This window comes from Cupressus sempervirens, chromosome 3, assembly GCF_028749045.1.
Source record: "Cupressus sempervirens isolate cs-2001-9-10 chromosome 3, ASM2874904v1, whole genome shotgun sequence".
Classification (NCBI taxonomy): Eukaryota; Viridiplantae; Streptophyta; class Pinopsida; order Cupressales; family Cupressaceae; genus Cupressus; species Cupressus sempervirens.
The window spans coordinates 691025397-691097485 of NC_143120.1; positions in this window are offsets into that span (position 1 = coordinate 691025397).

Below are 72089 nucleotides of genomic sequence, written 5' to 3' on the forward strand. Positions count from 1 at the left end.
GAATGAATTAAGGATGAAGCTTGATGATTGTGGGAGTCCTATTAAAGATGATGGGTTAATCTATCTTATTCATAATAAGTTTCCATCTGAGTACTCCACATTGGTTTCTTCTTACAACACCATAAAGAATAAATTAAGGGCTACCTCTCAAAAACTATCTTTTGATCATTATGCTCAACTGTTGGATGAAGAAGAACATAAGTTGAAATCATTGGGGATTCTCAATTCATCCAAGTCTAAGGCATTGGTGGCAAATAATGAGGGTTCTCAAAATTTAGCTAGTCAATCTTCAAATAAAGGAAAGGGAAAGAATAAGAAGTGGAAGAATAATAGATAAGAGGATCCAGAAAAGACAACACTAGCATCAAATTAACAAGGCAAGTCTTCCTCAAATTCAAATAAGAAGGGGGACAATAATAAGGAGAAGGAAAAGTGTGCCTATTTCAAGAATTTAGGTCATGACAAACATGAGTGTTATCATAAAAAGATTGACGAGTTAACAAAAATCATTAAGAAACATAATGTTCCAATGCCTAATGCTTATAAGGAGAAAGGATCCTCTTCTTCAGATTCAAAGGGCAAAGGGCAAGCACTCATGGAAAACTTAAATTCTTCATCGGAATGGATTCTTGACTCAAGTGCCTCGTATCATATGGGTTCTTCAAAAGAATACTTTTCTTCATTGAAGCAGTACAAGATACCACACATCTTTGTAGGAGATAATACAAAAATGGAAGTTGAAGGGAAAGGACAAGTGGAGATGGAAAATATAGAGTTCAAAGATGTTCTCTATGTTCTTAACCTAAGCTCTAATCTCCTCTCAATTTACCAAATTACACAATATGGAGATGGTAATAAAGTTGAGCTCCTTCCAGATCCAATCTTGGTGTGCACTCTCAAAGATTGATTCATTGGTTGTGGTGGGGAAAGTTAATCATGACACAAGGTTGTATTCTTTCTCTTAGTTTCTACCCAAGTCTCCTTCACATGCCTTGTTGACTCAATCTCATCCACAAATCAAATTATGGCATGAGTAGTATGGTCATCTTTCCTTACGCTATCTTCATCAACTTTTCTCAAAAAAAATGTTTAAAGGTCTACCTACAATCAACTTTTCTAAGGGTGAATGTTCAACATGTTTAGTGGATATGCATCTAGAGAAGAAGTTAACTAAAGGGAAGTCTTCAAGAGCACTAGTTTTTCTTCAGTTGGTTCACATTTTAGCTAGGGTCACTACATGCTCACTTTCATTTATGACTTTTCACCCTACACATGGGTCTACTTTCTTCATCATAAGAGTGAAGTGTTTGACAAGTTTCTAGTCTTCAAGAGTCATGTTGAACAACAATCAAGGAAGTCATCAAATTTATTCAAATGGACAATGAAAGCAGAAATGTGAACACAAGACTTAAGACTTTTGCAAAGTTGAGGGTATTGATCATTAAATTCCACCAGCGTTTAGTCTACACAAGATAGATGTAGTAGCACTAAGGATACGAACACTTAAGTCAATGGCAAGTTGCATGATACAAGCCAAGTCTCTCAATCCATAACTTGAAGTTGAAGCTATAAGCAATTCCAATCACATACTTAATAGGTCTCCTCATAATGTCTTAGATGGAAAGACACCTTTTGAGGCATGGTGCGGCAAAAAACTAGTTGTGAAACACTTCAAAATCTTTGATTGTCCAGCATCATGGGTAAACATATATTCCAAAGAATGCAAGGCACCACCACCTAGGCCTTGTACTTTCATCATATATGAATATGGTGTTAAGGCGTATAGACTTATGGATCCTAAGACACATGAGATTTTCATAGAGAGGAATGTTCACTTTGAGGAAAGTTCACCTAGCTTATCCTCTAATCCTCTCTGCACTTCATACATTATAGAAACTAATAGTGACACTAGTGATAGTGGTTGAAGAGATTCAGATATGTGGGATCCTATTGACAGATATAGGGAGAGGTCACATCATTAGCACATTCTATATGCATATATAGCCATAGTGATTGGTCTAGAACAGTAGGGTACACCTTGTCTTCTAGCTCCAGCATTAGTGGATGACTTCTTGACAGATATTTTGGGTTTATTTGTGGAGTCACACATCATAGATTTGGGAGACATCATTGATGATATACATATTCCCTTTAATGGAGAAGATCCTTCTTTAGTTGTTGTGAGGGCTCACTCTGACCCTCATGTCCATTCTCTACATGATCAATCTTCATAGGTTGATGTGATTGTGGATCCTTATGTACAATAGTTGTAGGAGGTCTCTTTATCATTTGAGGAGATAGTAGGTTCTTTTGGATAGGTTCTACACCCATCCTTGCTAGATCTGACATTGTTCTTTTCAGTAGCATTGGAAGAGGCGACTATCAGCATCGACACAGAGATAGTTGAACAGGTTTTAGAGATAACATTTATCTATGGAATTCTTTCTCTACATAGGGGAAGCATCTCTAATGTACCTATGATATTGTTTCTTTCAAAGGGGAGGAACATTTTTCAACATTCCTAGATCAACTTCTACATCAAAGCAACTATCACTGATTGGCACTCTACATTTGGGGAGGTGAGGGGGGACTATCTTGTCTATCTTCTTTTTCTCTTTTATTGGGGGGAATTTTTCTTCTTATGGGGTTTTGTCCTTCTCATAATTATCATTTGTATATACTTGATGTATAACGTAATGGGGGAGTCTTGATTACTCCATCCATCCATGCATCTTTTATTTTCAACTCTCTTTTTGGTGGAGGGTTTTTCCCATGAGGTTTTCCCTCTTTCTCTACTTTATGAGAGATTGCATTGCATTATGTACATGGGTACCTAAAATGGCCTAGTAGCCATGACCCATTTTGCATTTCATCCTAGCTTTCATAAGCTTAAGTGCATTCCCCTAAGTTGCACTTAAGGGGGGGTGTTGGTGTAAATAAGTATTTATTGATTACACTTTACTTAAGTTTACTTAGGTTAATGCATTATTTTATTATTTCTTAGGTGAGACACTTAAGAGTTTGCGTACTCTTATCAGTTGTCATGTTGACAACACTGGAGTAAGAAACACTAATTTAGCACATGGTGTCGCAACATTAGAGTTTGCAGCATTAATTGAGTTGTCATGTAGACAACATAGTTATTCACACTCCTAATTTAGCACATGGTGCCTACAACATAATTTTTCATGCTACACCTTTGTAGGCTTATCCTCCTATCATCGTACTTACTCATGTGCTCAATAGAGGATAACCCACACCTGGTGGACATGTGCCTAGTTGTATGACTTATCATGTTGTTGATTCCTATGCATTCTAGAAGCATTCTAGAGACCTTCATATACAAGCACTCGTAGTGTACTTTCATATTGAATGAATATCATATTGTCATTTTGATCATACTCTTTTTGTCTACTATTGTGCTTGTGCTTGAGTTCCTTGGTCTTGGGTGAATTTTTCCCTAAGACAAATTCTTACATCATCAAGTGATTTTCTTTGGGATTTTTTGAGAATCTTGCCACCATACCAACTACTAATGCAATAGCAGGCCTTGTATGCACAACATATTGAAATTGTCCAATCATTGATCTATATGTGGTATAATCTACCTCTTTGGAATCATCATTTTTGGAAAGCTTATGTCTAGTAGACATAGGAGTTCCAACTGGTCTTGAATCTTCCATTAAAACTTCTTAATTATCTCCTTGACATATTTAGATTGAGTAATGTAGATACCATCTTTCTTCTACTGGATCTACAATCCAACAAAGAATTTTCTCTCCAAACATAGACATCTCAAATTCTTTACTCATTTCTTCTGAAAATGTGTTGCACGAGTCATCATTTCTTGTAAATAAAGTGTCATCCATAAATATTTTTACCAACATAATCTTCTTGTCTAGTGCTTCTTTGATATACTAATTGTTGTTATTGTTTGTTCTTTGAAAACCAATCTTTATTAAGTAGTTATGAAGTCTTTCACACCAAGCTCTGGGAACTTTCTGGAAACCATACAATGCTTTGTGTAATTTGCAAACCATATCTCTTTTGCTAGGATCTACAAAACCTTTAATTTGTTCTATGTAGACTTTCCTATCAAGAATTCCATTCAAGAATGCAGATTTTACATCCATTTGATAAACTCTAAATCCTCTATGAGTTGCATATGCTAGTAAAGTTGTAACACCTTCTAATCTTGCAACAAAAGAAAAAGTTTCACCATAATCAATACCTTCTTCTTGAGAATAACCTTTACATACTAACCTTGCTTTATTTCTATAAAATTCTCCATCTTTATTTAGCTTATTTCTAAATAACCACTTTGTGTCAATTACATTTTTATCCTTAGGTCTAGGAACAAGAGTCCAAGTCTTGTTCTTCTCTATATGTTCTATTTCCTCATTCAGAGGTGTTCTATTTCCTCATTCAGAGCTTTAATCCAACTTTCATTATCCAAAACATCTTTAACATTTCTAGGTTCAAATTTAGCAAGCAAACATGTATCTTTCAATTTGTTTCTTTTCGTTGTTCCATTTAACTTGTCTCCAATGATTTGATCAAGTGATGCCTTCTAACATATCTTGCTAACATGGATACTTTGGATTTTGAATCTATTTCACTTACCTCTTCATGATTTGGGAACAAAAGGCAACCTAATGCTTGCCCTGATACTAGTAGCAACTGAAATATGAGTTCACATGACTTGATATTGGTACTCAAAATCAACCCTACCTCGATATTCACTCTTTGTCACCTATTCTATTATAGGGGGTGGGAAGATATAGTTGGAGTAGGTGGAAATATATTAAGCTCGAGTCCCACTATCTGTGACTTAGGTCCATCAAACTTAGATTGCTCTAAAGTATCCTAGTAGCTTCTAATTATGACTCGAGTCCTTCATACTATGACTTGAATTGCACTAGATGCAACTTGGTAGCTTTTGGAGATTTTGGGGACTCAAGAGGTTAAGCTTTCTAACTTCCAAATAGATTTTTTTATGTATTAGGTTCATACTAAACAAATCTTATGTGATCCTCAAGTTATTTGTTGTTTACTGATTCACTCTTTTCTACAAACTCATCAATTCTCACATGTGCACTTTCTATGATTTTATGAGTAGACAAATTTAAATATTTATATGCTTTACTTCTATAGGAGTATCCTAAGAATATTCTTTCATCACCTTTGACATCAAATTTACCTTTCCTATATTCTTTCAAGATATAACATTTTCTAAAACATACTTTAAAGTAACTTACATTAGGTTTGTAGCTATACCATAGTTCATAAGGAGTTTGATTTGAGTCTTTCTTCATTTGTACTCTGTTCAAGGTGTTCACTGAAATACTGATTGCTTCCTTCTAGTATTTGATTGCAAAATAATTGTCTATCATCAATATTCTTAAACAATCCATGATGGATCTATTCCTTCTTTTAGCTATACCATTCTGCTAAGGTGTACCATGGGCTAATTCTTGTCTCTTAGTTCCTTTTCAATGTAGAATTCATTGAAATCATTGGAAATGAATTCACCACCTCTATCTGATCTCAAAGATTTTAGCTTCTTTAAAGTTTCTTTCTCTACTCTTGCCAGATACCACTTAAATTTTTGAAAAGCTTTAGATTTTTCTTTTGCATACATTATAGAATATTCATCAAAAAAAACAATGAAAAACTTATCTCTACTACAACTTTCTATTCCATTAGGTCCACATAAGTTTGTATGTACAAGCTCTAAGACATCTTTAGAATTATAGTTCTTACTTTTGAAACCAATTTTTCCCATCTTACCAATTTGACAATTTTTGCATGGACCCATATTAGGTTTCCTCAAGCTAGGAATAACTCTTACTCTTCTATTTTTTCTTATCATGACCAAATTATCAAAGTTTACATGACATAATATTTTGTATTGTAACCAATTTTCTCCTACTTGAGCAATAAAACATGAACTTTCACTAAGATCTATGTAGAATAGATTACCTTTTATTTATTTGCTAGACCCAACTAGATTACCTTTTGCATCCAATAGTTTTGTCTTCCCATTCATGAATTCTACCTTGAATCCAATGTTATTCAATTGTTCCACACTCAGTAGATTATGCTTTATTCCTTCAACCCAATAAGCATTGTCACATCTAAGTTCATTGGTTAAAGAGATACACCCTTTTCCCTTTATACAACAAGGTTCATTGTTTCCAAATCTCAAACTACCACTATCATAATGTTCCATGAGTTCAAACCTTTTTTTGTATCCAGTCATATGATGTGAGTAGCCACTATCAATAGTCCATGTATCATATTTTCTAACATGAGAGATAAGTGCCATTTTATCTCCTTCATCATTAGATTCATCTTTTACAACAATATATACCATTTCATCTTCACTGTTATCAAAATCTTTAGCCATAAAATAAGATTTCTTACCTTCATCCTTGTCGTCCTTCTAGTTCTTGATTTCCTTCTTGCCTTAGAACTTATTGCTTTTCTTTTCATCTTTTTCTTCTCTATTTGGGCACCTTGCAGCAGTGTGACCAACTTTTTCACAAGAATAACATATTAGAGGAATCTTACTTTAGTACTTTCCTCTACCTTTGGAATATTTCCTTGCAAATAGGGCTTCAACAACTTCAAGATCACTATCTAAACTTTCTTCCTCAATACCTTTCGAACTATTGACATAGTTATCATAATTATCCAACTCAAAAGTTGTCAATCTTCCAACTAGAGTATTCAAAGTTATATTGCTATTTGGTTCACATCTCATTTCTTGAATAGTATGAAAGGTTCTGAGTACCTTGCAACTAGTTTTCATCAATGTCTCCTCCAAATTCTTTGATTATGCTCACACTTGCTTTAATTTGCTCAACATATTTTGCAATATTTTCATCTTCTCTCATCTTCATATGATCAAATTTTCCTCTAAGACTCTTTTCTTTAGCTCTTCTTGCATTATCATCTCCTCCATAGATGGCTTTTAGTTTGATCCATAATCATAAGTTGTAGTAAAACTTTTGAATTCATCAAATTCAGCATAATTAAGAGCAGAAGCAATGTCAATCATTCTTTCTCTACTCTTACTCTAAGACCAATTATTGGAAATATAAGAGGAGCAATTGAGAGGGGAGGGGTGAATCAATTATGACAAAAATATAACCCAAATCCCTTAGACGTCAATACAAATCAAAACTCAATGTAAACAGAACTTTGTTGTAACTTGACAAATACACAAGCACTCAGTTTACACTAACAAATGTTGTAACTCAGTAAACACTGAAATAACTTGGCCAATGCTTATCATAAAAATCTTAAGATATTATCTATGATTGATCTTACTTTAACTTAGTTACATACACATAAAAGAAATAGAATGAACACAATTGACACCAGGATTTAATGTGGAAACCCAATTTGAGAAAAACTACCAATTGTAACTAGTTATTGATTTACACTCTTCTGAAGTGAGCCTATTAGAAGCCAACCCTATTAAAGGTTACAAAACACACTGTTGGGTGTGACCATGTTAGAGGATTTAATCACCCTATTAGGAGTGGCCTTGTTAGAGGTCTTTAGATAATTCAATAGAAATGTCACCTTATTAGAGGATTTACAAATAGTTGTTAAGCCAACTCTGTTAAGAGATTTAGATCATTGCTATAATGGTTAGAGAGTAACAATGAGATGACTTTATTTCTAATGCAATTAAATTACTGATTACAGATCTCAATTCTAGCTTGTATACTTGATCCTTCCTGATCAAAATTATCTTTATAGCTCAACAAGGATATTTTTCTATCCTTCTAATTTGCTTCCTCTAAACATCATCAAATCTTCAATTATGGTCCACACATTCAATCCTCAACTTGACCTTGTACTTATATCTTACACATTTTCAAGTTAGCTTGAATATATCTTAGAATAATTACTATTCATCTCCTTAGTTGGCTAGAACCAACAAACAATTCAATTGAACTCAATATGCCAAAACAAGAAAATTTGTTGTTAACTAACCCTGCTTAGTAGATACTAACTCAAAGAAATTTTCCTATTAACTAGGTGAACTTATTTAACACTACATATTCGCAAAGCTCCTTTGGTAACCTAGTGAGCTCAGTTGACACTGGTTCCATCCAACATTTCCTTCATTATCCGAGTGAGCTCAGTTAACACTCAACTTCTACAAACTTTTCTTTGTCTCCCAAGTGAACTTAGTAGACATTGTCTTCTAAACTAGGAAAACTTTGGAATTCTTAGCAGACACAGGAAACTATCTTCAATGCCTAAGTGAGCTTGGCAGACATTGACTGGCAATGATATGACATTTTGTGTAACATCAAAGATAATACACAATTAATCAATTGTTTCCAATAGTATGCACCAATGGACGGGGAATCTTTTAGTTGTATGTTTAACAGTGTCTTGTTCTCCAGCCTTTTTAAATAATGCACATATGTTACCTTTTTCTATGTTCATTTTTCTTACACCTTTCTAGGATAATTTATTTGCATAATATATTCTTTTTCTTCTCTCTTAACACACCAAATATCCAACTAACTATTAACAGAAGATACATGGCTCATAATGGACTCAAGGGAGGATGTCAATTGTGCTCTCATAGGATTAGTTTTCTCAAAAGATTTCAACCTACCAGTTATTTCTTTTAATTTATTTTTCCCTTTTTCTATTTCATTCATTACATTGTCTTCGGTTCCAGGAGGAGGTCTTTCAATCGGTGAAGGTTGCAAAATTTCTTGCTCTTCTTGTGGAGGGTTTTGATTTTGACATTGTAGAGGGTTTTCATTTTGATTTTGTTGATCAAGTTTGGGATTTGTTGGTTGATTATTCACATTTCTTGATAAGAAACCAATTGCATTTTAAATAAATAAATAAATAAGCAAAACATACAAAACAATGCAAAAAGAAGAGTATAAAACATACTTGATGATCTCGATCTTGATTTCTAGTGACGAGGAGCCATTTTGAGAAGGAGAATGAGAAAATTATTTAAATTCCACAAATTTTGTGCACACTATTGAGGGGAAAGAAGAGACCAACACAAATAAATGAGGGAAAATGGAATGGGTCATGGGTTTGCAGCCCATTTATAGACATCTTAAAAAGCATGCATGCACTTTGGCTTGGGCTGCACATGCCTAGGGCATGTGGAGCCCAAGCTAAAACACATGTACACTTTTAGAAATTTATAAATTTGAGTTGTGTGTCATCTCTTTGGCACCAAAACTTGGTGCATTCACCCATATCCAGAGAAGCCATCCATCATAGAAATTAATTCTAATCTAGTAACCCTCTATAGTATGGCCTCCATATTTGGAAAACTGTAATTATTCTTTAATAATGATATGTTCAAATTTTTGAAGTCAACACACAATCTTATATCACCATTATCCTTCCTCATAGGAACTAAATTTGGCACCCAAGAGGAATGCCTAACTCGCTTGATAATTCCTACACCTCTTAACTTTGTCAACTCCTCCTACATCTTTAGAGATAAGTTTGGGTTGATAGGTCTCTATTTTTGTCTAAAAGGCTTAGCTCCTTCCTTCAAAGGGACTTCATGTTAAAAAAATCCTCTTTATAGGCTTTTAGATCATCATAGGACCAAGCAAACACATGTCTATACTTTCTCAGCAAATTAATCAAATCCTACCTGATTTTAGGAGATAATTTGCTTCCCATATATACATTTTTAGGCGCTTCTTCAGTCCCAAGATTAATCTCCTCCAAGTCCTTTACATCATGTTCATTTCCATTTGTCTTGAATCTGTCATGGTTATCAAAAATAGTCTCTAACACAACTAGCCCCTTAGGAATTGTGTTTGTCTTAAATTGGACAACTTCTTCACCAAAAATAGTGTCCTTGCCATCTATTATTTCCACAAGTGTTGCACGATAAATATCCTATCCATGGTACTTGTCCTCATTTAGAAGAAAGTTCAAGATATCTCTATCATCTTTAAAAAATTGTCAATTTTCTACATTATTAGGGATAGAAGGCTTATTCTACATCTCAATTGTAGACATGCCAGCAAATGACACATCATCAGGCTTGATTGCTACATTAGCCAATAGGTCAACTGTCTTATTTTTGCTCCTATCCATCCAAGATATGCCAAAAGCATTAAATGCTTCTATTTGGTTACAAACAACATTTCTATATCACTTTAGCCTCTTGTTCTTGGAAGCATATTCCTCCTTAATTTGACACACAATTAGTTTTGAATCACCAATAACATGTAATTTCTTAATTCTATGATTTTTTGTGACTTTTGATCCCAATAAAAGTGCCTCGTACTCTTCAATATTATTAGTACATGTGAAATTTAGAGTAAATGAATACGTAAAAGTATTTTTATCTAGAGATATGAAAATAACTCCAACTCCTGACCCATCTTTAGAATTTTCTCCATCAAATTACATGGTCCAAAAGTTTTGAGAATCTATACAATTTGTTATTGCTTGTGCAATTAATGGGGCTAGATTTTAATTTCTTGAATAATAAGTTCATCTTTGAAAGCATTAACCTTAGTGTCTAGGAAACATGTAGCATCTGTATCAATGTTGTCCTCAAACATATGAGTGACTCTTGGTTCTTTGTCAACTTTGATGGCCTATCTCCTATGTGGAATGTAGCATATGGCAGATCACATTGTAGGCTACCTCCCATTATAGCACTCCATTTCCTTAAGAGTAACATCCCATACTATGGAGGAATATCAACTACTAAGATTGTCATGGTTAATCCAACATCAAGGTATGCAGCTAATTTATAAGGAAAAGCATTGATTGTACCTATGATATGAACTTCTCTTGCATCCATTGCCCTGCATCTACCTTGCTCTATATCTACTTTCAAACCTAGGGCTTGTTAGAATTGTTTTAGAATAACTAAGAGGAAAGGGTGAATCAGTTATTCAAAGTCCATATGTTCAATTCAAACTTTTTCACTTGGATATAGTGAACCCATTCAAACTACCATGCATCCAAGCTTAATCCTTTATCCTCGCAAGTTACTAAAAATCAATATGCAAAAAAGAAACACATGAAATCAACACATGACATAGTAATTTACGTGGAAACTCAATTTAGGAAAACCACTAGTAACATGCTACCTTCTTTCTCACCCTTCTGAAGTGATGCCCTATTAAAGGCTACAACACATTGTTAGATGTGACCATGTTAAAGGATTTCAACACTCTTTTAGGAGTGTGCCTAGTTAAAAGACTTTAGAACATTCAACTTGGAATGTCACCATGTTAAAGGATTTACAAATGGCTACTACACAAACCTAAGTTCATAGGATTTATATTATCTAATACAATTGCTAGAGAGTATTAGAGAGTCTTTGACCTGATGTAACTTACAACTCAATCTTGCAGATCTCAGATAACAATTCAGCTCACAAATTTTCTTTGCTTTCTTCCTTTATAGTTTTGACAACTTGTCCACCCTACAAGCTTGGTCTCCTCGAGTCTTCGTCTCATTGTGCCAATAAAATCTTCTCCTTGTGGTCACTTGATCAAATCAGAGTCTATGTGCTATGTTCTTCCTTCTCAATATCTTCTCTTAAACATCACACTTGCCCACACTCAACCACTATTTGATCTCTGACCTATAACTCTTTATGTAGAAGTTTGGAATTCATTTCCTGCTCAATTCTTCCCACTCATAACTTGAATTTATTTGGAAAGATACGATGTATCTTTCCCTCTAATTTGTTTCTTCTAGAAACATCATGTTAAATCCACTTGTATTCACCTAAAAATTGTTAGCATAAAACTCTATGACACCAACTCATCATCCATATCTTTCACCTGATTCACAAAATTTAATGTAACAACCTTATCAGCTTAGATCTAGCAAATCTTTGACTTTTCAAATAATGTAGCAACTCAACATTATTAAAATATTGTTGCTCAGCACATACTGTGTTACTCGGCACTTGAACATTACTTGACACCCACTGTGGATTCACTCGACATCAACTAAATTTACTAATGATTGGCACCTAAAGTTTGCTCAGCTTCAATTGTTTTCTCAACTTGAACTAGCTTGCTTGGCACTCACTGATGAAATTAGTTAAGCTTTGCAGTCAACCTTGTCATAACTTATACTTCTAATGTTTCCAAGTGTGACCAACCTCTGTACCTTAGAATATGTTATCAATACACTATTTTATCAATGTCTTAATTGATCATTATACTTCATTACAACACCATAACTCAGTCTTTCCCTTAGGTGCTCTTGTTACCTCTTATTGATTAATTCCTCCTCATTAATCAACTAAGTGATAGTACTTGGATCATATAAGCAATTTTCATTCCAACAAATAACAGGTTTCACATCAATGAAAAAATAATGATTGAAAACATTCTTTATCAACTTCATCATTCTTCAACAATGATTCAATCATATTCCAACAATCTCCCTCTTTGGCATTGATGGAAAACCAAACTGATCAACTTAACTAAGCTGACCAATTAAGTTACCATAATGCTCATATGTCAAAAAGAAAACTTGTTGTCAATTCATATCTCCCTCTTTGTATCATATCTCCCTCTTTGCTGATACAAACTAATTCCTCTGATCTGTTATCCTAATTTCTCTATTCTTCTTTAGTTACTCCCTCTTAGCTATTGTTTCCTTTCTTCTTTTCTTCTGTATGACTGATCCTCTATTTCTTCCTTTGACTGATCTGTTTCTACTATTTCTCCCTTTGATCCTTTAGATCAAATTTGATCAGTTCCATCTCTCCCTCTGATATTCTACTACTACTATTTCTCCCTCTTGTTGATCAGTTCTACTACTCAATCTCCCTCTTTAAGAACAATGCCAAAGATGTAGCATCTTTGATTATGATGATATAAACTTTGCATGTTCCAATCTTCTCCCTCTATCACCATGCTTGTGACTGATTTAGGATTTTAGTACTTTACTATCCTCTACATCAAAATTTCATTATTTCAACAACCAACTCCCTTTGATGTAGGATAATTCTATTGTTGCTCAAACAACTTTGGATAGGGGCTTTACCCCTAACTTACCTCTAAGATACTCAAAAGCATCTTTAGGTAGTTCTTTAGTGAAGATATCAGCAATCTATTCCTTTGAGTGAATATATTCCATCTTCACTTATTTAGCTTCAACCAATTCTCTTACATAGTGATACTTGATTGCAATGTGTTTAGTTTTTGCATGCATCACAGGATTCTTGGATATGTTGATAGCACTTGTGTTATCACAATACAGTATCACTGACTCAATTATCTCCTCCTTCATGCCTTTCAATAGGTGTTTGATCCACACAATGTCAGTGCAATTGATGACAGTTGCAACATATTCAACTTTAGTTGTGTATTGTGAGGTACAAGTTTGTTTCTTGCTAGTCCAAGTGACTAGTCTCTTTCCTAGGAAGAGTACTCCTCCACTAGTGCTTTTTCTATCATCAATGTTTCCTCCCCAATCTGCATCAATGTATCTATTCAACTTAAACTTTTCACTCCTCTTGTAGTAGAAACCAAAAGCATTTGTCCCTTTTAGATACCTCATTATTCTCTTTATTTCCATAAGACGATTTTCTCTTGGATTAGTAGAAAATCTTGCTACAATCCCAATAGCTAATATAATGTCTAGTCCTCTATGTACAACATATTGCAAATTTCCAATCATTGACCTATACATTGTCTGATTGACTTCAATAGACTCATCATTCTTGGATAGCTTGTGTCATGTTACGATTGGTGTGTTGATAGGTTTGGAATCCTCTAGACCAAATGTCTTGAGTATCTCTTTGATATACTTTGATTGTGTCACAAATATACCATGTTTCAGTTGATGTACTTATAATCTAGTAAAGAAAATTATTTCTCCAAACATTGACATTTCAAATTCATGTTTCATTTTGTTAGAAAAATCTTTTCTTAGTACTTCTTTTCCTCCAAAAATTATATCATCCACAAATATTTATGATTGTAGACACCTAAATTTGTCCAAATATCCTTAATCTGACCAGTTAAATAAATACTTATAATTTATTTAATTACCTTACCATTTAGTTAAATAAATTTACATTTATTTAATTATGTTCACCTTTCCTTGATTTAAATAAACTAAGGTTTATCTAAATCCTAGCCTTTCCTTGATTTAAATAAACTAAGGTTTATTTAAATCCTAACCCATTCACTTTAATTAAGTACTTCATTTACTTAATTAATCCCTTTCCTAATCCCCCTTGGAATTAAATATTACATTTAATCCTATTTGAGCACATGGCTCCTACCTTTAACCCTAAACTAACCTAACAACCCTAACTTAACCCACCTTTCTAAGCCTAGTCACTTCCTAATCATGCTTACTTTTCCTAATCATCCTTGCTAATTACCTTTTAATCCTAAGTGTGTGCTCACACATGTGTGAGGAATCCTCACACATGTGTGAGGGATGTTCATACTTTCCTCATCCCTCATGTCTTCCACCCCTCTTGCTCACTTGTCCTCTTGCATGAGAATCAAGTTGTCTTGATCATGTCACCATCAAAGGTTGCTCACACATGTGTGAGCATATTGCTGCCTTTGAATGGTCAAAACCCTAATACACATGGAGTCTACTTGGCCTCCACCTCATTGACACCTCATTGATCCTAAGAGATCCTAGCCCTTCATCTTGCATTCAATCTCAGTCATCTATTGCATCTCTTTTCCTATAAAAGGAGAGCTCTCTCCTCATTTCCACATCTACCATCTACCTCATTATTATGCTATTGGATTTGTGAGCAACCACATCACATAATGTGAAATCATCCATCACTTGGTGATTTCATGAGGTTTGCATTAGCAGTTTGAGTCATTGTGATTTCATGTTATGCTTATTTACATGTTTATCTTGCATATTTTGAGGTTTGCATAATCCTATAGGAATAGATGTTAGTTGCTTAATTTTTATTCTGTTTATTGCATTTTTATGCAATTCAATGATATCAAGATATCCTTACCTTCTTCTGATTTGATGTACATGTTGTTGTTGTCATCTGTTCTTTCAAAGCCTATCTTCACCAAATATTTGTGAAGTTTCTCATACCAAGCTCGAGAAGCTTGTTTCAACCCATAGAGTGGTTTGTGCAACTTTCAAACCTTATCCTTGTTGTTCTCATCAACATAATCCTCTGGTTGCTTTATGTAGACTTCCTCCTCTAGTATACCATTTAGAAATGCTAACTTTACATCCATTTGGTAGACTTTGAAACCTTTATAGGCAGCATATGCAAGTAGAGTCCTAACTCCTTCCATTCTTGCAATAGGGGAAAATGTTTCCCCATAGTCTAGTCCTTCCTATTGTGCATACCCTTTGCAAACTAATCTAGCCTTATTTCTTGTAATCTCACCATTTTCATCTATTTTTCTCCTAAACACCCACTTGTTCCAATCACATTCTCATCTGTTGGTCTTGGAACTAGGGTCCATGTTTTTTTCTTTTCAATCTGGTCTATCTCCTCTTTCATAGCTTTATACCAGTCATCATCTTATAAAGCATCTGTCACTGTCCTGGGTTCAATCTTGCTAAGCAGACATGTCTCACTTCTAAGTCTATTCCTTGTCACTAGTCTTGCCTCTTTGCCACCAAAGATTTTTTCTATAGGATGGTGCCTTCTTACATACTTTGATAGCCTAGGCTCAGTTCTTGTTTCTATGTTAGGTCTTTCAGCATCAGAGTCACTATGTACATCTCTATCAAGTAACTCTTCATCTCTTTCATGTGTGCTGATTTCAAAGTTAGAATATGCATTTCCTCCATTCTACAACTTGGCATCTGAATGCAACTCAGCATTTACTAGCTGTGACTTAGCAAATACTATGATTTTTTGTTGATTCCCAATTTGATTTGCAGCATCTTCTTCATCAGACATTCCTTCATAGAAGTATACAAAGGATTTGTATTCTTCTGATGTCTTGATGGGTTCATTGTCTTGAACTTTTGCATTCTCAACAAAGTTTACATTTGCACTTTCCACAACTTTATTAGTGTTAACATTTAAACACTTATAAGCTTTTCTTCTAGTGAAATAACCAATAAATATGCCTTCATCACTTTTGGCAATAAATTTTTCATTCCTAGACTCTTTAAGAATATAGCACTTACATCCAAACACTTTGAAATGTTTAACATTAGGTGAGTGACCATACCAAAGTTCAAAAGGTTTTGCATTGGTGCCTTTCTTTATTTGAACTCTATTGAGAGTATAGACTATTGTACTTACAGCTTCTCTCCAGTACTTTAGTGCAACATTCTTTTCCATCATCAAGGTTCTAGCATAGTCAATCACTGATCTATTTCTCCTTTCTGCTATACCATTTTTTGGTGGAGTTCTAGGTGTTGATGTTTGCCTTTTGATTCCTCTATAATTGTAGAAAACTTCAAAGTCTCTAGATATGAATTCACCTCCTCTGTTAGATCTTAGGCATTTCAAGCTTTTTCCTGTTTCTTTCTCAACTCTGGCTAAGTACCATTTAAATATTTGGAATGCATTAGACTTTTGCTTCAAGAACATAATAGTCATCATTCTTGATTAGTCATCCACAAACAACATTATGTACTTATCTCCTTTGTAGCTTTACACTTCAATTGGACCACACAAATCAGTATGAACTAACTCTAATACTTCTTTGGAAGTATAGGTCTTACTTTTGAAGCTAGATTTTTTCATCTTTTCAAGTTGAAACTATTTGTACATTGTTTTTTCAGGCTTCTTCAAATTTGGTAGTCCCTAACTTTCTTCATTTTTCTGATGCTAATCAGATTGTCAAAATTCACATGGTATAACCTCTTATGCCACAACCACACATTATCAAGTTTTACAACAAGACAAGTAGCATCTTCCATATCTAGATAAAACAAGTTACTCCTAGTCTGGTCACCCTTTCCTATAAGACTTCCATGAGCATCATAGATCTTGGTAGTTCTATTTTTAAATTCTACTTTGCATCATATATTACCTAGCTGTGATACACTCAGTAGATTATAATTCAAACCTTCAACATAGTACGCATTATCACATGATATCTTCTCTGTAATTTTAATGTCACCTTTTCCTTTGATTATACATGGAGCATCATTTCCAAATCTAACACTATTACCATCATATTGAGTAAAGGTAATAAACTTACTTTTATCTCCAGTCATGTGATATGAGCATCCACTGTCTATGATCCACTTGTCATTTTTTTTCATATAGGTTACTAGTGTTGTTGCTTCATCTTCATCTTATTCATCCTTCATGGCCACATAAACTACTTCATCATCATTTTCATCAAAATCTTCTTCAAGAATGTAGCATCTTTTGCCTTTGTCCTTGTAATTTCTGCTATCATCTTCTTTCTTGTTCTTGTACTTGTTTCCTTCTTTATGGTTCTTCTTTTATGTACACCTTGGAGCAATATGAGCTACTTCATTGCAATTGAAACAAATAATAGGAAGCTTACCTTTGAATTTACCTTTGCCTCTATGAAATCTTTTGGCTAGTAATGCTTCCAGTTGTTCCACATCTTCTTCATCTGTGTTGCTGTCACTAGATACATGTTTTCCTTTTCTATTCTTCTTCTTTAATTTCACCTCCTCAGCTTCTTTCAATGTCAGCTTGGCCTTGAAGGTAGATTCAAGGTTCTCAGGTCTCTAGTTATCAAAGTTGGATAGTTCAAATGTAGTAAGTCTTCCCACTATTCCTTCAAAGGTTAGTGTGTTCCCTTGTACACATTTTAGCTCCTGGATGGTTGAAACTCTAATAGCATAGATAGGGAGCAAAGTTCTCAAGTATTTTCTATTGACAGTTTCTTCTTCCAACTGACCACCCAAACTTCTTATTGCACTTACCACTTCTTTCATTCTAGCACCATATTAAGCAACATTTTCTCCTTCCTCCATTTTCATGTCATCAAACTTTCCTCTAAGGCTTTCTCTTTTTGCTCTTTGAACATTTTGATCTCCCCCATAGATTTTTATTAAGGCTTTCCACATCTTGCATTCAGTATCACATTCTTTGATGTCATCAAATTCAGCATAGCTGAGTGCACAGGAAATCTCTAGCATTACATGATTGTGCTCCTTCCTTTTGTTCAAATCATCTACAAAGAGGGGTCCAGCTGGACCTACATGTTCCACTGTAATTGAGGTTTTTTCATAGTCACCTATTGATCCAAAGTGTAGTTTGATTAGAATTTTCCATGCAGTGAAGTTGTCTCTATTGAGCTTGAGAACTTCTCTCTTCGACATCTTGATCTGTCTGCTACTAATACCTTAAAACCAAATCAGTAGATGGCTCTGATACCAATTGCTACAATTGTTTTATAATAACTAAGAGGGAGGTTGAATCAGTTATTCAAGGTCCATATGTCCAATTCAATCTTTTTCACTTAAATATAGTGAGCCCATTCAAACTACCATGCATCCAAGCTTAATTTTTTATCTTAGCAAGTTACTAAAAATCAATATGCAGAAAAGAAACACATGAAATCAACACATGACACGGTGATTTACATGGAAACCCAATTTGGGAAAACCACCAATAACATGCTACCTTCTTTCTCACCCTTTTGAAGTGATGCCCTATTAAAGGCTGCAACACATTGTTAGATGTAACCCTATTAAAAGATTTTAACACCTTGTTAGGAGTGTGCCTAGTTAAAATACTTTAGAACATTCAACTTGGAATGTCACCCTGTTAAAGGATTTACAAATGGTTACTATATCAACCTAAGTTCATAGGATTTCCATTATCTAATACAATTGCTAGAGAGTATTAGCAAGTCTTTGACCTAATGTAACCTACAACTCAATCTTGCAGGTCTTAGATCACAATTCAGCTCACAAATTTGCTTGGCTCTCTTCCTTTGTAGTTCTAACAACTTGTCCACCCTACAAGCTTGGTCTCTTGAGTCTTCTACTCATTGTGCCAATACAATCTTCTCCTTGTGGTCACTTGATTGAATCAGAGTCTCTGTGCTCTGTTCTTCCTTCTTAATGTCTTCTCTTAGACACCACACTTTCCCACACTCAACCACTATTTGATCTCTGACTTGTAACTCCTTATGTAGAAGTCTGGAATTCATTTCCCACTCAATTCTTCCCACTCATAACTTGAATTGATTTGGAAAGATACAATGTAGCTTTCCTTCCAATTTGTTTCTTCTAGAAATATCATGTTAAATCCATCTATATTCACCTAAAAATTGTAAGGAAACTCAGGTGCAAAAACAGCTTCCTACACTAATCTCTTAAGAGAAGTATGGTGCAAATCCTATTAAAATATTTTACACTTACAGATTCAATATCATGTAAATAACAATATTTCAACTAAGCAAGCATAAAGAAAATAGACAAAGAAAGAAACACATAACACAAAGATTTTCCAGTGGGGAAAAACCTTTCGGTAAAACAACCCCACCCCTCCAAAACCTGCACTATGTATTATCTTCAACACAAGGTTACAATACACTTGCAATGCAAGTTCAACAGCAACAATAGAAGACTCCAGTAGCAACTCACAATACCAACAATACACTTTCTTGCATACACCTCTTCGTAACCCTAAAAAATGCTAATAACATGTGCTTCACTTTAGAGATACTCCCAAAGGTAACAATACTCAAATTTATCAATTGCCACATGTCTTCACTTGTCATTGAATCTTCCTAACATAGCTCTTACATGTCATAGGAATCCATCATAACCATTTTAGTGATGATCTCCTTATACACAATTCAAGATGCCGACACATCAACATTATTTGCAAGAAATACATTTTAAAAAATAAATAATAAGAATAGGAATTATCCAAGGTTGAGACACCTTATTCCTAACAAAAATAGTTAGCATAAAACTTTGTAACACCAACTCATCATCCTTATCTTCCACCTAATTCACAAAATTCAATGTAACAACCTTATCAGCTCAGATCTAGTGAATCTTTGACTTTTCAAATAATGTAGTAGCTCAGCATTATTGAAATATTGGTGCTCAGCATATGCTATGTTACTCGACACTTGAACACTTCTCGGCACCCACTATGGATTCACTCGGCATCACCTAAATTTACTGATGCTCGGCACCTAAAGTTTACTCAGCTTCAATTGTTTGCTCAGCTTGAACTAGCTTGCTCGACACTCACTAATGAACTTAGTTAAGCTTTGCAGTCAACCTTGTCACAAATTATACTTTTGATGTTTCTAAGTGTGACCAACCTCTATACCTTGGAATATGTTATCAATGCACTATTTTATCAATGTCTTAACTAATCCTTATAGTTCGTTACAATATCATAACTCAACCTTTCCCTTAGGTGCTCTTGTTACGTCTTATTGATTAATTCCTCCTCATTAATCAACTAAGTGATAATACTTGGATCATATAAGAAATTGTCATTCCAACAAATAGTAGGTTTGACATCAATGACAAAATAATGATTAAAAACATTATTTATTAACTTCATCATTCTTCAACAATGATCTTTTCAATCATATTCCAACAGGGCTTCCATAATTCTAAAAAGCATTATAGTATTAGAAGTCGTTGAATCAATCATAAAAAAATTTAAGGTCTTCCCATTTATGATTAGGCTCAAAAAGAATGGGTCAATATTTTCTATGTAGGCTAAAAATGAATTATCTAAGTACATTTCAAGTATTTGGGACATAACTCCATTGTCTTCCTTGTCTTTTATTAGAAGTGGTACTTATTGCATTACTAATGGATCTTATTCAATAATATTACTTCTTATCCCACTTAACCATGAAAGGGCATTATTTTTATGCTCTTCTATTCTAAACATCTCATATAAGGGAACCTTGATAGTAATCTGAGACAACATTGCAATCATATCTACACGATCATATATAGTTGGCTTACAAGAACTACCTCTAGTTGTTAATGCTTGGACCAGTAGGTTTCTCCACTTGCTTGGTAATATTAGGATCTGACTTATTTTCTTGTACACTAATCTTAACCTTTTTTGTACTTTGGAAATGCAATTTATTTTTTTGTTCCGATTTCTTGCTCTTACTGTCTTTGATCTTTACAATCATTGGATTATCCTTTTTATTCTCATCATCCATTTTTTGAGTAATATCCTTGAGAAAATACCAGAGGGCTTACTAGCAGCATTGTTCATAGTCCTATTTCTGAGATTGTAAGTACTATGCACTTGGGCTATCATTTCAGCAGTGATTCTATCAATCTCTTCATTTGATGGTTTTCTCAAATTCATGTGTTCAATGTCTGACACCATATTGCATGTTCCATTATTAGTCAGATCTTCATTATCTAAGAAAAAATGTTGATGATGCCATTAATACACATTTCTCTGATGTGTAATATCAATTTATAAATCTTCCAAATTAAAGTCCTCACCGTTGTCACATAAATTTATCATATTGCATGTTACATCCTCATGGCTCTTTTCTTCCTCTCCTTCCTCTTGTTATACTTGTTGATTTTTTAAAAAAATTGAACAACTACATAATAATTAGGAGAATGAGGAGATTGACACACAATACACCAAGGCATCTCTTCCACCATGTTTATAGAATTTATTTTTAGTGGATCTAGTGTACCCTTGTCCTTTGTATCTTGGGTAGAATTACAGATGGGTTTATCATCTTTTCATTGTGTGGTATAAGGGTAATTTTACATCCTAGGCTATTTGTTATAATTTTTATTGAATTGGGACTTCTCACCAATATTAGGCTTATTACCATGGTATGTTGGTGGATTCAAAATCTTAAGAAGATTCAAGTCTTGACCCATTGTATCATCCTTAGGTTTCTTAGTTACAACAGACTTATCACCTTCTTCCATATTTCCCCTTGGATTGAATAGATTAGGATCGTCCCTTTTCCCTAATTTACCATATGCTTTTATGTTATCTTAAGCATCTCTCAATGTTCTAAGATCCTTATCCCTTAGAATTTTAAGCCATATTACTAGCAAAGGCATTAAAATAAGTTGTAAGGTGTACATCTTCCCCTAACCTCATTAATTGAAACAAATTATGCATCCCCTTTTGGAATCTCACATTGAAGTCAAATATAGACTCATTTGGATTCTTCTTTATGTTGTTAAATTCATTCAATATAAAACTTGCATTGATGTTGTCTCCATATTGCTCTTTGAAAAGATTCTCCAAATCATTCCATGAGCCAATATTGCCATCAAGAAGCCTCCTAAACCAATCTCTAGCATCTTTAATTAATGAGTGTACAAAAAACTTCATCACCACATCCTCATATTCTACCTCATAATCATTTAGCATGTTAATGAATATTTTGAGGTGTTCTTAACAAGTTATAGCATTATTGTTTGAAATTTTTATGACCTTATCTCTCAAATCATTTGAAATGGGATGGGAAAAGCTAGGAATTCCTACAAATGACATTTGCTAATACTTCTCCATATAAATGGGTCTTCTCTAAAATCCTCTTGTTTATGGAGTACTTGGCCTTGATCCTTGAGCTTGCAAAGGGATTTGGGTGTGTTGAGTAGTAGGTATCTGAGTAGTCATTGTGCAAGAAGAAGCAGGTGTTGATTGAGATAAGTTTTAGCTAGTTAGTATTGGTCCACAAACTGGAACAAATTACATAGATTGTGAAGCTTGGTTTGGCTATGATGCTAGGGAAGAAATGGGTTTCATAAAATGTATTTTCCTTCTAGTTTATGTAGCTTAGACTTCATTCTCAACCTCCTCAAGTTCTTTAGCCAAATCTTCTCTCTCTTTTTCCATTTTCTCTAAATCTAATTTAAGTTTAGACATGACAAGACCTATAGGTTTATTAAGAAGAACTTGGGGCTCTTTAATTTTTATCCCTATAGCGTTTTGCTTCCCTATAATAGGATTCTTTATAGTAATGTCAATGACCTCAGGTTTAATTGGCTTATAGGGTTGGATTTGGGAGATAACAGGCCTTTCCTTTTCCTTTAGGAGACATTCATGTTCTTAATTTTGGATCTTAATTCATCCATATCCCAGAAAACATTTGGGTGTAGTTTAGAATATCTTTCTTCTAACTTTCCATTTTTCTCCTTTAGAACATTCATCCTTCTAAGTAAGGCCTCCCTTTCTAGAAAGGCATTCATGGTAATTGTTGTCACAAAAGTTTGCACCTTTGTCCAAATTTTTTACATAAGGACAACCTTGTGAAACATGGAAACAACCTCCAAGCTGTGGGACTTGAACTGTGAGGTTGAGTCTCTAGAGAAGACTAGCTTCCTTTGCTATTTGGATGCACCTAACTATACTTGAGAGGAAAAGGGAGAAGGAGATGCAAGAAATAAAATCTACCCAATCTATTCTAAGGAGGTGATGTACCAAAATAGACTGTCCAAACCAATCTCTACCCATACATGCACTATTGAACCATCATGACACCAAAAGATATACATATCAAGACTTATTTTTATCTAAAAACCACATGAAAATTAGAAAACATAGAAAATTTCCAAAATCTTCCTTTATAGCTCAGGCATAACTAAGATATTTTCTACCCTAAACAAAACTCAACCACTACACCCAGTAGTTACTACAAACCTAGAAGGAAATCTGATCATGGAACAACTCCAGATGTAATAATAATCAAAAATCAATGTATGTAGCTGTAAAAAATATCATGAGATTTGATCATTAAATGTAATAAGAGGCATAGAAATGCATTAGTGCCATGGAACAAGCCCCAAAATGTTATTTTCCTTAAATAAATGATCATTGTAATGTGTCATGACTACCACAAATAAATCTGCATTGTTCTTAAAGAAAACGTGGGATGGGATAACATGCAAGTTAACCCGCTGTAAAAATATAGAGTTGACCCATGTGGAATAATTTTGATTTGCCCAAAAAAGGTATGAACCATTGATGTAGATCTCTTTGTTGATATAGATGGCTCAAATGTTGTAACAAATATCTCCAACACGTGATTAAAACATAACCCTCGATCAAGATTCTTTACCTAACCACACAAACGATTTAGATGAAGCAAAGAATCTCCAAAAATCCATCTAAATCTGATGGCCATTGCATTTCTGTAGAAGGGCCAATGAAGGATGCATAAATATGAGATCCATTAGATCAAAAGGGGCCCAGCAAGACAAAGATCCACCACCACATGACAAGTACTCGCTATGTCACAAGAAATAAATACCCTGCAACTTTGCATAGCGACATAGCGATAACCATAGATGAACCTTGATCTGATGGTGAGTAAAATGTGATGAAGGAACTGACCCACCACTTGGAATTAATTCATTTATTGGCACATTCCCCAATACACAATCAAAGAGGTAGCATACAATTTCATGATTTCATGGAAGCAAGGAAAGTCACTTCTCAAAATAGCAAAAATGCAAAATGTTAACCCGGCATTAAAGCATGTGTTAACCCACAACTCAACATATGAAGAAAATGAACCGACAAGTGGTCACTATGTCACATTAAAAAAAACTACCTTGCAACTTTTCATAGTGACATAGTGACCATGGTTAATGCATAATGTTAACCCTGACAGAAACTCATGTTAACTCGCAACTCGGCACATGAAGAAAAAATGGGCCAACTCGATCAATGAAGGGACTGAACTAGCTTGGCACATGAAGGAACTATGTTAACACAAGATATTAACATGTAGCTTGGCACATGAAGGAATTGTGCTAGTTTGGCATATGAAGAACCCGAGTTAACATGAGATGTTAACCTGATTGAGAAGCGTGTTAACCCACCTTAAAGAATCCACCCCATTGAAGATCTCTCAGATCAGTTATCAATGATAGGTTGAATGGGGGCAAAAATGGCCAACATTTTTAACGACTCAAAGGGGATTCTTTCTTGCTAAGGATAGACCAGTGGCCTTAAGCAATCCATTGGGCATAAATTCGTTACCAAGAATTGATGTGTTATCCCCCCTATGACCACCAAAAAATCTACAACCAATAAGGAAAAAAAACTTTGGGGAGCTCCAAAAAGATCAAAACAGCCCTAGAAAAAGGAGCAAGTGTGCACATGCACTTCTTAGAAAGTAGGAACAAACTGAAAGAAGACTAAACTACTTATATACATGAAACTTTAACCTTCATCAGAAACATGATTTGAGATATATTTCATTGACTGGAATAGGCAAAAAGTTTCCATTAGTCCTGCTTAATTGGAAAGCATTTGCCTATTTGTAACTGACAATCACATAGGGACCACTCCATAGTGCATCAAATTTTGAGTGCCTCCCTAATTTTGCCCTATCAGTATCCCATTTCAGCACAAGATCACCCTCTCTAAAAATTATAAACTTAGTCTTCCTATCAAACGACTTCTTCACCTATTACTGATGTGCTTCCAAGGTCTGCATGGCCTAATTTCTTTTTTCCCCTAATTCCATCAGTTCTACTATTCTTATAGACATAGCATCATTTTCAATCAGTTCCAATTGATGAGCTATTTCAAGAGCAGGAAATTCTAGGGAAATAAGAAGCCTAGCTTCTCTACCATATACCAACATAAAAGGGGAATTTCCTATAGCTCTCTTAGGTGTTATTCTATCAACCCACAGTGTTGTTTTCAACTTCTGATGCCAACACCTCTGGTTATCTTCTATAATCCTTTTCATAATCCCTGATTAGATTTTTTTGGATGACTCAGCTAATCCATTACCCTAAGGATAGTAGTTGGAAGATGTGCTTAAGTAGATATTATGATCAACTACCCATGCACAAATCTGAGCTCCAAAAAAAGATTTTGCATTATCTAAAATAACGGTTGAAGCAACACCAAATTTGGTTATAATTCCATCAAGGAATTCAACAAATGAAGATTTTGTGGCATCCTTCAATGCAATTTCCTTTGTCTATCTGGTAAAGTAATCTATAGCAGCTAGAATCCATTTATGACTAGAGCTAGAAGTAGGATTGATGGGGCCTATGAAATCTAATCCCCATTGAGAAAAAGGCTAAGTAGCCTGAATACAGTGGAGAGGAAAAGCTACAAGTTTTTATTTACCAAAAAAGAAAGCACATTTTTCACATCTTCTCACATGTATATGACAATCATGGAACAAGGATGGCTAGTAGTAACCAACTCTCATTATCTTCATGGAAGTTGTTATTGCTGGAAAATGACCACCATCAGGATCATCATGGAGCTCTCTAATTATTCTTTCAGCTTGGTCTATATCAATGCATCTTAATAGGGCTCCATTGAAATTCCTCCTAAAAAAGATACCATCAACTATGGCATAAGGAATTGACTGCAACTTGTACTATCTTCTTTTAACTCTATCCAATCCTTGAGGATATCTATTGCCTAGCAAGAAAGTCATCATATAATCCATCCAATTCCTTAGATTATCATTTCTTTCTTCTTGTTGTTCTATTAGTATCATGGTGACTTCCTCATCTGATTCTTGAGATGATATCATCTGTTTGAACAATCCTTTCTCTCTTACCAACTTGGTGATCTAGATGTCAACATCATACTCCGTCACCTTAGTGACCCATCTGGCTCTCTTCTCACTAATGTCTTTGCTCAAAAGAAAGTCCTTCACACTTGCATGAGGTTCTAGCAAATGGATCTTATTGTGTGATAGAAGGTGTCTAAGTTTCTTCAAAGCTCTTATAATTGCAAGGGCTTGCTTCTCCACATAGTTGTATTTGTCTTCATACTCTTTAAGCCCTTCACTAAAGAAGTCTATGGGTTGTTCTTCATTCTTATCATTTGCTTGAGTCAGGATAGTAAAAATGCTTGATTCACCACCTAAGGTATAAAGAATGAAATCCTTTTCAAAATTTGGATTAATGAGGGTAGGGGCTAAGTCTATGGCTACCTTTATCTCTTCAAAACTTTCTTTCCCTTCCTTGGTCCATGCAAAGACCATATTCTTCTTGAGCATAGCTACAAGGGGTTTCACCATGGTAGCAAGATTAGGATTAAATCTTCTCACAAAATTTATCCTGCCAAGAAAACTTTGCAACCCTTTCTTATGTTTAGGAAGAGAGAGAGAAAGTATTGATTTTGTTCTCTGTAGATCAATAGTTAAGCCATCTTTAGATACAATGTGTCCTAAAAAATTTCCTTGATTAGTGGCAAACACACACTTGCTTGGATTTAAGGACACACCAAACTCTCTACATTTTATAAACACCTATTTGAGATGGCCAAAATGATTTATCATGGTCCTAGAGTATATTTTAATATCATTAAGATAGACCAATACAAATTTTTCAATCATATTCTTGAAGGCCATTTCCATTGCCTTCTGAAAAGTGGCACCTGCATTAGTCAATCCAAAGGGCATTTTATTGTAAGCATAGGTGCCCCACTTTGTGGTGAATGTAGTCTTGTATATGTTAGCTTCTTTGACTAGCACTTAGTTATAACCAGAGAATCCATCAAGAAATGAGAACCTCTCAAAACCACTAACCTTAGATAATATTTGTTCCATGGAAGGGAGGGGATGATGATCCTTAAGGGAAGCTTGGTTAAGGTCCCTAAAGTTCACACACAATCTGATTTATCCATTCTTCTTCCTAACAGGGACAAGGTTTGCTGCCCATGATGAGTGCTTGATAGGGAAAATTATGTTGGCCTTGATCAATTTGGATAGCTCTTTTCTCATTAAAGGTTCAATTGTAGGATTCACTAGCCTCTATCTTTGTCTTATTGATTCAAAATTATTAATTAAATCTATGGTATGCTAAAACAAACTTGGGTCAAAACCTTTCAAATCATCATATGTCCAAGAAAATACATCATGTAATTCTTGACATAGATGAACAAAACTATCTTGCTCAAATTTTAGAACATAGCTTTCCCATGTTTAAAGATTTTCCATCAGCAATCGTGACTAGAGTGTGATCATCCCTACTTGCAGCAAGGTTCATGCCTCTATCTCTTGCTTGGTCATCAAGATTGAAGACACTCTCTAAGGTAGTAAGAGCCTTAGGAAACTTGTTGGAACTAAGATTAATGATATGATCCCCATACTAATCTTGTAGTCTTGACCGGTTTCTATCTGAAAACTCTGCTTCATTTTGCAAGAAGTTTACAATTTGTCCATCGAATTCAAAAGGTTTCTAATTGACATTGTTATCAAGAACAACAAGCCTAACCACCACTCTAATCTGTTACTTCTTTTCAGCTTCAAGGTTCTTTGGCACATCATAAGTGCACCCACTACTGCAAGCCTATTAGCATATCTATTATTCTTTCTAGGGATGCTTTGAATATTAAATTCATTGAAACTTTCAAGAAAATCCCATACTCTATGTTTATAAGACTTGAGCAAACCATTCTTGGTGATATTCTAATTTCTTACTTGATTAACCACCAACTCACTATCTTCGTATACACTTAATGCTTGAATTCCTTTTTTTTTTAGCAAGTAGGAGACCCTAAATCAAGGATTCATACTTGGCTACATTATTAGTACAATTGAATTGGAGCCTAAAGGAGAAGTAATACCTTTCTTTTGTAGGAGAAATCAACATCACACCAGCTCTTGATCCATTTTTATTTCTTGATCCATCAAAGTACATGCTCCATATCTCACTCATATCATCTTTGGTCTTTACAAGGCTAGGGGCAAGAGTATCCTTTTCTGATATACAATATGTATCAAGGCCTATCTTAAGGGTTTCTAATATAAGATCAAACTGGTATGCATTAGCCCATTCATCTAAGAGAAAATTAGGCATCTCCGCTAATGAAGTAGCAGGCTCATTTACTATACCTCTTTCCTCTTCTTCATAAATGGTGCAATTCATATTTATGGGGCTAGGGGTATAGGACTCAGTGTGATGGAGAGATAAAGGCTCTACTATGATTGAAGCCTCAATTCCATATCTTGTTCTAAAAAACATGTATGACCAATTCGAAGATATATAACCACCTATTTGGGTAGTGAAATCTCTTGAAAGACAGATGGAAAAGTGTGGCTTGACTTCAACAATTGATATATCTTAGACTACAGTACAACAGGGCATGCATGTAGGTCCATTTCCACATTCCTAAGGATTCCTATAGTCTTGAAAATACTACCATCTAGTTGTAATACATCTCTAACAATGGGCTCATATTTCATTTCTAAGGCATCAACAATAGACTTGGGTATCACTGAACTACTAGCCACTGAATCAATCATGCAATTGTGGACTAGCTTATCCTGTATAGAGAAATATAAAATGGAGGAGGTCTAACCTTTTTATTTTTTTCCACCTCCCTTGATGGTAGTATTAGACTTGTGGTAATTTCTTCTCTTGATGACTGATTCTTTGGTTCAATGTTCTCCAATTCATGTTGCAATAACCTCTTTTGCATTGGTATAGTAGCAATAACATCCCACATTGATATGTTTACATGTATCTTCTTCATTTGTTCTACCACATTGAATGGTGCATTATGTGCTCTAGTAGAAGTTTTGGGCGCTATATTCATAGGAGGTTGATATGGAACATCCTGAGGATCAATCATATCTTTTCTACTATTATTTTTTCTTTATTGTTGAGGAGCATTTGATTGATCATTTACTACTCGTACATGAGGTATTACATTTGAAGTTAAGGCTAGATTAGGAGGAGGAGGGGCAACATCTTCAACAGCTTTTCTTTTGCTCCTAGTATTGTCAACAATGGAATCCTAGTTTACATTACAATTCTCCTCCACTTGATAATTCATGAAAGAACAATCCCCTAGTTGCTATAAATGGGTAGCATTAGTAGGCTGAGGATCATTATATTGTTGTCCAACATATGGATCTTGTGTAGTTACTGCTAGGAATGCTTCTGGCTTTTGGGACATGCAATGACTACATGAATATCTATAGGAGGGACAAAATTCCTACTCTTCAACAAAATTATTTTGGGGAACCAATGCCCTCACTGGATTTGGGTTTGCATTTGTTGTAGTGGTATTGCTGATAGGCCTATTATAAGTAGGGTTTTGAGAAGAAGGTCGGGGAGGCCTAAAATTTTGAGCTTGTTGCCTTTCCATAGTCACCATCTTGTCACTCATCTTTTGGACCATTGAGAGATTGTCCTCTAGCTTCCTTCCTTGGTCTCACACCTCTTTTCCAATCTTAGAGACATAAACTTGTGATTTTTGAATACTCAACATAAGGGCCTACATCATGTCCCTCAATTCTTTGAAATCACTTGAAAATGTGGAGGCAACTGGAGTTATAGCAAGAGGTTGGTTTGTGGAAGTAGTAGTGATAGGAGCTATTAGGGGTCTATGATTAGGAATATCTAGGAAGAAGGGCATAGGAGGTCTTGGAGCCAATTTTCCTCCCTGCATCAATATATTCTCTATCTTAATCACAATTTCACAGGCATCAGGTAAGGTGTCTCCTCCCATAGATTGCAGAGTGGTAGAAATATCATTGTTAAAGGCTTTGAGGTAATACAAAAAAGAATTACTAGGAGAAGGCTTGACTGTAGTGGGTATTCTATCACATGTCTTTTGAAATCTATAATTGAAATTAGTCATATATTCATAGGGGCTATCTTGATAGTTGTCAACTTCTCCAATAGTGATAGGTGATCACTCTTATCTTCAAAGTGCTTACATAATCCAACTCCCAACTCATCCCAATCAATAATAAAGTTATGAGCCAAATATCTATTCCATTGCAAGGCCTTCTCTTTTAAGGATGAAGCTAGAATCCTAACAGCAACATCATCTTCTGTAATACCATGTTTATTGTAGACATTTGAAACTTCTTGGATATGTTCCAAGGGAGAAATGGAAGTTTCACTAGTAAATTCAAGTATACTTTTGAGATTTGATACTAGTATATCATGGCTCTAAGCCAATAGGAGAGGACTTCCACCATTAAAAGTGGAAAAAGAATGAGCTCTAGGCTATGCCATATGGAATAATGGTCTATTTATATGAGTAGATCAACCTAGGCTGAGAACTAACAACAACAGGAATAGAGATGGATCTTCTAGGTGTATCTGTTACTATTGTACTCCTAATTGGTGACAAAGATACTCTAAATATTTCTTCTTCTAGGATTTGACAATGAAAGCTCTTGGTACTGAAATTTACCTGTAAAAGATGCTCTTGTTTCAGCTTTGGGAATGAATCACTACAACTCAGTCTGAACTAGATGTGAAGGTTGTAGAGTCACCAAGTGCTTTGTGGGATTAACCTCTTGAAGGCCTACAATACTAAGAGCATCACTATCTTCATACTATTAATCTTGAAATCTTCCTTTTGACACCAGTAGACTTGAAATTTTTTGAATATTGTCCCACCAGGGATGCCAAAAACTGTTGCCTCAAACCTTTGCACCCTTGTCCAAAGTTCTCTTACCTAAGAACAACCTTGTGAAAAATGGAAACAACCTCCAAGCTGTGGGACTTGAACTATGAGGTTGAGTCTCTAGAGAAGGCCGACTTCCTTTGCTATCTAGATGCACTAACTAAACTTGAGAGGAAAAGGGAGAAGGAGATGAAAGAAACAAAATCTACCCAATCTATTCTAAGGAGGTGATGCACCAAAATAGAGTGTTCAAACCAATCTCTGCCCATACATGCATTATTGAACCATCATGACACCAAATGATATACACATCCAAACTTATTTCTATCTAACAACCACATGCAAATCAGAAAACCCAGATACATGATGAAAGGAATATGAGATTCACTTATATATCATTCATAGGCCAAAAGAGATACAATCATGCAAGATTGCAAATATCCACAATACACCAATGAGAGGCAAATAGTTCTTGACTACACATTAATGGCTAAAGGAGATAAGGCAGAGTGCCATATAGTTCAGAGGCAAAGAGGATTTATAGTATCAAGCCAAAGCAATGCCAGAGAAAAAAATAGAGAAGAGTCGACCTTTTACAAAATTTCTAAAATCTACCTTTATAGCTCAGGCATAACTAGGATATTTTCTACCCTAAACCAAACTCAACCACTACACCTAGAAGTTACTACAAATCAAGAAGGAAATCTAATCATGGAACAACTCCAGATGTAACAATAACAAAAAATCAATGTATTTAGCTGTAAAAAATATCATGAGATTTGATCATTAAATGCAATAAAGAGGCATAAAGATGCATTAACACCATGGAACAAGCCCCAAAATGCCAGTTTTCCTTGAATAAATTATCCTTGAAATGTGCCATGATCACCATAAATAAATTTGCACCATTGTCAAAGAAAACGCGGGATGGGATAACTGCAAGTTAACTCGCTGCGAAAATGCAGAGTTGACCCACATGGAATAAATTTGATTTGCCCAAAAAAGGTATGAACCATTGATGTAGATCTTTTTGTTGATATGGATGGCTTAGATGCTGCAAAAAATATCATCAATGCTTGATTAAAACATAGCCCTCGATCAAGTTTCTTTACCTAACCACATAGACAGCTAAGATGAAGCAAAGAATGTCCAAAAATGCATCTAAATCTGACGGTCATCACATTTTTTTAGAAGGGCCAAGGAAGGATGCGAAAATATGAGAGCAATTAGATCAGAAGGGGCCCAACAAGACAAAGATCCACCACCACATGACAAGTACTTGCTATTTCACAAGAAATAAATACCCTGCAACTTTGCATAGTGACATAGCGACAACCATAGATGAACCTTGATCTGACAGTGAGTAAAATGCAATGAAGGAACTGAGCCACCACTTGGCATTAAATCATTTATTGGCACATTCCCCAATACATGATCAAAGAGGTAGCATACAATTTCATAATTTCATAGAAGTAAGGAAAGTCACTCCTCAAAAGAGTGAAAACACAGAATGTTGACCCAGCATGAAAATGTGTGTTAATGCACAACTCAACATATGAAGAAAATGAACTAGCTCGTCAAGTGGTTGCTATGTCGCATAAAAAAACTACCTTGCAAATTTTCATAGAAACATAGAGACCATGGTTAACATGTAATGTTAACCCTAGCAAAAACATGTGTTAACCCACAACTCGGCACATGAAAAAAAAATGGGCCAACTCAATCAATGAAGGGACTAAACTAGCTTGGCACATGAAGGAACTGCATCAACACAAGATGTTAACATGCAACTTGGAACATGAAGGAATTATGCTAGCTTGGCCTATGAAGAACCTGAGTTAATAGGAGATGTCAACTTGATCGAGAAGCATGCTATCCTACCTTAAAGAATCTAGCCCATTGAAGATCTCTCAAATTGATTATCAATGATGGGTTGAATGGGGGCAAAAATGGCCAATAGTAATTTCCTCTTTTTCTTTCTCCAAACGAATACATTTTGCATCCTCTTCTGCAACCTTTCTTTTAAGTGTCTCAATCTCTATTAATAACTCATTTGGCTCTGCAAAAGTAGTCTCTAAATCAACTAGGTCATCTAAATCTATGAGATTCCACTCAACATATGGGATTTATCTAGGATTAAATTTAGCCTTCAGGTTATCTTTATATCCCCACCAATGGTACATTTCCTTCACCACATCTAGTCTAAAAGAAATATCTCCTACATAAGAAAGATTCTTATCATAATAAATCCTCTATTCTTATAATGGGGTTGTGAGTATCTCTCCAAAACTCTAGTAGTTTTTTATTTAGAATTTAAGGAAGAGGATTCTCTTTCTACCACATGTTGGTATTGAGAATGGGTTGACACACTACCTCTAGGATTCCATGTAGGATTAGAATCTACCTTCTTTTTAGCTTGGTTCTTCCCAACCCCATAAGGTAATACAGTGTACAAAGACAGTTCTAGATTGGCCTTTGTAAAAGCTCACGTACTTTTCCTCTTATGTGTCATTTTGATAGAATTAGCTGAAACATATAGCACTAGCTAAAAAAACCTTTTGAATAAGTCACCACCCTATAAAGGGAAAATATTTTAATTTAGCTTTCGAAACTAGAAAATATCATGGGAAAACTATTTTAAAAAATAGATCTGACATAGTGGGCCAATCAAAAGAACTTTTAACACTGTACACTTAGACAAGGCACTATTGGAAAAATCCAAGTCATTTTCTTCATGTGGTATTAGAAAAATTTAGATTCTCAAGGTTTGTCACTAGAAAAAGACCAATACAAGGACAAAAACAATGGCTGGTGCTTAGACTAGAAGTGTACAGATAATAGCAGAGACTGCAATAGCTCATATGAAAATGTTCTTTACACAACTCCATAGTGGAGTCACCATTTTGTTGGTGTTTTAAAACTACAGGTTGCAAAACCCAATACTACGATACAAAAGATAAATTAGAACCTAAGAATTAGCTTATTCCCCTATTCAACTAATTTTTTCTCAGATCTAGACCAACAAGATAGAATATAAGGACTCTCTACACTTTAGGCTCTACAGGGCCAAGGTGGGTACACCTAGGGATTAATTTGACTTTTTCACTAATATTCTTTCACAAATGTATCCCATATAGCAAAAAAATGGTCAAAAAACTTCTTGGAATGCAATCAACTTGTTGATTTATAGCAACTTACTATAAATTCAAGGAAAGTTGTCACAATAAGGGCATGACCAGCAATTTGATTCTTCATTATAGAAATGGAAATTTGATTTTGATTTAAATGTGTACTATGCTACCACATGACTTTATCAATTTGCATCACAAATTTATGACCAATCCCCTATCCATTGGGATACAGAGTTACACCAGTATATCTTGACCTATTTTAATTGACTTGTAATTAAATTCATCATCTGTTAATCCTAAATTCCATTCTTATGATATCTCTCCCATATATCTAGAAAACCCTATCAATTTATGGAAGCATTTGGGTGATCTTGCAATATTGGGTGCCACTTTTGTGGCACTATGTTCGCATGGACATGTGTTTTTTAAAAAACTTTTCTATTTTCTTTTAAAAATAAGAAGAAAATGGTGTTTTGACCCCCAAATTTGAGATTGAATGATCTCCTACTATAAAATTAAAAATGCCAATTTGTGTCACTTGGAGAAAGCTTTCCAACAACTATAATTTTAATAGCTATTATATTCATTAAGACTTTCAAATATGAGTTTAAATCATTATAGGTTCATTAATGGTTGAACATCAACTGACTTCAACACTTCGGGAATATTTGTAAATTAGGTTAAAAAAATTTGAAAAATATGTAGGAAATAGGTTTCTGAGATAGCTTTCTATTAAAAGAAATAAAATTAGATTTATGATCAATTGAGTTCAAGTTATCTATGTCAAAATGAACGTATGTCTAAATTATAATTGATGTCACTTCAAAACTTCATAAACTATACAATATTCGCCCAAATTGATTCAAACCAAATGCATCCTCTAGATATTGATGTTACAAATCCAACACCAAAAGAATTACCTCATTATCATTTTTAGAAAAAAAAGTTATGCATGTCAAGCAGACTGTCACTCTTTAAAAATATTGATTTTTCATATGTACCACTTTTCGGAGGAGAAGAAAATTTTGACTTAAATTTTTTTTTTAAACTAAAAATATGGTTACAAAGTAGGAAAAGAGTACTAGAAATCACTATTTTATGTCATCTTTAAATTATTCATATTTTTAGAGATATAGTCACTCGAATGTGAGGTTTGTTTCAAAAATATTGATTTTAGTGTGAAAAATGGTCAAAAAGTGGAACCCATTATTGTGGGATCACCCATTTACTTAGTTTATTGAATTAAAAGAATCCAATGCAAAGGAATACAAATCATTTAAGCTACATTAAATTGAAAGAACTTTGCTCATTTCAATCTCAAAATAATAGATACATGAAAATGGAGACAAAATGTAGAGACACAGATATACAAAACTTTTCCTTTGTATTAATTTTCCTTGAAAATCATACATTACTGGTATAAAACTCCAAACATAAATCAAAATATGACAAACTTGGTCATTCAGTCTTCATTGTATCCTCAAATTTGTAAAATTGAATACAACATAAATTGACACAGAAACTAGATCGGTTGTAATTAGTAAAAACACTAAAAAATATATAGGACTCGAACCCTCACTCCACATCTTGGAAATCCTTTTATAAAGGATTGCAACAAGCTTCAGATGGGAGGAAAAATGTCAAAATATTATTTGAAATTAATTATAAAGATATTTTTACACTGTTACTTTACAAAACATTCTTTGTATTTAGAACAAATTTTTGGAAGCAATTTTATAACTGGCAAGTGGCACTTTTTGTAGGTGTCTTCAACATAATTTTGTTTGTTCTTTTAACAACCTCTCACTTTCTTTGCCTTTCCTTCATTTTTTCTATTCTACCTTCAATTGTGTAGATCTTTAACTACTCCCCATTAGCAGAGCCTTGATCTCTCCAACCACCTCTCACACATATATCTCCCTTTTGGTGGGTCATTCAGTGCCTTTAACTTCATCTAAGTCTTTTATTTCTTTATTCCACCTGGCATCTTTTATAGCCCTCAATTTTGATACAAACATGTTCAATTCTATTTCAACTTTAAACAATGAATCAATTAAATTATTAAAGGGATATCACTCTCATCTTCAAAAATTGATGTTGTTCCTTCTTGATTGAGCAAATAATTGAAAGAGTCTAACCACTCTTGCCATTCTTTTAGCTTATTGTCAACATCCAAAATTGGTGGGATGTAAGGCTCTATACCTTGTGACAAGATTTTCATCTTGCCCACTATCATCTACAACTTAGCAGTGAAGAAACCTATTAATTATTTTACTATCTTGAGGCCTTCTTTCATTGTGATGATCTTATCTGGTAAATATGGCTTCTTTGCCATTAACATGATTAATCATTCTAAAAAATAAATATATGCCCCTGATTGACTAAATATGGGTGACATCCATGCAAATGCATCATTGCAATCATGCTCAACATCTTGAAAACAAATATAAAGGACATGAGCCTATTAAGAAATTATTTTTAGAGTATCCACTCTATGGCCTATCATGCTTTCAAGGACAGTTGTCCTTACTTCACCACCTTGTTGTGGAGATTGAGTGTGAATGCTCATCCTTCTAGGCTTTGTTTCCTCCTACTCTAGCTCTATAGTCTATGTAGATATTTCTATTGTGACCTTTGTTAGTTGTTCCTAGTTGCCCTGTTCCATGTTTTTCTCTACATTCTTCAGTTGCTCCTCCAAGGATGCAACTTCAACCTCCACTACCTAAGCCTTTGCTTCCAAATATTCTATATTTTACCTATATACATGGATCTTTCCTAGCTCCTCCTTATATATTTTTCTAATTTCTATGTAATCATGAAAATTTTGGGCAAGTTTTGTCTCAATTTCCTCTACCTTGGCCTCATTCATGAAGGAGAAATGTTTCATGTCCTTTGAGATTTATGCACCAGATGTTTTTTGTAGAGTCAAGACTATCATATTACCTTCAGTAGTATTTTGAACATCCATTAGCTTGGGCTTGTTTGTATTTGGTGCCATGCTTCATACTACCAAGGAATTGGAGTCAATGTTGAAGCCTAATCCCCTCTGAAGTCCACTAGCTCCAAATGCTTCATATGAAATAGCACTTTCTTGTCTTCTTATCTGGTCAAGAATGAAAGCTTGTTCTATATCCCATTCTAGTCCTAAGATCATGCCACTTCTTTGCACTAGGTCTCTAGCCTCTGCAGGAGTCATAACTTTGCTCTATGGGTCATAGGCATGAAGCTTCTCAACTAGTTCCTTTATTTTCTCTTCAATTCCTCCTAGTTTAAGCTTCAAAACTAGTTCATTATGCTTCACCTTGTAAAGGAAAATCTTAAACTCACCAGACTTAAGGAAGTCATCATCTTCCATGAACTGTTTGGCTTTGATGATTCTATTATCCAATCTAGCTACAGCTAATTCAAGGTCAGTGAGAGAATTCTTTGTTGCTTTTACCTTGTCCTGTATCTAATTTTGTCTCAAATAAAAAAAGTACTAATTTATACTAGGCATAAGTTGAAGTGTCCTCCATTTCACCTTTTCAACTATATGGATCACTTTCTATCTTTTTTTTACCCTTGGTAAGCAATGATGCCTCAATAGGCTCTTCCTCTTCAATATCCAAGGTTACATCAGGTTTAGGACTATCAGGATTTACCCTTTCCTCCTCTCCTATTGTACCAATAGGCATCTATGGCATAATCTCTACATTATAATATACCATCTTCCTTATTCTTCAAGGATAAGGGATGTCCATGTAAAAATCCTTGAAGTTAGGGTCTACCCTTTTCAACTTACTTTCCACACTCAGATCATCATCAAATTTTCCAGGTTTCTCTGCAGCTTCCCCATGAGCTACAATATTTGTAATTAGGTCCTCTTAGGGAGACTCCTTATTATTCAGCAACACATAACCCCTAATTTATTTTAAGTTGTTATTCATATAGCCCGCTAGGTCATACATCTTATAAGGGGTAGTAGACAAATTGAAATGGCAAAGGAAAGAATGAATTTGATCTAAGGATTCATTTCCAATTGAAAAGTCTCCCACTTTGAAACATCTACACAAAATTGTTCCTTTATGCACTTTAGGCCCTAGGTTTTCCCTATTTACCATTAAAAAATTGCCACATGAATTCAATGGTGGCCAATATAGGGGGGTATGAATTTTGGTAGAATATGGGGTAGCTAAGGGAAACCATAGACTCTCATAATGGAAAAGGTTGGAAATAGGAAAATGTCATCCCAATTATGATCCAACCTTTTATAATGAGGTAAGAGAGCTAGTCTCAAATGACTTTTCAATATCTTAGGAGCCCTAAAGAAACTAAGGTCTAACATCCTCATAATTAAAGACCTAAAATGATTTAAAAATGAAATAGAATCAGAGTAGTGATAGAATCCATCATATACCCATGTCCAAAATTGAATTGACAACTCTCCATTGGCACATATTTTTGATCAATAAAATATGGGTGAACATTGATGCAGGAGCATTCTAGGCTTACTTGTAATCCTACATTTTTTGGAGGGATTTTTGGTTAAGTGTTGTGGAGCTTGGTAGAAACTGGTGGTTGGCATGATCTATGAGCTCAGTGTGGTCTGGTAGCTCAACATGGTCTATGAATCTTGGCATAGTCTGGCAGCCCAGCGTGGTCTATGGAGCTCGGCAATGCTCAAAATTTACTAGTGGTTAGCTTTGTTTTGCTGACACTCGGCTTGGTCTTGATTTCTATTGGTGCTAAGTTGCTTGTGAGCCAACTTTTGGTATTTAATTTATGTATGAGTATTTAATATGTGTTGTGGAAAACTTGTGGCTCGACCTATATTTAATGTAAGGGATCTAATTTAGATTGTAATGAGTTGGGCTGACTTGTGGCTTAGCTAAGTATAAGTAAGGTGTTTTGTGGAGCCTTTAGGAGTGGTGATCATTCCAACTTGAAGAAGGCGATGAAGTGTACATGTGAATTTTGAAGAGCTAGGGTTGGGGCTTGAGAATCAGAGGATTTCTTAGTGGACCTAAGGGTACAATTGTGGATATTCTTGGTGTCCTTATCTAGTTGTGTATTTGGACTAGCTAGCATTAGATTTGTAAGTCTAATCTTGTGGGGTCTTGTAGAACTAATTTTGTAATTATTATTTGTATTTGGCCTTAACCTAGAAGGCCTTAAAATTGGCCATATTTCATGTAATCAATTATTTATGAATAAAGAGCTATGATTTGGTATCAGATCTTGCATTATTGTTGTTGCATTTCTATTGTGTAGTTATTTTCTAAGGGTTTGGACATCTCCTTTGGGGATTCTCCTACCTTGCACTGCATCAGATGGTATCAGAGCAAAGGTTTTCCTAAGTATGTGGAAAAATTGCCAAAGTTGTGCCAGTTTACACTAGGACTTGCAGAGAATGATTGATCTTGTGGCTGATTGATCTTTTGGATTGGTGGATCTATTGCTTAAGGTTTGCTAAAAAATTTGAAGATGCCTCCAAGAAGATTTGACCCTAGGGAAATTGATGATCTTAGTGATGTCATGGAAGAAAGTATCTCAAAGAAGATAAGAGCAGAGTTCAGATCTAAGATTACATTGATGAAGAGTGACATGATTACTAAAATTGTAAGTGCTTTTGGTGTTGTACCTAAGCATGTAGGTACTAAAGGTAGTAATGAGGAAGTTTTTGAAGACTTTGAAGCTACTGGATCTAGTGGTGAGGATAGAATTGATCATGTGGAGAGACCTATTGAAACTAGGGTTGATCAGTTTGCTAGACCTGGATCTCAGTTGAAGTTGAAGCATAAGATGGAGTTTTCTAATTTCTTAGGTACTTTGACTCCTGAAGACCTAATTGATTGGATTGGTGAATTGGAAGACTAATTTGAGCTTGAGGATATTGAGAATCCACATAGAGTGAGGTTGGCACAAACTAAGTTAAAAGGACATGTTGTTCTTTGGTGGAAAGAATTGCAAAGAGATAAAGAAGAGGAAGGTGAAATGAAGATCTCTAGATGGAGATTGATGGTGACTAAGTTGAAGGCTAAGCTCATTCCTATTTATTATGAACTTGAGTTGTTTAAGGGATTATAGAATTTGAAAAAAAAAGATATGTTTGTAAAGGATTATACCAAGGAGTTCTACAAGTTGACTATTCGGTCTGGTCATAGGGAATTGTCAAAGGAAAAGGTAGCTCAATACATTAATGGTTTGAGATTCAATATTTAGGATGAGGTTGGTATGCTAAATATTTCTTTAGTTGAGGATGTTTAGTAGTATGCCCTAAAGGAAAAAGATAAGTTGAAAAGGAAAAATCAAGTTAATGCTAGAGGGAAAGAGAAATAGGATTAGCTTGGCACAAGCTAAACTGAGTGTTGAAGGTAAACCAAAACCTATTGATCAAAAAAGGAGAATAGGTGGAGGTGGCTTCAGAGGTAATTGTTTAGATGTGGGAAAGAAAGACATAGATCTTTTGAGTCTCCACTTAGCAATTGTTGTGAATGAGGTTGTAGTCTAGGACAGTTAGTTTGAGCAAGGAGAGAGTTTTTTGGCTCAATGAGTATTAGTTGGTGAGAGGAAATTGGATACTTTTTAGAGGACTAGATTGTTTAGGACTCATTGTAAGTCTAGTGGTAAAGTTTAGAAGGTAATTATGGATGGTGGTAGCATGGATAACATTGTTGCTGAGGAGATGGTTTAGAAACTTTGTTTGAAAAGAGTAAGATATCCTTATCCTTATAGGATTGGCTAGTTGCAAGGTGAACATGCTTTGGAAGTGAGAGAGAGAAATGCCTTGTTGATTTCTAGATTGGGAAATATAAGGATCAAATGTTGTGTGATATTGTAAACATGAACAATTGTCATGTGTTACTTGGTAGACTTTGGCAGTATGATTGTAGGGTTGTGCATGATTGTGTCAAGAATGTATTTACTAGTTAGAAAGGTGGCTGGAAGTTTTCCCTGATTCCTTTGCAGAATGAAGAACTTGGTAGAAGGAACCTGAGTATTGGCAATTGAGTTGAGTTGGAAAATTTTGAGAAGGTTGGAGATCGGTGTGGAAAGTAGACCTGTGCCACACCTAAGATGGATTTGAAGAGGTAGAAGAAGAACAAGGGAAAGAGTGTACAAGTTGAAGACATGGAGGATATGTATGTGAAGAACCAATTTTGGATTTATGTTTTGAATCTTAGAAGATGTACTTCTAGTTACTAGAACATCTTTTCGAACTTGGGATGTTTGATATAGGAGCATCCTAGGCTTGCTTGCAATCCTGCATGTTTGGAGGGATTTTTGGTTAGGTTTTGTGGAGCTTGGCAAAAACTAGTGTTCGACATGGTCTAGGAGCTCAGTGTAGTCTAGTAGCTCGGCATGGTCTGGTAGCTCGGCATGGTCTATGGAGCTCAACATGGTCTAGTAGCTCAACATGGCCTGGTAGCTCAACATGGTCTAGTAGTTTGGCATGGTCTATGGAGCTCAGCAATGCTTGGAATTTATAGGTGCTCATCTTTTTTTTTCTAACACCCAACTTGGTGTTGCTTTCTGCTGGTGTTGAGTTGTCTATGAGCTGACTTTTGGCATTTAATTTATGTATGGGTATTTAATTTGTGTTGTGACTGACTTATGGTTTGACCTATATTTAATGTAAGGAATTTAATTTAGTTTGTAATGAGTTGGGCCAACTTGTGGCTTAGTTGGGTATAAGTAAGGGGTTTTGTAGAGCCTTTAGGAGTGGTGATCATTCCAGCTTGGAAATGGGGATGAAGTGTACATGCAAATTTTGAAGAGCTAGGGCTATGGCTTGAGAACCAGAGGATTTCTTGGTGGACCTGAGGGTACAAGTGTGGATTTTCTTGGTGTTCTTATCCAGTAATGTATCTGGACTAGCTAGGATTGGATTTGTAAGTTGGATCTATAAGGAAACTCAACTGCAAAAATAGCTTCCTACACTAATCCCTTAAGGAAAGTATTGTGCAAATTCTATTTAAATCCTTATCATTTTAGATTCAATATTATGTAAACAATAATATTGTAGTCAATCATGAATATAGAAATAGATAGAGAAATAAAATACATAAACACAGAAATATGTTGGTGGGGAAAAGCCTTTCAGTAAAACAACCCCACCCCTCCAAAACCTGCATAATGTATTACCTTCAACTCAAACATTACAACACACTTGTAGTGAAAGCTCTTTCAAGAAATGGAATATTTATCTAGTAGCAATCAACAATACACTACTCACACACTCCTATCTTTACACAACTATCTATAGCCCTCAAAGTGCTTAAATAATACATTTAGGACATCTTACAAAGATAGCTCTTACATGTCATAGGAACCCATCATAACCATTTTGGTTATGATTTCCTTACACACAATTAAATCTTCCAAAGATAGCTCTTACATGTCATAGGGATCTATCATAGGAATCTGTCATTGTTCAAGATGCCAACACATGCAAGTGGAGTGACACATCAACATGCCAACTAGACATGTACACTCACACTTAATTACATTATTTGCAAAAAATACATAAATACAAAACAAATAATAAGAATAGGAATTATCCAAGGTTGAGACACCTTATTCCTAACATTCTCCCACTTGTCAAACACCTTGTAAGAGTAATAGGAACATAACAAGAACTAACTGCTATAGGCCAAAAGGCCTATAGACTCCAAACACCATCTGAACTTCTATGTGCCTACTAGTTTTGTCAATGCATCTGCAACATTCTGTATAGTATCTACCTTCTCCAAATTTACCTTTCCATCTTCTACCATATTCCTCACAAAGTGAAAGTGCACATCAATGTGCTTTGTTCTAGCATGGAAAGTTGGATTCTTTGTAAGGAAAATAACACTCTAACTATCGTAACAAATAGTAATCTTCAACACCAATATCAAAACACCATCTCCTAAGAAAAATTGCTTCCTTACAAGCATGAGTAGCAACCATGTACTTAGCTTCTATAGTGGACAAAGCAACCACAGGTTGTCACTTACTAATTCAACTAATGGCACTACCAAACATAGTGAACACATAAGCACTGGTGGATCTCCTACTATCAATATCACCTACCCAATCTGAATCCACAAACCCATGAATACAAATTGAATGCAGAGCTCTAGAAGAGTTACCATGATAAAAAAAAATGGAGTTACCCCTCAAATATCTAAAGACTCACTTGACTACATCCCAATGTACCCATCCAGGATTAGCCATAAACCAGCTAAGAAGTCCCACTGCTTGGGCAATATATGGTCTAGTATAGACCATAGCATACATAAGACTACCAACTACACTAGCATAAGGTGCTCTACTCATGTTCTCCACCTCACTAGGAGATTTTAGACAATCATTTATAGATAACTTTGTTCCCATAGAAATAGGAACACACAAAGGTCTACAATCTACCATGTTGAACTTGTCCAACACAGACTTCACATACTTACTCTAACTCAACCAAAGTTTTCTGTTAGACCTATCTCTACTAATTTCCATACCCAAGATGTACCTTACTACCCCAAGATCTTTCATATCAAACTGTGTTGACAACTAAGTTTTTTAATTAGAAATCATACCCCTACCCTTCCCAAATAGCAACATATCATCAACATATAATGCAACAATAAGAAGGCAATCATTTTCAGCCCTAAAGTAAACATAATGATTAAATTTTGATCTTACAAATCCAATTGACAACACAAAGGCATCAAACTTAAGGTACCACATCCTAGGAGATTGTTTCAAACCATACAGAGACTTCTTTAATTTGCAAACCAAATATTCTTTACCTTTAACAATGTAGTGCTCAAGTTGTGACATCTAAATCTCTTCCTCCAAATCATCATGCAAGAAAGCTATCCTAACCTCAATATGTTCTATCTCTAAATCATATGATGCAGCAAGAGATAGAAAAAATCTTATGGATGTCAACTTTGCAATAGGAGAGAATATTTCACCATAATCTATTCCCTCTACCTATGAATACCCCTTTGTAACCAATCTAGCTTTGTACCTTTCAACACTGTCATCTGCACAAAATTTCTTCTTGAACACCCATTTGCTACCAACAATTTTTTGTCCTTTAGGCAAAGGTACAAGGTACCAAGTTTTTTTTTTATCCAATGAAGCCATCTCATCATCCATGGCCTTAATCTAAGAACCTACATCTTCTATATCCAAAGGCCCTTTCACAGATCTAGGCTCATCAGTGTTAGTAATCAAAGCAAAGGCACAACTAGAATCTAACATAGAATAACCAAACCTTTCTAGCTACTTTCTTATTCTTGTGGATCTCCTAAAGGGCTGAGGTTGGGGTTGATCTTCCTCTTCTTCTAAACTATTAGAGCTACTAGAGCTCTCCTCATCATTAGACCCAACATGGTCTTTTTGTTTAGTCTTCTCAAGGGTAGGAGGCAACTGTACAATATCTTCTTTCTTTTCTTTTTCATTTAGTTGTAGCATAATAGGAGAAGATGTTAGCTCTCTAAAAATAACATTTCTGCTGTAAAACACCTTACTAGTCACAGGGTCCCAAAGCTTGTATCCTTTCATACCAACTCCATATCTGATGAAAATACATTTGGCATCTTTGTTTTCCAACTTAGATATTTTCTCCTTGGCAACATGTGCATAAGCTTCACAACCAAAAACATGAAGATTTCTAATTGGAGGCTTCTTACAAAACCACACCTCTATGGGTGTCTTATCAACAAGAGTTGATGTAGGAGATCTATTAACCAAATAACAAGCAATGGCCACAACTTCAGCCCAAAACTTTTGTTCAAGACCAGCTCCACTAAGCATACTCCTAGCCTTCTCCATTAGTGTCCTATTCATTCTTTTTGCAACTCCATTTTGTTGTAGGGTATAAGGAGTTGTCTTATGCCTCTCAATACCTCATTCTTTACAAAACTATTTGAACTCTACTAAGAAAAACTCACCACCATTGTCAGTTCTCACACACTTAATCTTCTTACTATTCTAATTCTCTACAAGGGCTTTAAATTCCTAAAACCCACTAAAGACTTGTCTCTTACTTTTTAGGAAATAAATCCATGTCCTTCTACTATAATCATTTATGAAAGATACAAAAAATATAGAGTTGGAGATTGAAGGAACTTTTATAGGAACAAATACATCAGAATCAATAAGATCCAAAACATCAAAAGATTTGTGAGAACTAGAGTAAAATTGAACACAATTTTTTTTACCATAGACACAATGTTCACAAAAGTCAAACTCAAGATTACAATCATCTAACCCCTCAACAAGATTCTTGTTCTTTATGTTTTTGAGACCCTTCTCACCAATGTGGCCAAATCTCATATGCCACAACATTATCTTTTCTGCTAGAAGCTTTTCTTCCAATGTGTTTGCACCCTTAGGTACACATGTTGCACTACCATTAGAACAAATAACCACATTCTTCTTTACTTCTCATTCAGATGGTGGGGATGAAGTGATAACCACTCTCTTCTTTAAAATAGAATAACTATTGCACTGAAAAATGTATGCATCAAGCTAAAACAGAGTACCTCTCCTAGTACCCTTAGCAAGCACCATAGCTCCTATCATCATCTTACATCCATCTTTAGAAAGAAAAAAAACTTGCACACCTACATAATAGGTTTCATGCCAAACTAGGGATGTGCATTACCCTGTTGATCCCCTTTACTCATCCATCAAGGAATCTGATAGTGACATGTCCTCATCCAACTATCTTTAGGTGAGAATCATCACCCAAGTACACCTTTCCACCATCAAAAACTTCATACTTTGAGAACCAGCTTCAATGAAGGTCATGTGGAAAGAAGCACATGAGTCTATCAACCACACGTCATTAGACGCATGCGCTACCAAGGCTACAATAAAAGCATCGCCATCTTCTTGAGGTTTTTTTGAACCTGAATCTGAGGCCTTCTTCTTCTTCTTCTTTGGTTCTTTACAATGTTTACAAAAGGACCCAGTCTTATCACAGTTTCAACATTTTTCCTTGGACTTTCCAAGATTCTTTGATTTTCCATGATATTTGGATCTACCCTTTCCAGACTTGTTGTCATTTTGCTTGCCTCTATCATTGGATCTACTATAAATAGCAAGAGATCCCTTAGCTGAATCTAATGACTTTCTTCATGTCTCCTTAAATAATAGTAAAGACACCACATCATCCATTTGAAAAGTGATTAAAGTACTTCCAAGAGCCATCACAAAATGGCCCCATGAATCTAGCAAGGAACATAACAGGGTCATACATCAATCCTCCTCCTCCTCTATCTTGACACCAGATGATGCAAACTATGCAACCAATAAATAAAAAGCATTTAGATGATCTATAACAGATCCTCCTTCCTCCATTCTTAGAGAGTACAACTTCTTCCTTAGGAACAACTTATTCACTAGAGATTTGACCTAATATATAGACCCAAACCATGTCCACAAACTATTTGTGATCTTATCATCAAGAACATTCAAGAGAACTGAATCAGCTAGATAAAGTCTAATAAGACCCTTAGCTTTCTAATCCTTGAGATCCTAGTCTGCTTGAGATATTGTTGTAGGTCTCACATCAAGTGAAGTCACCTCCCATAGATCATGATCTTCAAGCAAGTCTTCCATCTTGAGTTTCCACAACTCAAAATTATTGCCATTAAATTTCTCCACCTCTATTTTTCCATATGATGAACTAGCCATCTCAATCTGAAAATAAGATTTGGAATGCTCTGCATAAATCTCCCACTCAACTTGAGATGGGCTCAAAAAACCCTACCCAACAACTAGGATCAAAAGTTGATCAAGCTGTGATACCACTTGTAAGGAAACTCAGGTGCATAAAAAACTTCCTACACAAATCCCTTAAGAAAATTATTGTGTAAATTCTATTTAAATACTTAGAATTTTAGATTCAATATTATATAAACAATAATATTATAGTCAATAATGAATACAGAAATAGATCGAGAAATAAAATACATAAACACAGATATATGCCAGTGGGGAAAAACCTTTTGGTAAAAGAACCCCACCCCTTCAAAACTTGCACAATTATTATCTTCAACTCAAAAGATTACAACACACTTGCAGTGCAAGCTCTTTCAGGACATGGAAGATTTATCTAGTAGCAATCAACAATACACTAGTCACACACTTTCTCTTCACACAACTATCTACAGCCCTCAAAGTGCTTATATAATGCATTTAGTGCATCTTCCAAAGATAGCTCTTATGCATTATAGGAATCTATCATAACCATTTCAGTTATGATTTCCTTACATAATTAAATCTTCCAAAGATAGCTCTTACGTGTCATAGGAATCCATCATAGGAATCTCTCATAATAATCTATCATAGGAATCCATAATAGGAATCCATCATAGGAATTTTTCATAGTTCAAGATGCCAACACATGCAAGTGGAGTGAGACATCAGCATGCCAACTAGACATGTACACTCACACTTAATTACATTATTTTCAAAAATTACATTTACTAAACAAATAATAAGAATAGGAATTATCCAAGGTTGAGACACCTGATTCCTAACAGGATCTTATGGTATCTTGTAGAACTAATTTTGTAATTGTTGTTTGTAGTTGGCCCTAACCCAGAAGGCCTTACAGTCGGGCATATTGCATGTAATCAGTTATCTATGAATAAAGAGTAGTGATTTGTTATCAGATCTTACACTATTTTTGTTTTGTTGTTGTGTTTCCACTATGTATTTATTTTTTGAGGGTTTGGACATCTCCTTTGGGGATTCTTCTGCCTTGCACTACGTCAAACATACCCCACATTTTTGTATAAAATCAAGTGCATCAATAATGAATAATGATGGAATTTGAAATTTCCCATTTCTCCTCTATGTGCTAACCCCATTCTTTCCTTCACCCACTCTAGGATATAATCCACATATTCATACTCTCCACCATGATATGCATCTTGTACATCTTTGGCCACAATATACTCTACCCCATATACCATATTAGACCTATCTTTTCCAACCACCTTGTGGACACCATATTCAGTCTTTACAAAGTAATTTTTGAATCTGTCCAAGGGCATCATCTTATCTACTTTCTTTGGATAATCTCCAACTTTCTTGAGGTCCATTAGGATGTGTTGCACCATGGATCCCCCTAGGTAATCTTTGGTATTCCTCTCAAACTTTTCTTGAAGATCAACTAGGTCCAATGGTTTTCTCATTACACTATCTAATCAAAATGCTTCAATGAAAGAAGCAGGGTCCATGCATAGAATGGTATTGTCATGCCTATGAAATGATTTGGTGATTGGATTAGAGGACTTAATGAGGGCATTCACCAAGTCAACATCTACAAATGCCCCTAGAAAGATGATCTTGGCCAAATTCCTCTTACATGGGTTGCATATAGGAATCTTCTCAAACCTATTGTTATAGAAATACCTGAAGAGCTCATATTCATTTACACCCCGGCAGGTAGCATCTCTACAAAATACTTATGGATCTCTAGAGTCATGATCATTTGTAGAAATGGTGTTTGATGATTCTAGGAACAACTTTATCCATTCATCTACAAATCTATTAGGCTTCCTCTATCATTTTTTCCCTCCCTTAGAAGTAGAACTCTTAGTGATCTCCATGTCTATAGCTTGGATTTCTTCCACTTCTTTATTTGACATTCTGACTGATATTAAGAATCTAAAGACTCTGTAACTAGTGTTGAAATTTATAAATCCTTCACATTAAAAATTTTGCAACTACTCTAGATCCTCTTATTTGCAAATGATAATCTATTATTTTCATTAGAGGATGTCTTTATGTTATGCATATTTCACCAACCATTTCTATGCATTGAATTCCTACATGCATGAGCTTTAAACTCAATTTTTTGTCAACTCAGTGGAGCATCAACGTAACTTTCTAGCTTTGTATTCTCTATACTTTCTTAAAATTTCATTGGTTGAGAACTTCCTATCATTTTCTAGCTCAGAAAAGCAAAAAGTGCTTTTTCATATCAAACTTAGGGTTTACAATCTTACAATTTTCTTTAAATTTCAAACCCTTTGTATTCTCATAAGCAAGTAATTTATACTTTATAATCCTACAATCAATAGTGTTTTGTATTATTGAATAGCTCCTTTAAGCTTCCTATGATCTTATGACTAACTACCTATCATAAGATAAAAATATTGAATGTAATGTCTTCTTTAGAACCACGAACTTATGCTAAGCATTTTATAAACCTTTTCATAGAATCTTTTATATACTCATGAACTTTTATGATCTTACAATCACAACATTGCATAGCATCGAACCTTGTCATTTCTTGTCTTACAATCTCTCGATCATAGCTAACTAACCCTTATCATAGCTTCGAAAGTTTTCTCTTAACCACTACCTTTACCTCTTGATCATAAACTTTTTATTATCTCCTCTTAGTCATAACTTTGGAGGCTATAACACTTTCTTTATTATATCCCTTATGACCATATGCTTACCCTTACTTTTTGGCTTTGGAAACCCTCATTGTTTGCCCTTGCTATCTTATGATCCTTTTCCCTTTGTATCTTTGAGGAATTCAATTGCCATGTGTTCAATTTCTCTATGCTCATGCAACCCTCCCCCACTTCGTGGAATCATAACATGTAACCTTAACATTTTTTTGCTTATGATCTTATGATCTTTGTACCTTTGTAGCTTTGAAAGTCTTCTTAAGAACCTTTATGCTTATGCACTTTTCCATTCATCATAAGATCATATCACTTGTTGTCCATTGTAAAACACTTACGATGATACAATGTTGGGACAGTCATAAGATCAAAATTTTCATAACAAACTTTCATGATGCTATGATTGCATTGGCCATCATAACATCATGAGACCCAAAAATTACCTTTAGAATCTTTCACCTGGCTTCACTTTGTAACATTAGGAGAGGGAAAATTTAGACTTATGACTAGATTCTTAAAACCCCAATCTTAATATCATATCACTTGATGGAAAATATGAAAATCACATGTGATCTCCCTCTTAAATACAAAACCTAGGGAAAAAGCCATATTCAGATTTTGGATCAAAGAAATTTTCTAATAACAAGGTAAAGGACAAGATCCTTAGGACATTGCAATATCCTATGTTAGGGCAAATTTTAAACTAGGTTAGGGCAAAACTTATTAGGTTAGGGGTTTTACTAGAAAATTGATAGCAATATATAACAAACCCTAATTGCACAATACATTTCAAGATATTTTCACATAAAAACATTGGCATAGTTAAAATAAGGGCTATCAAGGTGTTGCCAACAACACATATGAATCTGATTGATTTCATCATCTAATATGATAAAGGGAGCATACGTTTTTCATATCAAAGTTGCATGACTAAGAATCAGAATGAAATGAAAGAGAGAGATTGTTGGATACATGGGTGTGTATCTAAATAAAACTAAGGATATGACTAAAGATATGATACGGAACAAAGAGGAAGTTTTCTTGATTCAGTACATGTTTTGGATTTCATGCTCATTAAAGGTGTTGTCATCAATGTCAAAGAGGGAGATTGTTGGAAACTAAAATTGGAACAATTGTTATGTTTTCATTGATGCTAAACCTTATTGGTGAGATATCTTTTATTTGATCTGAGTGTCATATCTATTTGATTGATGAAGAGGATTTGAGAAGTTGGTCATTGCAAAAGCACTTGGAGGAAAGGTTGAGTTATGAAGAGAAAAACTAAAAATGGACACTTGATTAGTTAGACTTAGAAAAGATAAAGTGATTGTTTAAATCATGTTACAAGTGGAGAAGACAGTATTACTAAATCCTTAAAGAAGAGATCAAATATAGAACAAATGCACAGGCTTGAGCGAGCAATAGACCAAAAGATTAAGGAACTTGAAGTATATACCGAGTGATGCTAGTGTTGATTGAGCCACAGTATGTGCCAAGAAGAAACAATATTGACAAAGCATTAGTATTGACTAAGTGATAGTATATGTGTCGAGCAAGAAATCTAGTAGTGGCCTAGTAACCTAGTGATGACTAAGTGTTAGAACATAGTGTTGGCTGAGGAACAATATTTTGATAGTTTATGATAAATCATAATTTCCAACTGAAAAAGTTGATTTCCTAGGATATGGAAAGCATGTTGAAGATGAGGATGAATGATCTAGAACTTTTAAATCAAGGGAAACTATGTTTGTACATTTCTATGTAAGGACTCGTGAAGAAGTTTCTAAAAAAGAAGATGATGCACAAGAAGATGGATAGATTCATTGTATGTGTTGAATATGATCATAACCCTAAGATCTACGATTGTGTTTAAGAAAAAAAAGATCAAAATTACCTATTCAATGAGGTACAATGACTAACTTTCATAAGGTTATTGAAGGTTGGAGTGGTAGTTGATGCTACTAACTGGCAAACTTAAGCAGAAGGCTAAGAAGAGTTGAGATGAGGAGAAGTGTGATTGCTTGAGGGGTTGCCAAGTGAATCAGAGATTAAGACAACAATGAAAGCATGTCAATGCATTAGCTTATGAGCCAAACTGATATTTAAATGTTTTAAGTGAGTTTTACTTGACAGGTCAAAACTTGTTACTTTCTAACCATTGTATAAGTATTTGAAATTCTTAATCAAAGTTAACCTAATAGTCATATGTAAATACTTTAATTAAGGTGGCAATCTAATGGAATATTCTAAAGTCCTTTAACAAGGCCACTCCTAATAGGGTGATTAAATCATTTACCAAGTTCATATTTAATAGTGTGTTTTGTAACCTTTAACAGGATTGGCTCCTAACAAAGCTCACTTCAGAAGAGTGAAAATATTGATGACATGTTACTGGTAGTTTTTTCCAAATTGAGTTTCCATTTTAAATCCTAGTGTCAAACTTGTGTGGATGTTATATGTGGCGATTTAAAATTAATTTTTTATTTTGCAAGTCTATTATATTTAGGACAATGGATTTCTAGTTTATGTTTACTTAAAGTTGACTATAGAGACCAAGCTAATGAATGATAAGATCTAAAATTGTTTAAGTGCTTGTCTATTCAATTGGTACATCTAGACCTTGGATAACTGATTCACCACCCCCCCCACCCCCCCCCCCCACCCCCCCCCCCACACCCAACCCCCTCTCAACTATTCTAAACATTCTAATACTTCCTCTATGCATTTCAAGGTGAGTCATTTAGATTTTATTTCCATTCATATATTTACCCTAGATTTACATCTTAATTGGGTTGATTTGTTCAATACAATTGTCTAATTATGTTTTGTCTTTGATGTTACACAAATGTCATATCAATTATCAGTCAATACTTACCAAGCTTACTTGGTTAGCATGATAGTTTTCCTTTTCTACCGAGCATTCTTGAAGATTACTCTGCGAAGACAGTGTCTACTAAGCTTACTCGAGCATCAAAGGAATTCTGATAGAAAACAGTATTAATTGAGTTCTCATGGTTAGTGAAGGAAAGTTGGACAAAGTTAGTATTAACCGAGTTCACTCAGTTACCAAAGGATTTGTGCAAAGTTCGCAGTGTTAACCGAGCTTTTGTTGGTTAATACAGGAAATCATTTTAGGACCAATTTTTACCAAGTTAGGTAACCTATCAAAGGATTTTGTTGATTTGGGATATGAAGTTTTATTATTTCAAGTATTGATTCCAACCAACTATGGAAATGATTATTGGTCATTGTAATTTGTATTGAGCTGACTTGATAACCTGAATGATATAAATATAAGGTCAAGTTGGGATTTTCAATAGTATGCAAGTGTATTGATTGATTGAGAAGGAAAGTGTGTAAGTGAACTTGAAGGATGGTCAAATATCCTTGTGGAGAAGCAAAGTAATATTCGATCAGGAAGGATTTAGTATGAAGTAGAATAGAGATCTATAATCAACAATTTAGTTGCATCACAATCAGGTCATTTCATTGTTACTTTCTTACCTTTGTAGCAATGATCCAAAATCTCTTAACAAAGTTGGTTTAACAGCCAGTTGTAAATCCTCTAACAAGGTGACAATTCCATTGAATTGTTTTAAAGACCTCTTACAAAGCCACTCCTTATAGAGTGATTAAATCCTCTAACAAGGTCACACTTAACAGTGTGTTTTGTAACCTTTAACTAGGTTGGCTCCTAATAGGGCTCACTTCAGAAGAGTAAAAAATAGTAACTAGTTACAATGGTGGTTTTTCCCATATTGGGTTTCCACATTAAATTTGGTGTCTCTTGTGTTCATTTCTTTTCTCTCTTGTTTGCAAGTTATTACTATTGATGTTACATCTGCTAAAGTAAAACATACTCTACATTTACCAAGTTACAACATTTTTAGTATGTTTATCAAGTGATAGTAGTAATTAGTTTTGTCAAATATCTAAAGGATCTATGGATATATTTTGTGGTAACTGAATCACCCCCCCCCCCCTTAGTTACTCCATCTATATTTCCAACAATTGGTATCAGAACTTTTGGTGCTTGTAGGAAAGGTTTCAAGGACCTAAGTTAAAGATCAGGATGTCTTACAAGAGAGAAATTCCAAAGCTTAATAGAGACAACTTTTCAGCATGGTAGGGACTTATGAGACTTCATCTGGCTTCCATCAGTGATTCAGGCTTGAAATACCTTGATGAAGAATACACAACTCCTACTGGTACATTATTTGTTGGAGATATTGCTGAGAAAAAGGACCATAACACCATGATGATAGATATTGCATCTGCTCTTAGCTATGATGAATTTGATGAGATCAAGGATTGCAAAACCGCTTTTGAAATGTGAAATAAGCTAAAGGACATCTATGGTGGTGATAACAATGTGAGGAGAGCCAAAGCAGGAAGCCTTAGAGGACAATTTGATCAGATGATAATGAGAGAAGATGAAAATATTATCAAATATGTGGAAAGAGTCAAAGCTAGTGTTAGTGCAATTAGAACATTTGGAGGAGAAATCAAAGAAGAAATTGTTGTAAGTAAAATTCTCAAAACATTACTTCCTATATATGCCATTAGAGTATCTTTTATTCAAGAAAGGAGGTGTGAGACAAATCATAAGATAACTTTGGATACCTTAGTAGGAAGATTGACAGATTTTGAGCTAGACAACTTTGACAATTATATTCTAGCTTCCAAAAATGTTGAGTCTGCTTTCACTCAAAGAAAAAGGAAAGAAGATGAATGAAAATCAGTTAGACAGTGAAGAGGAAATCGAGGAAAGTTCTAATAGCAATCTTGAAGTTGTTGAAGCTTTTCTTGCAAGGAAATATTCTAGAGGCAGAGGAAAATACAAAGGTAAAGTTCTCCTAATCTAGTTTTCATGTGAAGAAGTTGGTCATATTGTTGCCAGGTGCCCAAACAAAGATAAGGATGAAAAGAAGAGTCATAAGTACAAAGACAAAAAGGATTTTGAAGGTCATTAATCATATAAAGATAAAGGTAAGAAAACTTTTTTTATGGAAAAGGATTCTGATAATAGTGAAGATGAAATAGTTTACATTGCTATAAAAGATGAATCTGATGATGAAGGAGATAAGATGACACTTATCTCTCATGTTAGCAAAAATGATACATGGATCATAGATAGTGGATGTTCACATCATATGACTAGAGATAAAACAATGTTTGAACATTTTGAACCTTATGATGGAGGAAGTGTAAGATTTGGAAATAATGAACCTTATTGTATAAAAGGGAAAGGTCAAATCTCATTAACCAAAGAACTTGTATGTGACAATGCCTATTGGGTTGAACGACTAAAACATAATCTATTGAGTGTGGCACATCTATTCAACATTGGATTCAAGGTGGAATTTATGCATGGAAAGGCAAGACTACTGGATGACAAAGGAAAACTGATTGGATTAGCCAAACAAACAAAAGGTAACCTATTTTATCCTGATCTTGGTGATTGCTCATGTTTTATTGCTCAAGAAAGTTGGTTATGGCATAGAAGGTTATGTCATGTAAATTTTGATAACATGCTAAAAATAAGAAAATTCAAGAAAGTAAGAGGTATTCCTCATTTGAAGAAACCAGATGTTGGTTTATGTGAGAACTATCAGATTGGCAAAATGGGAAAGACTAGTTTTAAAAGCCAAAACTATCAATTTGAAGATATCTTGGAAATTGTGCATATTGATTTGTGTGGACCTACTAGAGTAGAATGTTATAATGGAGAAAAATTCTTTATTCTTTTGTTGATGACTACTCTAGAATGATGACTATTATGTATTTAAGAGAGAAGTCAAAAGCATTTGAGAAACTCAAATGGTATTTAGCAAGAGTAGAGAAAAAAATAGGGAAAAGACTAAAATACTTAAGATTAGACAGAGGTGTTGAATTCATCTCTCATGAATTCAACAAATTTTGCATTGAAAGAGGAATCAAAAGACATGTATCATCCCCTAGAACTCCCAAGCAGAATGGAATAGTTGAAAGGAGAAATAGATCCATCATGGATTGTGCAAGGACTTTGATAATTGAAAAGAACATTGCTATCAAATACTGGAAGGAAGCTATCAACACTGTAGTTCATACTTTGAACCAAGTTCAATTGAAGAAGAATTCAAACAAGACTCCCTATGAATGATGGTATGGCTGCAAACCCAATGTAAGTTACCTAAAAGTATTTGGAAGTAAATGTTATATCTTGAAAGATTCTAGAAAAGGAAAGTTTGATGTAAAAAGTGATGAAGGTATATTTTTAGGATACTCCAGCAAAAGTAAGGCATATAAATGTTTAAATTTTTCTACTCACAAAATCATAGAAAGTGCACATGTGAGAATTGATGAGTTTGCAAAAAAGGCTAAAGAAGAAAGCAAGAAAGAACTAGAAGGCTACAAAAGGTTTGCCTACTATGAATCTGACACTTTGCCAGGTATATTTGATAATAAGGAGAGTACATCTATCGAGCCTAGTACAGTTATCAAGTCACAAATAGTTCAAACCGAGTCACAGGAATCCAAGTTACAGTCTGAAGCTACCAATTCAGTGTCTACCGAATCTGAAGGACCAAAGCCACAGACAGAACAACTTGAGTCTCAAGTTGAAATTCAAGAGGAAGACAATGCAATTCATTCAAAGGCAAGGAACCTATATTAGCCAAGTATGTCAAAAGGCATCATACACCTAATCAAATTATTGGAGATAAAATAGAAGGTACTATGACAAGAAGCAAGCTAAAAGGTGCATGTTTACTTGTTGAATTTGAACTTAGGAGTGTTAAAGATGCATTGGAAAATGAAAGTTGGATTGAGGCTATGAATGAAGAAATTGAACAAATAGAGAAGAATAAAACTTGGACTCTTGTATCTAGACCTAAAGGCAAAAATGTGATTGGCACAAAATGGGTATTCAAGAATAAGTTGAATGAAGATGGTAAGGTATCAAGAAACAAAGCTAGATTGGTATGTAAAGGCTACTCTCAAGAAGAAGCCATTGATTATGGTGAAACTTTTGCTCCTATTGCAAGATTGGAAGGTGTCAGGACCTTACTTGCATATGTAGCACATAAAGGATTTAAGGTATATAAGATGGATGTTAAATTTGCATTTCTCAATGGTATTCTTGATGAAGAAGTCTACATTGAACAACCAGAAGGTTTTGTTGATCCAGATAAAAGGGACATGGTTTACAAGCTACACAAAGCTTTATATGGTCTAAAACAAGCTCCTAGAGCATGGTATGAGAGGTTGCACAACTACCTTATACAGATTGGTTTCCAGAGAACTGATGATAGCAGTAGTTTGTACATCAAGGAAGGACTAGACAACAAGATTGTATTGGCAGAAATATTTGTGGATGATACTTTATTTATAGGGAATGATTATCTATGCAAAGAATTTTCAGAGAAAATGAACAAAGAGTTTGAAATGTCCATGTTTGGTGAGATAAAATTCTTTGTTAGACTTCAGATATAGCAAAGCAGGAATGGTATCTACATCACTTAGTCTAAGTATATCAAGGAGATACTCAAGAAGATTGGTATGGAATATTCAAAACTAGTTGGAACCCCCATGTGTACTGGATTAAAGCTTACCAAAGATGATGACTCAAAAGAGGTAGATCAGACCTTGTATAGATCAATGATTGGAAAATTATAGGATGTAGTTCATACAATACTTGATATTGCTCTTGCAGTTGGTATAGTAGCAAGATTCTCGACAAAACCCAAAGAAAATCATATGATGGAAATCAAAAGAATCTTGAGATATTTGAAAGGCACTGAAGACTATGGTTTATGGTATAAACTTGGAGGAAAGCTGGACCTAAATTTTTTTATTGATGTTGATTGGGTAGGAAATATTGATGATAGGAAAAGCACAAGTGGTGGAGCATTCTTTCTTGGTAAAAGGTTGGTATCTTAGACAAGCAAAAAGCAAAACTACACATCCCAATCCACAGCAGAAGTAGAATATGTTGCAACAATAGTAAATTGTTCTTATAATGTTTGGTTTAAACAGTTGTTGGAAGGTATGAATGTTGAAATCAAGGAACCAGTTGTCATGTTTTGTGATAATACAAGTGCAATTAACATAACAAAGAACCCAGTGATGTATTCCAAAACTAAGCACATTGCTATGAAATATCATTTTGTTAGAGAATTGGTGTAGAATAAAGAAATTAGATTGGAATATGTTCATACAAAAGAATAGATTGCAGATATATTCACCAAGCCATTACCTAAGGATGCATTCCTGTATCTAAGAGGTAAGTTAGGTGTCATTCCCCTATCTAAAGCTCACTAAATAAAGTTTTAGTGATGCATCAACAAGAACCAAGTTGAAAATCAATTAGTTGATGTTGCATAGTCAAGAGAACATTGCATATGAATCAGTACTCAAGGTACATTGATACTAATTTTACATATGTTTTCTCCAGCATGTGTTGTCAAAGAGGGAGAGTTTACTATCATATCTTTAAAAAATATTTTTTGAGAAAGAAGCTATGTAACTCCTTCACAGAGGAAGCTTACTATATAAAAGAGAAGATTGTGGTATAAAATCTAAGAGGGAGAAACTTTCTATCAGAGAAAGAAAGTCTTATTCTCAAATTTTATTATGCTATGACATGTTGTGTTGCCATCAATGCCAAAGAGGGAGATTGTTGGATACAATTGTCTAATTATGCATTGTCTTTGATGTTACACAAATGTTATATCAGTTGTCAATCAGTGCTTATCGAGCTTATTTGGTCAGCAAGACATTTTTCATTGTCTACCGAGCATTCATAAAGATTACTCTGTGAAGATAGTATCTACCAAGCTTACTCAGGCGTTGAACGAATTCTGAGAGGAAATAGTATTAACCGAGTTCTCATGGTTAGAAAAGGAAAGTTGAATAGAGTTAGTATTAACTAAGTTCACTTGGTTGCCAAAGGATTTGTGCAAAGTTTGCAGTGTTAACCAAGCTTTTTTTGGTTACAATAGGAAATCATTTCAAGACCATGTTTACTGAGTTGGGTCGACTATCGAAGGATTTTGTTGATTTGGGATATGAAGTTTAATTATTTAAAGTATTGATTCCAGACGACTATGGTAATGATTATTGGTCATTGTAATTTGTATTGAGCCGACTTGACAATTTGAATGATATAAATATAAGTGACCACGTAAAGTAGAAACCTACATCTTATTGAAGTCCTTCCATTTTACCACTAAACATTTTTGGTGAAACCAACTTGTGCCCCTTTATTTTTGGAGTTAGATCATTTGTTTTGAGGTGTTTTATTTCCTTTCATAGAATTAGATTTGTCTATCTTGTGGTTAGATCTCTATTTTACGCTCTTTATTTCATTTGTATGGTGAGAACTCATTAGGGTTTCCTTTGGTGATCTACTCTTTTATGAGCTTAATTACACAAAATCCAACTTATAACATTCTCATTAGGAAAATTCATAGACTCGTGGGATATTTTTTATCATGATTCCTCTTTTCTTTGTAGGACTCGTGATGACACTCATGTATTTATTCATTATTTGAATCTTATAATGGAGCATAGCTCTTCTCACTCATCGCATAATAATGATGATTCTTTTAGAGATCATTCTTCACAAGTTGATAACCTTTATAGAGAATTTGATAAATTGGAAACTTTTCTTGCTCAAGAAAATAAAAATCCTAATAGTATTTTTTCTTTTGAAATTCTTAAGAAGCTTGTTAATAATGATGACACTAATCTTTCTATCGTGTGCGGTATATCTCACCCTATTAATACTCATGTTAAATCTATGACAAAATTTGCTCAAGAGATGGGATATCATCCTTCTTCCACAACCATCAAACCTTATTTCTTGATTTCCAGCATACCTACATATGATCTGCCTCTTATGACTATTTCTACCCAAGTGTCTACTCCTTCAAGTGTTGGTCTTCCTAGCCTTTCAATTCTTGTGAGTGTTCCTTCTACTTCCAACCTTCTTTATTACCTTCATATAATATGATTATTTAACTTATTTGAACCCTTTACCCATTCCTTCTAACCCTTTGCCGACATCCTTACATATTCCTTTCACTTCTTATAGATTTCTTAATCCATCTAGCATACATATGCCTACTAGCATTTCTTCCAATCTTACCATTATTATATTGGTTCAAACTATCACCTCTTTACAACTACACATTTCTCTATTAATTCAATCTAAGTACAATATTCCTACATTTGATGTTGTTAATACCCTTTCCTTAGATATCCTTCGTGGTGTTATCCTACAACATGTTCAGATACCTCATCTTGAGACATATAATGGTAAGGGAGATCTTTTAATTAATAAAAACTTTCAAGACTATTTGTAGTATTTTTTCTCATGAATATAGGCTTGTGCCTAAGTTTTTCATGTGTGCTTTTAAGGATAGAGCCTTGCAATGGTATTTCTCTCTACCCCCTCACTCTATTGATTATTTTCAAACTCTTGCTAATTATTTCATTCAATAGATTCAGAATAATATTAGTCCTCAAATTTCCTTAACTAATTTAATGTATTGTAAGCATAATGTTAAAGAGAATGTTACTGAACTTATTGGTAGATTTAAACATGTGTATGCTCAAATTTCATATCATGTGCCTGATCATGATATTCAATGTATCTTTATTTCTAATTTACAAAATGACATTAAGGATTACTAAGTATACCTCTGTTTCACATCTATGTGTAGTGCTTTACCATTGTTAGTTGCAAGTGAGTCAACTTGAGATCTCTACTCTGATGGCTCATTTTTCTAGTGATAAGAGTGATGTCTCCAAAAAATCAAAAAAGTTCTCTAAACCTAACAATTTCATCAAAAATCAAGTCTACATAAAGTTGATGATCAAGTGGCTACCACATCTTGAGGTATGACTACTTTTTCCTCTATATTTCATCCTAATTATCAATATACTCAACTATATGAGCCTTTGTCTTAGTTGATGACTAAGTTGATTCATGCTTGTGTTCATAACCTTCCTCCTATTGATGATAGTAAACCACTATGTAAGTCTTTTGATTCAAATGCTTTTTTTCAATATCACATTCAATTAGGTCATGATACTCAAACATGTTATGGTTTGAAGAATGTTATTCATGATCATATTGACTCTAAGGCTATATATTTTGACAACCAAGTTAATAACACAAATAAATATGTTGCACCACCTAATTAGAATTTGTATATTTGCACTAATCCTCTTCCTTCTCACTCAATAAATGTTATTAATCAACATTCTTCAATTGATCACCATATTGATTATGATGAGAAGATACAAAAAGCGATTCATGTGGTTGATCATGTTGAGTTAACAATTTCACCTTTGATTTCTTCTCCAACTAAACTTGAATAGACACCTATTATTACCTTTAGTCAGTCTGATGTGTTTAAGGAACCTAATGGTCCACTTTAGATCATTACTAGGGTTGTTCACATTCCTTCAAGGTTATATCACTTTAAGTATTAATTTATTAGGAAATTCTCTTTTTACTAACCTTTTTGTTATTCCTACTTCTGATCAATTTTAAGTTAAACTAGTATTCCATGGCTTGCTTCCATGCAATATGTAGCTTCTCCTATTCATAAATACCTTAACTTTCCTCGTGATGGAAACATTATTAGTATTAATCATTAACTTTATAAATCATCATGTCTTAGAGATTGTGTTGAGATTAATTTTTATTTCCCATACATCCTTAAGAACCACCTACTTGTCATGATCATCTCTGTAGAAATTATCAAATAAATAAAGTAGCCATGATCTTGGAATTGAGTCTTCCTAAGGATTTTCGACCTGCACTTGTCTTGCCTACTTCTTCTTCTACTTTTGAACATGTTCTTCCATCTATGTCTATTGAACCCATTGATGTTCCTTCTTCAAAACCTATGGTAATTGACCCTAATCCTTATATTCTCTCTTGTAAGACTATTCATAATCAACATACTTATCAATGTTAAAAGAATTGTCAAGCTAAATCTAAGGCTAGAGGTCATTCTCTTTCTTCTCAACATTTACCTTCTTCTGATTAAACTAAAGGTAAGTGTTTGGAGGAAGCTAAACAAGGTAACATTTTCAATATGGATAAACATGATTATTATGTTTGTATTTTAGATTCTATTAATCTAGATATGGAAGATACTTTAGCTAGTTGTGATGAAGAATTCATTAATATGGATAGTGAATTGCTTAACATGCTTTCTATGCAGCTTGCAATCACTCTTAGTAGTGAGCATAGCGACTCCCAAAGTCCCTACTTAGAACTAGTTGTGATTCCTACTATAATGGATATTTTTCCTCTCATGAGTCACCATCCTTCCCCTAGCATTTTGGACCAAGATGGGATCATATAGAATGCTTAAGGTGGACTTTGTTCATCATAGTAGTCTTTGTGTTTTCATTTTGTGTATTCCCCTATGTTGATTTTTTATTATTATTATATGTTTTGTCTTTTCATTTCTTTAGATGACTTGTTGCTTTGTTGAGCTTAAGAGGATAAAGTAATTGCCTTGGCGATTACATTCTTCTATTTTTCTCTCTTTTATTCTGTGTTGATGTGTATTATGTTGTGCTTGTGCTAATGTTTGTACCAGTGGTCTTGTGTAGTCTTCTTGGTGTCTTATGATATTGTAGGACTGATTCTTTTTTGGTCTCCATGTTATTGGCCCAAAAAGACTCTTCTTTGTAGCTCTTCTATGTCTTTTCCTCCATTGTGTCATAGTTCTACCTCCTTTGGGGAATAATGATATGTTCACACTTGATATAATATTACATATTATCATATGATCTTACTAACCCCAAAGTTAGTAGATCCCTTTTGTGCTCTTTCTTTTTGTTATGTGCTAATTTTCCTTTATATGTTTCTCTTCTTAGGGGTATGTCATAGTGGAAACATTATTTAGTGGATGTGTGTATGTTTTCATTAAAGCAATTTCTCCCATTAAGGTATTTACAACTACTTTAATATAGGGGCATACACTATGCTCATCCTTTGTCCATGGAATACAAATATGGATTATTTTTATAACATTGAGTACTTCATCCTTTAATTCTTGGTATGGTTTCTAAGGTCTTCCCAAATCTATGCATTATTATTTCATGTTTCTCTCTCTTTTCTTCTAGTTTCTATGATTTGTTCTTGTGGGCTTGGTCTCTTTCTTTTTGGATTTCTCTCTAAACTATGGATGGTTTGGGAGGCCCAATCCTTGTTTTGACCCTTCTTTTGACTACTAACTATTTGGGAAGCCTGGTCTTGTTCTGATCTCTTAAGGACAAACACATCCTTATGCATAGGTCACTTTTCACTTCTTCTTTTAGGGACATGGAGTTTCCTTAAAGTTGAATCCCTTGATGGACTAATTAGCATGCCACACACACTTTCTAGACTATTTGGTTCATCTTCTATGGGTTGACTAGCATGCCACACACACTTGCTAGACTATTCAATGACATCGCCTTTTGTGGAGGCCTTTCCCCCTTCCTTTTTATTTTTCTTATGTGGTTCACAATAAAGCACACAAACCTTATGGGAAATTAATTATACCCTTTTGGTGGAATTTATCTCTCTTATTATGATTATGGATGTGACAAAGAATCAAGTTTGTTTGGGTCTTGATGATTTCTTTTCCTCCTAAATCATGATAAGATTTTCTCTTTTCCTCTTGATCTACTTTACCATGAGTTTGAAGAAACTCATACCCCTACTAAAATGGGGGATAAATATATTGTCTTAAAATGGATTAACTTGTCTTTTCAAACCTTTTAGCTCCCTCTTCATAATTCCCTCTTTGAACCATGGGTAGGCAAAAGCTCGATCTCCTTTTTCTCCTATCTTTTTCCTCTTTCCACCCTTATCTTTATGGCACCTACCACCTATGTCTATGGCACCTAGGACTTGACCTCTAAGACCAAGTTGACCTAGTTTGGCCTAGTCTTGGACCAAATTGACTTAGGTTGACCTAGTCCTTAGAAGCTTCAAAGCTCGGGGCTCAAAATTCCTTTAGGATTTAATTAGTTTTTTATCATTACCTAGTTGGATTGTATTGTTAAATACTGCCCAAAAAATCATAAATAAGGAGACTTGGGGGCTTTGGTTTCATATCATATTCATAATAATATTTCAAGCTCTTCCTCTCAAGTGAAGATTTATGCCTTTTGCATTCAAGGAGTTAAAGTATTCATTTTTTCAAGTATTTAAGCAAGGAGATTTCTGTCTACCATTGAAGGATCATTTGTGAGAATTTCCTCTTCAAGATTTATCTTATTGTTGGCCATCAAGTGATAAGATATACATTGAAGCATTCATCATCTTCTTCATTGATGCACCTCTATATTAATGGTAACATGATGGAATTATGGTAGATCCATTTCAAAGAGTGGAGATACCCTACGTTCCTAATTCAAGATCTACATTACATTTACATACATGCAAACAAGGTGAATTATAATATTTATGTTTTCTTTTTGTCATTTACATTTACATTTCTCAATTATGGTTAACTCCTTAACCTAGGGCTTGACCAGGGAAAGCCCTCATCAAACCCGAACCCCAAAAAAAAAAAAAAAATCTTTTTTTCTTTTTAGATTGGGAGCGAAAAGGATTACAGCTTTGGAGCCTACTCTTCACAATCTTTCTGGAGTCATCAATTGTAGATCATTGAACTATGTTAACCTAGCTATAAGATGTCTTTCCAAGTTGACCTACTCCTTTAGTCTCAGATTTTGGGGAGATTTCATGGTTTTGTTCCTTTCATCATTTTATTCTGAAATTCACTGGCGGATATTTTGATATAGTTCAAATCCATAATTTTTGGAGAAAAAAATCATCTTCATCTATGCATTTAAAGGTGATTCATTTATATTTTATTTCTTTTCATATCTTTACCCTATATTTGCATCTGAATTGGGATAATTGTGTTTATATACCATCTAGATTTACATTATTCAAGCAACTAGTTCAATTTTACATTCACATTATCTTATTAAGGGCCAAAGAGAGTACATTTCCTTATATTGCATTCCTCTACTAGCTCCCTTCTTCCTTTAGGTCCTAGCTAATCTAATTTGGATCATAAGTGGAATCATATTTGGAAATTCCCCTCTTTCCCTCACACACATATTCAAATGACTTAGTGACCCTGTCAAGTGGAAACCTACATCTTATTATAGTGCTTCCATTTTACAACTAAACAGTCTCCAAATTCATCAATCCTTATATTTGCACTTTAAATTATTGTGTTACTATTTTTGTTCAAACATTTATAAGCTTTTCTTTTAGATGAATAGCTAAGGAATATACCTTCATCTTCTTTTGAGTCAAGTTTACCATTCCTTGCATCCTTATCAATATAACATCTACTTTCAAAGATCTCGAGATAACTTGCATTAGGTATATGACCATACTAGAGTTCATAGGGTGTCTTGTTTGATCCTTTCTTAATTTTAACTTGGTTGAGAGTATAAACAACAATGATCATAGTTTCTCTCTAGAACATTTGTCCAACATCTTTTTCAATCAACAATGTCCCTATATAATCCATAATTGATCTACTTCTTCTCCCAGGAATTATATTTTTTTGTGGTGTCCTTGGTGCAAATAATTATCTCTTAATGCCATGCTTGGCACAAAAGTTAGTGAATTTTGTAGACATAAACTCACCACCATCACTAATTTCTGTATATTTGTCAAACTTACTATGTCACAAATCATGTGATATGAGCATCCACTATCTATGATACATGTATTATTCTTTCTAACATGTGAAGTAAGGTATTTTTTACTCTCGTTACTTTCTCCATTAAGATCTTCCATGATAAAAATACATACCATCTCAACTACTTCCTTCTCTTCATTAGCACTAGACTCGATGTGCTCCTCTTTAGCAATGTAGCATGACTTCTTTCCTCTATCTTTATAGTCCTTTTTCTTCTTATACATGTGACCTTTCTTGTCATTTTTGTCACTCTTTCTTTTCTTAGGACATTTAGTAGAAAATTGACCAACTTTATTGCACTTGAAACAAATCAGGGGTAGTTTACCTTTGAATTTACCTTTACCTCTTGATAACCTTCTTGCAAGCAGTGCTTCAATTTCATTGAAATCATCTTTAGATTCAGACTCACTCTCATCTTTAATTTTCTTCTCTTTCTTTGATTTACCAATGGTTAGTGAAGACTTAAAATCATTTCCATGTGTAACAATACTGTTATCATATTTTCTCAATTTAAATGCAATCAAATGACCAACTAAACCAACCAGTGTCAAAACATTTCCAGACATAGCTCTTATTTCTTGAATTGTAGGAACTTTTATAGCACAGATAGCCAAGAGAATTCTAATAACTTTAATTACAATTTCACTATCACTATTAATACCTCCAATATCTTTGATTGCATTCATAGCCTCTTTGATTTGGTTCACATATTATACAACATTCTCACCCTCTTTCATTCCCATTTCATCATACTCACCTCTCACACTTTCTACTTTATCTCTTAGCACATTTGGATCTCCACTATGTACAAGTTTCAATTTATCCAACATCTATTTAGACTTAGTGCAGTTATTAATGTCATCAAACTTGACATCATTAAGGGTATCTATAAAATCTCAATCATTCAGCTATTATGATTACTCTTCTTAGTCATTTGTTACATAGTCATAAGAGCGGTAGGTGCAGTATATTTATTATCCAACCAATGTGTAACATTATCTCCAATTCTAGATAGATGTAGCCTCATTCTATCTTTCCATAAGGATAAGTTCTCCTTATTTAGCTTTGGTACCTCACTCTTATACATCTTTGGATCTTTACCTCAAGTTCCTATAAACTTGTTTCTCCAAGCACTATGATTTGATACCAATTGTTAGATAACTGAAGGGGGTCAATTAGTTATATCCACTTATTATACAGTCCCTTCAAACACTTTAGTGGTAATTCAAACTTCATAAACTTTAATAGAAATTACTTAATGATCTCATTCAACTTCAGAGTTAACTCTTATAATCATTTTACTTCAAATTGTTATCTCGTTGTTCATTTCTTTACTAACTATCAAAAATTAACTTAGATTTTATTGAGATGCAGTAGTAAATAAACAACATGAAACTCAGCTTGCAACACAAAAATATTCACACATTTGACACCATGATTTTAACATGGAAACCTTGTAAAGGGAAAAACTACCCGGGACTGACAACCCAAATAATTTCACTCTTTTGAAGTGAGCTCTTCTAGGAGCCAACCTTGTTAAAGGTTTACATGCACATTTTTGGTGACCTAGTTAGAGGGTTTTAACATAAAGATCATCTAGACCTCATCACTTCTTGATCTTGTCTAAAGAGTGGCCTTCTCTAAAGGACCTACAAACATCACTAATCATGTTACCATATAGGATTTCATAGACTTGTTAGGTCTACTTAGTTAAGAGATTTTTCACTACAATGGTAAGAAAGTAATAATAAAATGATCTGTAAGATTAACACTACCTTTCTTGTTTAGATCTTTGTTCTTCTTGCTTCTCTAATATCTACTTGGTTGATTCACTTCTTCATACTTTCACTTTGCTCAAACTCTTCTTGATCTTCCCTATGCTCTTCTTGGTTCACCTTGCTTCTTTCCTTCTCCTTTCTTCGCACAAATCACCAACTTAATAATATCGATAACAACCAAAAACTTGTTCCAACATCTCCTTATGTCGTAAACTCTTTCTTCTAGATTCTTTCATATTTTTCTACTTAAAGACATTTACAAGTCTCATATTCAATGTACTTAGTCACTTAGAAAATAGAAATTTCATTGAACTTTATGCTCATTCTTATCATGTTCCAATCCCCATCTTCATATCATCATCATATTTTTCCATCCATAGATTTTTTAACAAACTTTGACTTGCACCTTTGAAATTATCTAACATTCTTTACTTTCACCAAAAGTTGGCTTCAAATTCCATCATTCTTTACTTTTCCTTCTAGCTCATACTCAATGAACATTAAATTTCACTTTGGTAATACATCACTCAATAAACACTAAACTTACTTGGTTAATATTGATCTTTTAACTTTTCTTTACCAACTAAAGTCACTTGATAAACATTGTCTTCCTTCTTTCACCTTGTTGCTCAATGTAGTTTGTATATCCCAGTCAATATATTACAAAATTACATGATTTTAAAACACTCAAACCAATATTACATTATGACTATCTGTCTTATTCTAATTCCCATTGAATACCATACAACTCAATACTCTAACTCATCCACATACTTCTTTTTTTTTTAATCCTCTTTATCAATTAAATTGTCTTCATTAATAAAATGATATGACACTCCACTAAATTTGCATAATATCTAATCAACTAAAACTTTACATCAATGAGAAACATAAAAACTTATATGACTCTTTCACATCCATTCATAGCATTATCAGTTAGGGATAACATAGTTTGCTTCTAACCAACTCCACTAGGTCATATCACTTTCCTAACTTTACAATTTCATAGGTTGCATGTATAGCTCCACCATGCACACTATTTATCCAACTGGGTTTATAGATTTTGTATCCTATTATCATTGAAGACAACATTACCTCTTGGTTTGTAATGTCATTGATAGTCATACCTTAGTTGTCTTGTCCACATTTAGTCAATTCTTCAACCTTATCCCTAGAAACAAGTCTCAGGGTACATCGTTCACCACTTGTCAATAGTCCTATAACTAAATGAATCAACTCCTTTTTTATTTTTATCACTCTTTCTCCTTCCAACTAGGTGAATTGATTGTTATTTTGATTCATCTTTCTCCTTATATTCTTCATTAAAAACCTTAGGTAGGTCAATTCTTCTTTTAGCTCTCCATTATCAGACATTTCTAGGTATTAATCTTGAATCTACTTGTCACCAATTCAATTAGTTTGCAATGGATGAAAATTCTAATATCTTCTATTAACATTACTCGAGGAGGAATTAATGATAGGGATCCAATTTTGTTTTAACTCCACTACCTTCAGTGGGTAGAGTTTATGTTTAGGCTCAAGCTCTTGGGTGATTGCAATTAGGATTGGTGTATAAATCTTTATTGTCATGATGATTCTCTGAGAATTTTCTATTGACACTTCAAAGAAACTCTAAAACTACCATTAATTTTCTTCAACCGTTTGACTAGGATTTGTAACTACATAATTTGATCCTTCACAAGTGCCTCACAACAAGCAATTCACACAATAGATTGCAATGGACACTTAATATTTTATCAAGAAACCCCTCTTCAAAAATGCTAGGTAAAAACAAATAAGTTTGTTCTTATATTTATTTACTAAAAATTTGTCCAACAGCTAGTTGTACAAAACATTAAATGTGGTTAATCGATATGACTCTTTTTTATCAATTACCTCCTTTTAGTGACAACAAAATCTTTTACCAATATCATACTTCATACCAATAGTTATCTCCATTAACTGATATATACATAACTCCAATTGATAAAATAAGGATAACCAGAGCCACTGAACTTTATGTGATACACTTAAAAATATCATTAATGTATCCATTATGATGATAAATGGTATTGTTCATCAATATAAGAGACTAATAGATATAACAATTAATGTTTGCATCCCTAATAAAAAATTACTTTTTTAGTTGGATGATGAATCCCCTAAAGTAGAGGATAGAGGGTTACTTGTAGATGTATTGCTTTGATCATTCTTCACCCAAACTTTCTCATATCATCCCTAACCTATTCTTGATCCACAACTTTTTTCACTTCTAATATTGAAATGTCCCCTTTTCTGATTTGATATGGTATTTCACACCTCTAATCAGATTTTCAAAATCAAACAACTGATATCACAAAGATCCACCAATTTCTCAATGAAACCCCAAATCGGGTATGCTGAAAATAGTGCTAAAAGCTTCACAACTTCACCCATTTATTAATAAATCTGAAAATGGAAATTTTTACAGAACTTTCAGCAGCATAACAGCCTACAAAAAGATGTTTCCAGATCTATATAGCCTTTACACAACAGCTCACAAATGTAGGACAAAAACTATGCTCATCGGACTCCCGAAATTAACACAAAATGCTCGAAAACACCACAAAAACACTAATAAACTATCTCAAAAGTTTAATCACGTCCCAATAAATATATTCAGCTCTATTTTAAAAGCTTAAAGTCTGAAATACAGCAGCAACCAAAACTGATATGAAATGCTCAACTGAAAACACCAAACTCATGCAAAAAACACACTCAAAAACCCACAAATCTACACTGTTCAGCACAAAGGCAAACTCTGTATGAGCATGCACATGGAATGGCTTCAAACTCCCATCCTTAGCCTTCCTAAAAACCTACAAAATCCCATTCTTGGGTCTCCCTCGAAACCTGCAAACTCCCGTTCTTGGGTCTCCTTCTCCACAGGTTTGGCAGCCTCTGAAGAATAACAAAGAATGAGCGAAAATCAAGTCTGGAATCCCCCCAAAATGCCTCCAAACCTCTTTAAAAAGGGCATAACTGTAACTCACTTCTAAGAGAGGTTAATGAAACATATTTTAATAATAATTATCATTTATTAGTCCAACAGTTTCCAAAGATTAACTCCCTTTTTCCGAAACTTCACTTTCTTGGGCCTGCCTGTCTTAGCAAAGATTATTATTTTTTAATTATTTGAAAAGGGGACATGAAAAGTCCTCCCCTCCCCAAACATTGCTTGTCCTCAAGCAATGGATGAACAATAAACCAATCAATCCACCTGGATCCCAAATGTAGTCATGAACTATACTACTACCAATTAACACAGGCTCCTGCAATATCCTCTGTAATATGACCAAGAGGAATCCATAATCAAACTAACAATTATAGCTCAACCAAACTCCAAAATCACCACCACCATAGTCAAAAACCCATGAGACACAAACTCTTAGAACATCATAACCCAAGTAAAGTGGACAAATCAAACTGCCAACACAATAAATACCATCAACACATCCCACTGGCCTATACGAAATGTACAATCCAACTCTACAACAATGGTGAATGCTCTCATATGAAACTATACCAAGTATGGAGAATCCACACACTGTACAACTCCTGCAATCAACACAACTCTGTAGATCATCGGCCACTGTCTCATAACCATAACTCCCATGCACCCCTGATGATGAAAAGCCATCACAAGATGAACAACAAGAAATGGAACCCAAACCAAATTTTCCTACCATCAACTCCTCAACACAAGGATCAATTGCTAACTGATGTACATACCCTGTTGAAGCATCACTCCAAAACTCTTGCTCTAAGTCATGTATTATCAAGCTATCAACTGCAGGACCTATCACCATGTCATGCCCATCACAACTCTCATCCCGAGGCATCAAACTATTCCATAACTGATGATAAGCACTAGGAACCAAAGTACATCTCTGTATCATAATCTCATTAACATGGTCATCAAAGGTAAATTGATGAGCATACCTCATAGTGTAATGCCGATAGAATGCGCCAATCTTAGTCAGTGGCTCAGACTGTAATCCAAATGAAACTAACTGCAATTGATCATTAACCATGTTGGAATTGACTACTATCTCTGAAGATATCACCAAGGGAGTAGTATTACTAGCAGGAATCATGCCAACTGTCGACTCACCAACATCACACATGCTCTTTGATACATCTCTAGTCTCTGTGCCATCAGTACTAGAGGCCACCACCATGTCAGGCATACAACAATCTACTACAAAACCCAACTCAACTGAACCTAACTCTAGTGGGAATGAACCTGATATGCCAATGTTAGTATCAAGGATGGATGCATCCCCATCTCCACTGTCTCTGACAATCTCGGCCATGGACATCCTCGGATCACCAAACACCATAGCTTGTGACTGTATAAAATCAGGTAAAGACTGTAGCCACTCTAACTCCATGGTCGCCTTAGCCAAATGAAACTGTGACTCCTTGAAAGCCAACTGTGTACTCTCAAGAATCTCAAAAGTCACCTCAAGTTGCTCAGTAAGCTCACTCACCTCATCTTTCTTGGCCAACAATGCATCATATGTTGTACTGCCCCACTCCATAAGATAATCTCTGTCAGCTACCAACTGCATATAATTCTGTCTCAAAATCTGAATAGCCTCCCATAAAGAGTGGATCTCTGTCAAGGAAAGATAACTGCCTTCCTGCTCATCACTAGTAGGAGAACCCCATCCATAAACTGCTAACAACTGACGAGTAGCATCAAAATG